Source organism: Rhipicephalus microplus, chromosome 1 (assembly GCF_043290135.1).
Source record: "Rhipicephalus microplus isolate Deutch F79 chromosome 1, USDA_Rmic, whole genome shotgun sequence".
Lineage (NCBI taxonomy): Eukaryota > Metazoa > Arthropoda > Arachnida > Ixodida > Ixodidae > Rhipicephalus > Rhipicephalus microplus.
Genome location: NC_134700.1, coordinates 193,045,622 through 193,117,710, shown reverse-complemented (window position 1 = coordinate 193,117,710; position 72,089 = coordinate 193,045,622). Strand labels below are relative to the sequence as shown.

The 72,089-nt window shown below is 45.6% G+C and overlaps 1 long non-coding RNA gene across 1 annotated transcript; it reads right to left on the bottom strand.

The window, feature by feature from the left end:
* Positions 1-20,655: 20,655 nt before the first annotated feature.
* LOC142769133 (uncharacterized) lies at positions 20,656-61,062 on the bottom strand. The gene is made up of 2 exons (XR_012885677.1): positions 60,657-61,062; positions 20,656-21,137 (listed from the first exon to the last, which is right to left on the bottom strand). It is a non-coding gene; the product is annotated as an uncharacterized LOC142769133 (long non-coding RNA).
* Between the last annotated feature and the right edge of the window lie 11,027 nt (positions 61,063-72,089).

The window sequence follows — 72,089 nt, the reverse complement described above, 5'->3', positions numbered from 1 at the left end:
GTGTCCGCGCGTAGCCCAGATGACCGGATGTGCGTTCGTCATGGCAAGCGAAGAGGACGTCGTCTCGCATGTCTCGCGGAACCACCAGGAGGTAGGCACGGTTGTTCGAACGAGCGTTCGTCTTGTACAGCACACCATCTCGAAGGCAGAACGACGGCAACGAGCGGAATAAATGACGTGGTATGATTGTGTCCTGGCTCTCTGAATGATCGATGATCGGACGAATCTCTGCGTCATCCCGCTGCCGTTTACTCAAGTCTGATGAGCTAATGGCGCCCAGGAAGCCTTCGTCTTCCTCTGCTTCCTGACTGACGACATGAAAGGGTGCGCGTGACAGTGTGTCAGCGTCTTCATGCTTACGGCCGGACTTATGGACGATGGTGACGTCAAATTCCTGCAGCCGCAAGTTTCACCGTGCTAGCCGTCTTGAAGGATCGCGCAGGCTTGCCAACCAGCAGAGGGCGTGGTGGTCCGTCACTATCTTGAATGGACGACCATAAAGGTACGGGCGGAACTTGGTGATTGCCCACACGACTACGAGGCACTCTTTCTCCGTAGTGGAATAATTCGCCTCGGCACGCGATAGAGAGCGGCTGGCGTAGGCTATCACTATTTCGATGTCCTCTTGACGCTGAACGAGCACTGCACCGAGCCCAATGTTACTAGCGTCGGTATGGACCTCCGTGTCAGCATCATCTTCAAAATGAGCGAGAACGGGCGCTGATTGCATGCGCTGTCGCAGCTCATCAAAAGCTGCTTGTTGCTCGTTTTCCCAGACAAACGGCGTGTCGTCCCTTGTGAGACGAGTCAGAGGTTCTGCTATCTGTGAAAAGCCATGAATGAATCAGCGATAGTAGGCGCACAAACCAAGGAAGCGCTGGACGGCTTTTTTATCGACAGGAGCTGGTAATTCGGCAACAGCGGCAAGCTTGTCCGGATCGGGACGGATTCCTTCAGCGCTAACTACATGTCCAAGAAATTTTAATTCTTTATAGCCGAAGTGGCACTTCTGTGGCTTTAGTGTGAGGTCCGCTGATCGGATAGCCTCCAGCACGCTGCGCAGGCGCTGAAGGTGCTGCTCGAACGTGGCAGAGAAGACCACCACATCATCAAGGTAGACAAGACAAGTCTGCCACTTCAGCCTTGTGAGGACAGTGTCCATCATTCGCTGGAAAGTTTCCGGCGCTGAACACAAGCCGAAAGGAAGTACTCGAAATTGGTATAGGCCGTCTGGAGTCACGAAGGCTGTCTTTTCGCGGTCCCACTGATCTACCTCGATTTGCCAGTACCCGCTTTTGAGATCGAGAGAAGTGAAATAATGGGCACGACGAAGTCTATCTAGCAAATCGTCTATACGCGGTAGCGGGTACACATCTTTTTTGGTCACGTTGTTAAGCTTTCGGTAATCGACGCAGAAGCGTAGCGACCTGTCCTTCTTTTTGACAAGCACGACTGGAGGTGACCACGGGCTGTTGGATGGTTCGATAACGCCATCGTCAAGCATCTCGCGAACTTGCGTACGTATCGCTTCACGTTCTTTAGCCGACACGCGGTAGGGGTGCTGGTGTATTGGGCGTGCGTCCTCGTACGTGATGATCCTGTGCTGAGTGATGGACGTCTGGCGGATCTTTGAGCAACTTGCGAAGCAAGACCTGTACTCGAACAAGAGCGCTCGCAGCGCAGTCTGGTTATCGGTGGACAGATCAGGATTCATGTCAATGTTGCTCATTGATGTGTCTGCGTTATCCACTATTTCTGACGTGAGACAGTTGGTTACGTTTGCTACTTCGTGGGCAAACGCTATCGAAGTGCCACGGAAGAGGTGTCGATGCTCGGTGCTAAAGTTGGTAACGAGCAATTCAGATCGGCCGTCACGAACGTGTATTACACTTCTCGCTACAATTATGCCTTGCTGCAAGAGGTGTTCTGAATTTGTCTCGGCCACCATATCGCCATCGCTCAAACCACAGCATGTTAAGTGGACTATAACACTGGCTCGGGGAGGAAGCGTCACGCTCTGTTCAGAAATACAGAGTACGTCGACACGCATTCCGTCATCCTGCACGTTGATTGCTCGCTGGGCTGAGAACGTGACGCGGCGCTCTTGCAGATCAATGATAGCTCCATTTTCCTGTAGAAAATCAACTCCCAGAATGACGTCACGGGAGCATTCACGTAGAACAAGGCAGCTTGCTACGAATGTGTACCCTTGAATCTGTACTTTAGTTGTGCAGGCGCCCAGTGGAGTAACGACATGGCCACCAGCTGTCCGAATCTGCGAGTTATGCCACGGCGTGATTAATTCTTCAGCTGCGTTGTCAGTTTCCCGCTCAGTATGGAATAGTCTGCGCCGGTGTCCACTAACGCATTAACTACACAAGCATCAATTGTTACTGCTATGTCGAGTGAAAGCCGGCTATCCTTTGCAGCAGCAGGTGATGTCGGACCAGTTTCTGTACGGTTCTGCGTCAATAGGAGGTCTTCAGCGCTTCGACGTGCAGCGACCCCGCCCCCAGAGGTCGCTTCGGCTAGTTTTCTCGGCGGGGCTGGGAGATCGTGCGGTAGAATACCGCTGGGGCGTTGATGAAAATCGCCTCGGTGATGGCGAGCGCGACTGGCGCCCGGCAGACGGTGGTGCATGCTGCTGGGAGAGGTAGTTTTGGATGTCGCGTGGTCTCTGACCGTAACGGGGTGGCAGCGAGTACGCAGAGAAGCCGCGAAGCCCAAGACGGCGATAAGGGCACTGGTGGTACAAGTGATCAGCTTCTCCGCAGTGAAAGCATAGAGGCCGATGATCGGGTGTGCGCCAGACATCAGACTTCCGAGGAGACGAGTGGCGATCGTCGACGTACTGGTCCGGTTGCACCGATAGATGGGCGACAGAAGCACCACGGACAAAGGGCAGGGGCGGTGGCGTGTACGTGCCTTCGTAGTAAGGTATGTGCTGCGCTGACTCGAGTGAAACTGCAGGGACAGGATGAACGAACAATGGCGGCGATGCAGCAGGGCGTTTCAAGGCTTCCGCGTAGGTTGTCCCACGGTGGTATTCAGCAGGAGCTGACGCAGCTGTATCAGGAGGCAAGGTGCCGCGGAGGGCCTGGTGCAGTTCATCCTTAATCACATTTGCAATAGAGCTAACCGTAGAATGAGGTGTTACACCAGCCTTTTGCAACTCTTCACGTACAATATTACGGATGAGTTCACGTAAGGTCCCAGCGGCGGCGAAAATGTCAGCAGTGGACATGCCACTGACTTGCCTGTCGTATAGGTTTGATCGCTGCTGCAGCATTTTTTCCATTGTCACGGCTTCAGACAAGAACTCCGCGACCGTCTTCGGAGAGCTTTGCACGAGGCCGGCGAAAAGCTGGTCCTTGACATCGCGCATCAAGTGACGCAACTTCTTGTCCTCCGTCATTCTTTAATCTGCCCGTCGGAAGAGACGCGTCATGTCTTCGACGTACGCGGTCACAGTTTCGTTTGGCGACTGGACGTGGGCAAGAATAGCTCGTTCAGCTCTTTCTTGGCGGTCAGCGCTGGCATATGTCTGCAGAAGTCTACGAGAGAATTCGGGCCACGTCTTCAGCTGCTCCTCTCGCTTTTGATACCACGTGCGAGCCCCGTCTTCGAGATAGAAGTAGACACGACCCAGTTTCGCCGCGTCGTCCCACTGATTCAAGTTCGCTACGCGTTCGAAGTCCGCCAACCAGTCCTCAACGTCTTCGCACTCCGTACCAAGGAACGTCGTCGGTGCCCGATGGCTTTCCAACGTATAGCGGTTCGACGATGTGCTTTCCGTGCCGGTTGGCGAGGTTTGTACCGAAGTGCTGGTCATGTTTGTTGACGTGGTGGGAGCAGTATCGTTGACTTCCGGAGGCAATCCCCTGATTCGGCGGCTGGTCCGATGCACGGGAGTATTGACTGGCACTGGACTCGTATTACGGCTTCCTGGGGGGGTCTGCAGCATCCGTGAGACTACCCAGCACCTTCCACCAGTTTGTCACGATGAGTCACAAGTACTGGGGGGATCTATTGAACGACCGGGTAGCTAGCTCTAGGACGATGCGTCAGTCGTGGCTGGCCTCGAGCAGAGAAGAAGGCACGCGATCTTCTTTTTCCTCGAGATTGAGAGCCGCTCTTGCTTTCGACCCACTACGTGCTGGTGGCAGTACATTGTACAGCCGCCTTGGAGTCACGGAATACTGCCCATTGATTAGCCGGTTGTTGCTTGATATAATCGATGGCACCTCTCAGGGCAAGAATTTCCGTACCAGTCGATATGCTCACGTGACAAAGTTTGTAAGTGATGTTGATATGTCATGATGGAATGACGGTGGCACTGGTGGAGCTAGTCTGGGTGGTAGATCCATCCATGTATACGTGGATTCTGTCAGCGTAGAAAGTGTGTAAACAGTCCAGAGTCGCTTGCTTTAAGGCCAAGGCAGAAAAGACTTTTCTATTTCTTATTCCTGGGATGGAAATGCGCACGTAGAGTTGTCGTACGCTCCACAAGGTGAAAGGTGAACGCGCCAAGGGTATAAAACCAGATGGTAGCAAAGCGCCGTGGGAGCTGACGACCTTAGACAACGACACCTGCGGTCGTTGGTCTGGCAGAAATGTCAAATGGCTTGATACCATCCGTGAAATGTACCGAACATGTGCTCTCAGCACGACGGTTGTGACGTAGATCGTAACCGGATGATTCCAGCCAATATAACTGTTCCAGCGGTTGAGGTAGTTTGTGGCAGGCCGATACAAACAGGTAGTGCCTGTGCTTGCACGCTCTGAAGTGCTAGAATGTTTGTCTTGCAAAATTTAGTAAGCAGATGAGAACTTTAGCGCAGTACACCAATAAAAGTGCTTGGTAAAGCTGTAGCATGGAACTGAATGACGGACCCCATCTTTTTCCAACGATGCCTTTCAGGACGTGGGCAATAGATAGTCACGTGAGGGCTCCAGGGGAGGTTGCGGTCATCAATGACACCTAAAAAATGATGGCTACGCTTGTAAGAGATGGGCTGGCCGTTCTTGCTTATCGGGTAGCTTGCATCGCCTTGCGCGTGGAGGCCACCAGTGCACATTTTTCTGTTGAGATTGATAGACCTTGCGTGTGAAGATAGTCAGATGCTTGCGACACTGCCCTCTGTATCCTTGCTAGAACTTGTAGGCGTGTCAATGCATTTGCCCAGACACAGGTGTCATCAGCGTATATTGAAAACCTGACTGTTTCCGAGAGAGTTTCCACCAGGCCAAGCAAGGCAAGATTGAAAAGAACTGGGCTTAAAACACCACCTTTTGAGACGCCACGGCTCGTGTAGTGGTCTGAAGTTGGGCCATCTTCAGTATATACAAAAAATATTTTTCGTGTCTAACCGACAACTATGCCAAGCAAGGTATAGGAGATCTTATTAGAAGTAATTGTCATTGTGAATAAAGAAAAGTGGGCGACAAAGATGATTTTTCGTGGACAGGAATTGAAGCTGCAACCTTCGAATAACGCATCTGATACTCTGCCATTTGATTTACCATGCACTGCAAAAGTTGTCTTTGTTAGGTGATCAGGACCATTTTTTACTCAACGGTGTTTTCTTAACGACAAAATCAGAGGCCAATCAGCCACGGACCGTATACTTCTCAAGGTCAGGACACCGATAACAACAACAACCACTGCGAGGGCGGCTGTTTTCTAAATGCGGAGCGTTTCTCGGTCTCGCTATGATGCACTTCGACATTGGCTGCGCCGTCCACACACACTCTGCACATGCTCGCGTCGTGCGTTTAGTACCGAATGCTCACGTCTCGTGCTGGCCCAGGAAGACATCCGGAAAACTGTCCCTCCAGGAGCCGTTAAAGGAGAAAGCACTACTGGGTATTCATCAAGCCGAACATGCGCAGTAGAGGGGCGGACCACTCCCCGTACTCCTTTGCCTCGAACGTGGCTGGTGTTCGAGGCAGAGGAGTACAGACTCGCATCGAATGTCTGGGAAAGCGTCTGTTCGTGTGCAGGCAACCATTCCGGCGAGATCTGCTCTATCTTAGCGATTCACTGAGCCGCCATCTTGTTTAGACAGAAAAGTAGCCTGCATCGTACTTGTCTACGATGCGGTCTTTTCGGAACTGTCTATTTTACCGGCTACGTGAGAATTGGAATGAGACTTAAGATGACCGCCGTCTGTTTAGCTGTCTATTTAGCCGTCTACAGTGAGTATTAGAACACAGCCACAGCCTTCATTTTTTAGCCTGGCTTCGAATATTGGTGCAGCCTCAATTGTGCCGTAAGCAAACAAACGACTGTGCGCGCAACATTGACAATTTCAAACTTTCAAACAAAGAAAAGAAGAATAGTGATTTCTCTTTTAAAAATAAAATACTAAGAGTAATAATTAAATGAAAATGAATCACTAAAAACACCTAATACTATATCTGAAGAATAAAATTTTGGGCAGACCAGACAGTTGAGTTTACCTCACCCAATCAAAATCGAATGTATGCCGGACCTTCATTCACATTACCAATGATAGATATCACAAGCATTCGTTAAAGATATATTGATGCAGACGTGACAGTGGCATGCATTTAGATTCTTCAATGAAATTGCACACTGCATCAAATACGTTTCTGTGGCATTGTCCCAAGCCGGAGGCGCCGATACTGACAACATTATCTGCAGTTATATTTAAACGAACTATGTAAAACTTAATAACTAGAATTGATTTTTAATCATAGAATAGTTCTGACATGAAACAAAATATAGCTCAATTGTTTGTGCTTCTGTGCAGAATGGGCACTGGGGTGATAGAGGCAGACCAGCTCTGTATAAATAAATGTTGAATGGGGGGACACAGCATCCAAATTAGGTGAAAATATTTTTTAACTTCCTAGGTTTTAATCGACTGTGGTTTCCAGCAATATCTGAGGGGCGGATATTCTGTTCATTCAATAGTTCTTTCAATTATATTTCTAGTAATAGGTAATTTTCAATCTCTGATCAATATTATGTATTCTATTTATAGAGTAACGAAATCACAAGACCATCAAATGAAGCTCGTGCTAATGAATCAGCCTTTTCATTTACCTGTATGTCATAGTGACTTAAAACTCATTAACTTCAAGAGTTTCAGTGGAGCTGTAGCTAATGTGCGCAATGTAAATAGGGCTCTTGATTGTTCCGAAGGAGGGAGAAGCAGTGAGAACTTTACAGACCAAAAGAGAATCTGTAATGATGATTGCACTGACTTCGTTTGAAGGTAGTTTCGAAGCGCTGAAATAACACTTAAAAGCTCAGGTTCAAAAGTCGGAATGAAGTTCGGCAGCCTTACTGAAAACTACCAGCTGAGGACATCAGAGGATATTCCCACTCCTGCCTTTGAAATATTCACAGAAGCGTCAGTGACTATTATGGTATTTGTTTCTACATAAACTTTGAAATCTTTGAATTTTATATTCAAGAAACTCGAAGATTAAAACTTAGCTTAGGGCGGGGGGAATCGCATCATATTATATCGTAATATTGTGATTTATTTCATTAGTGTCCATAGGCAATCTGGCCAATCATGGCCAATGAGCAAGAAAGAAGGCGTCGGCGTCACTAATAAACACATACTCAAATCATCTAGCCAATAGGCTGTAAGCCTTTATTAAAGCTTTACAGTTAAGATACGGAATCAGCAAAGAATAGTTGACAAGCGAGCTTTCTGATACATGTAATCAATAGCGACGGACCTGGAGAGTTTCTAATAAAGACGTAGCGCTTCTCGCTACAACAGAACTAAAGGTTTTGTTTCGTACGCAGGGTCATCCAAAAATAATATGAACCCAAATTCTAGAATAGGGGGCGTGTACATTTTGTATAACATTAATAAGGTGTGTCTATGTAACTCATAGTTCCTGTTGCTCAGCCAGCGCAATAAACCTGAAGCCTGTTGTGCCTTTGCTGATATATATTCTACGAGAGGGCTCAAGTTAAGTTTTCATTATAAATCATGCACAAATATTTGATAGAGTCTGCTTATGGAATTGATTCTCTCTTATAAAGTCCATAAATCAAATTGAATTTGGTAGTGGAAAAACCAGGAGAGCATTTTTTAATGGCGTTTAGAGAGAGAATGAGCTTGACTACAACCAGAGTATTAGAGCATACATATGTCTTTTCAATTTTTGTTGCAAAGAGTAAGTGTCCTGGAATAGAGGTATGGTCAATGGGAATATAGCTCATCAGATTATTGAATAATACCGGAGATAGTACAGCCTCTTGACACTGTACTATCCTTAGCCATGATTCTGTTAGAATTTAGATGAGAAACAATCGTCCCTTAAACAATTACATTTCTTTGATGTTAGAAATGATCTCCACAAATCAGTTACATATAGCGAAAACTTTTAGTCCTGTAACGTATTCAGTGAACTTCAGTGCTCGACGCTGCCATAAGCTTTAGCCATGTCAAGTCTTACAAGCACCGCGTAGTGTCGTCCTTTTCACACAAGCTGCATCCGGCTCTCTAAAACGGCACGAGCACAGTAAATTCTGCACTCACTAGGAAAACCTAGTTAGTTTGCTTTGATATTGGCTTGTCTGCCATTCAGACATTTATTCTATGATTTAAAACCTTCATCATAATTTTAATCAGTTAGGACGTTAGGGATAGTGGTCTGAAGTTTTCGATGTTAAAACCTGAGCCTTGTTTTTAAAAGCGAGGCGTTTCTTAGTGAACGTCAGTGACTTGGAGCGTAGGTGTCTATCTTTTTATCTAGCCGCCTGCGACTTTTAGCTCACCTGGCTGGTTTGATAATGGTATCGACACCAAAATTGGTATAGCATAACATGACTGCATGACGAGCATAAGTGACCAGATCAAACATGAAAATCATGACGTGTATGTCATGAAGATCATGATTTACATTTCATGGTCTTGCTGCTCTTGTGGTGGTTTCGTTAACATAACATATTGCAAAACTGGTATGGCATGGCATGACTGCACGGCCTTCATAAATGACTCTCTAACCTGGAAATCATGACATGCATATTATTTGAGTCATGACTACACGCCACGCTCATGGAGCGGTCGCGGTCGTTTTGCTAGGTTCACGTGTACCAACTTTGGTATTACAGGACAAGAATGGATGGCAAAGGTAAACGACATGCCCAAGCATAATAAACATCACATGCGTGTCATGTAAGACATGACTACATGATACGCTCATAGTTTGCTCTCGGCTGTTTCGGTAGCTCCCCATACACCAAACTTGGTTTTACGGGATCTGAATGGACGACAAAGGTATGTGGCTGGTACAAACATGACAATAGTGACATGCTTGTCATGTAGGAACACGACAACATACCACGCTCATGATGCGCTCGCGGCCATTTCTCTAGCCTCATTTATACCAAATTTAGTATTATATGAGTCGAATGGACAACAAAGGTAAATGACACGTGCAAACATGATAATCAAGACATGCGTGTTGTGTAAAACTTGACTACATGCAACGCTCATAGTGCGCTCATGGCTGTTTCAGTAGCTCCACATATTCAAAGTTTGGTATCGTCTGCTCTGAATAGACGACGAAGGTAAATAACATGTCTGAACACTTTAATAATGAGATGGAAGTCATGTGTGGCAGAATTCGCGTCCGCCTCGTAACGTTGTGCTTATTTCAAAGTGACATTAAACCTTCCTCATTCGTACTTCGCATGTCATCGATTCCCACTACACGTGGGATCTGCCATTTGTTTTTAAATGGTACCTACTCTGGCTATTCTATAGTCATGGGGTAGGCAGGCATTCAGGACGTCCACGGGTGATAACCTAAATAAAATTTTAATCGTAAGCACTGATGTAGTATCAGGACCAGGAGCTGATGAGCGTAAATTTCTAATCACATTTACGCTTCAGACACTGTCAAATTTTTCAAGTCAGTCATTATGATATATGTTTGCCAGTTGATTGAGAAATTCGAAGGAAACGTATTTATTAGACCACTACCAATTCTCTTTAAAAAGTTTTGTTTCACTTTTCCGATGATAACTAATTACAATCATAGTTTGCAGGGCATTGCAGGATTTTGCGATATCTCATATATCAAAATAACACTTATCAAATGCGAAGCATTTCTTAGTGAACTTCGGCGACCTTGAGCGTATCTATCTATCTATCTAGCCGCCTACGACTTTTAGCTCTCCTGGCCGTTTCGATAATGGTATCGATACCAAACTTGATATTGCATAACATGACTGCATGAAGAACATATTTGAGTAGTCATAACATGAAAATCATGACATGAATGTCATAATTTACATTTCATGGTCCTGCAGCTCTTGCGGTGGTTTCGTTCACATGGCACGTTTCAAAACTGGTATGATATGACATGATTGCATAGCGAACCCAAGCGACAGACCATAACATGAAAATTATGAAATGCGTGTCACGTAACAACATAGTGATGCCACGCTCATGATGCCACGCTCATGGTGTTCTCATGATGCACTCGCCACGCTCATGTTGCGCTCGCGGCCGTTTCGCTGGCGTCACATATACAAAATTTGGTATTACAGTACGTGAATGCACGACGAAGGTATGTGAATGGTGCAGACATGATAATCATGAGATGCGTGTCATGTAACAAGATGACTACATGCCGCACTCATGATGCGCTGGCGGCCGTTTCGCTAGCTTTCCTTATACCAATTGTAGTATTACGGGGCGTGAATGGATCACGACGGTATCGTACTGGTGCAGACATGATAAACATGAGATTCGTGTCGTGTAACGACATGACTACATGCTACGCTCATGATATGCTCGCGGCCGCTTCGGTAGCTTGACATGTACCAAATCGGTGTTACGTGACGCGAACGCATGGCATAGCTAAATGACACATCCAAACATGAAAATCGTGCACGGCATGCGTGTCATGGAACAACATGACTACGTGCCACACTGATGATGCGCTCACGGCCATTTCGCTAGCTTCACATGTGCCGAAATTGCTATTATAACGGTGAAAACCTGATAATCATGAGGTGCGTGTCATGTGAGAACATGACTACATGCTACAGTCAAGGGCCCATTACAATTTGACGTGACATGGTGGGCGTGCTCGCCGGCGTTCATTTCGTTGCGTCACGCCAGCGTTGCCACGCCAGGCGCCGGTCCTGCCATGGTGGTGGTGAAAACATTTAATAACCATTAAATGGTTACAGAGAGGTGATTGGGTTGGGGCCTTATTGGCCTCCTACCCTCACAGCACTAGGTGGAACCCCTATTCCGGGGCTCCATTGGCAAGCAACGCCGCCCGCGCACGTTGAACCAGAGCCTCTTGGGCCTTCAGGTCTTGACAGCCGAGCAGGGCCGCCTCCCAGTCCTCTTTCGTGGGATTGGGGTTGGGGGGGATAGATGGATTAGACTGGCACGCCCAGACGATGTGAAAGGTGTCAGCCACCTCACCACAGAACTGGCACGTGCCATCAAAGGATGAATTGAAATGTTTTAGCACCGCCGGGCACAGTACGGTATTGGTAAACAGTTTTAAAAGGAGGCGCTCGTCAGCGCGATGCAATCCCTTACAAGGGTCTGGATAGCGCCGGTGCTCCTCCTTGTAGTAATTGGTAATATCTTTGAATGAAAGGGCCGAATTGTCTGATTGCGAGTAGGCTTCCAAAGACAGGGAGATAGCCCGGGAAGAGAGTGCGCGGGCGGCCTGATCGGCCTGTTCGTTACCCCTGAGTCCTTGGTGACCGGGTGCCCAAACCAGATTTCGCGGAGTTGGATTAACGTATCGGCAGCTAGGTTCCAGTATGCGCTGAGCAAGCGGTGAAGCCCACCCTAGCTGATAGTTCCGACAGGCCCCTCGTCAGTCGGTGATGATATGTTTAGAAGAGGGATAGGTGAGAGCCAGAGCGATGGCAACCTCCTCCGCGTGTGTTGCGCTGTAGGCTTTGAAAGTGAGCCCGTTTACGGTGTTTGCGTTGTGTATGACTGCGGCAGTATACCACCCCCCATGGTGCGGGCCGGCAACGTCCACGTAGCACACGTGTTCCTCTTGACCAAAGTGTCGCTGCAACGCTTCCGCGCGCGCCTGGCGGCGACCACTGTGGTTTTCTTTGGACATGTTGCGGGGAAGGGGTCGGACCCGGAGGGCGCGTCTCCAAGGTTCTGGCACTCTCACCCTTTTCTCAATATAGTAATCGTGTTTGATGTGTATTCGGTCCAAGAGGCGGCGACCGGAATGGGTCTGTGCAAGGCGCGTGTATTGGTTAACGAGGTGGGCTTCTCGAAGTTCTCGGTAGGTATTCACCACGCCTAGGGCCAGAAGTCTCTGGTTGGACGTGGTGATAGGGAGGTCGAGAGCCCGCTTGATAACTTTACGGTGGATGACCTCGAGTTGATCATCCTCGTGTTTGCGTAGGTGCAAGTAGGGAGTCGAGTAGAGTATTCTACTCGTTACGAAAGCATGGGCAAGCCGCATTGCATCCCTGCTTCGTAATCCGCCCCGCTTGTTGGAGACCCGGCGGACCATACGGCCCACCTGGTCTCCCACCGTGCGAAGTTTGGCTATTGTGGTGTCGGCCTTGCGTTGGTGGTGTATGAAGAGGCCAAGGACGCGGATCTCCTTGGCCTCACGGATCGGTCCCGAGGGAAGACTGATATGGAGCTGAGTTGTGTCCTGAGGGGAGGGACGTACGTGCACAAATTCTGACTTAGCCGGGGCACACTGGAGTCCGCAGTAGGTTGCGTAGTCGTCGACTACAGTCGCTGCTGCTTGCAGGCATGACTCCATGTGACCCAGGTTACCTTGCGTGGCCCAGATCGTGATATCATTCGCGTAAAGAGCGTGATGTATCCCTGGTAAAGAAGCCAATTTGGGGGGAAGATGAAGCATGGCTATATTAAATAGGAGGGGAGAGAGGACCGCGCCTTGAGGAGTTCCCCTCGAGCCGATGACGTAAGGCCCATGTTCCTCATCTTGTATGCGTATGTAGGCTCGACGGTCTGTAAGAAACTGTCTAACATAATTGAATGTTTTATAACCACAGTTGGTCTCACTGAGGTGGTCAAGGATTACCTCATGCTTCACGTTGTCGAATGCCCCTTTAAGATCCAAGGCCAGGACTACCTTGTCATTGTGGGGGCATTCAACAGGATCTAATATGTCATGGTGGAGCTGTAGAAGTATATCCTGGGCTGACTTCTGAGGGCGGAATCCAAACATGGTGTCCGCAAAAGTGTGCTGTGTTTCTAGAAACTCGGAGAGTCTGTCGCGCACGATCGTTTCCATCAGTTTGCCGACACAAGACGTGAGAGAGATGGGGCGAAGGTTCTCCACGTCAATAGGTTTACCTGCCTTCGGGATGAAGGTCACGAGAGCTGATTTCCATTCAAGAGGGAGAGGAGTTTCTCCGTCCCAAATGCTATTGATGTATTTGAGGAGCGTGGCGTAGGCTGCGTCGGGAAGATTGGCCAACAGTTTGACCGTAACCTGGTCACGCCCTGGTGCAGTGCCACGCTTCATCTTGCGTAAGGCCGCCTGGAGGTCGTGGAGCTGGAACGGGGTGTCCAACTGCGTGTTCTTTTTGCCTGCGTAGGAGTATGCGGCCGTCCAGGGGTCCTTGGTGGTGCACAGGTATCGGTCCCTGAGCGTGTTTGCCAGCTGTGTTGTCGTTCCTGTAAAGTTGTGCATGACCTTATGTAAGTGACGTTGAGTTTCCGTGCGTGTTTGTGTTGGATCGATGAGAGCGCGAAACAGGCGCCACGTGTTGCGACCAGACATCTGGCGTGCAGCCGTGTTGCACCTGTCCACCCAGATAGTGTCGGCTAGCTGAGCAGCATATTCCGCAGCTTGCTCTGTGAGTTCTAGGATGCGTTTCTTGAGGCGTCTGTTATGTTTCTGTTTTTTCCATCGTTTGGTGAGGCTGCGGCGGGCCTGCCAAAGATGGAGGAGGTGGTTGTCCACGTCCGTTTGAGTTTCCGTGAGCTGTATCAGCTGTTCGTGTTGTTTCAGTGTAGACGTCAGTGATTTAGACCAGGTGTCGTATCCCGACTGGAGAGGGTCTACAATAGGTAGAGTGGTGCGGAAAGTTGTCCAGTCTGGAATACGAGCTTGTGTAAGTGGGCGTTTTAAGGGACGCATGTACACAGTTGTGTTTAATACACAATGATCACTACCGAGAGTGTCCTGTGTGTTCAGCCAGTCGGCATGGCGTATGTTGCGTGTAATTGGGAGGTCCGGGCAAGTATCTCGTTGAACAGAGTTGCCTACACGTGTTGGGCTGGCGGGATCAGTGTGGAGGGTGAGTCCAAGTGTAGAAAGAAGTTCCGCAAGCTTCCTTCCACGCGTGTTCCTCGTGGGTAACCCCATAACCTGCTTGGGGCATTGAAGTCGCCGACGATCAGGAGGGGGTCCCGTCCTGCCACCTGCATAGCTTGTGTGAAAGTTTCGCTGAACGTGACGTTCTTAAGCTTTGGGGGAGAGTAAATGTTTAAAATATGAACAGGTGGGTCAGATCGCCTTATAGGCAGCACCGACACCATTGTGTATGGGAAAGGCGGTGTTGTGGGGAGTGTGACTTCCTGGGCGGTATATTGCTCGTGAACAAGTATACATGTCTCCGGGTTGTGTTGAAATGTAGTGTAATTTGTGAGTTTGACGTCCGAGCCGGGTTCCTGAAGGGCAACCACGGCAACGAGGAACTCAAAGGTCTCAAGATAGAGGTGGAAATGAGCCCGCTTCTTGTGGTTATTGAGACCTCTGCAGTTCCACTGTGTTAGTAACAACGGCTGAGTTGCTCTGGCTCGTGACCTAGGGTTGGAGGCCATGTTCGGAGATAGAGGGTGGGGTTGTGTTGTTAAGATTACTCAGTTCACCAGCACCCTGTGCTGACGTACTGGAGTCTTCAGAAAAGTCCGACTCATCTGGAGTCACTCTGTTAAATTTTGAGGGGCGATTAACGTCCCTAATTGGCCCTACGCGCTTGAGGACGCGTGGATTGTCTTGTATCCACTTTTGGATAATGTGAGTTACTGTTTGTGTCACCTGTGCGATGACAGTCTCCATATAACGCGCGATGGTGTCGTGGATAATTTTGGGGAGGTCGGCCAATTGTGTTTCTATTGCATTCACCTGGGTCTCCAGGGCCGCGACGCGACTCTCTACAGTAGTAGGAATCTCCCTGTCTGTTATATTTTCCTCTTCGTCGCTCAACGAGGGCTTAGTAGTGAGATTGGTTTTTAGCGAGTCAAGTTCGCTGGCTAGTTTTTCATTCTGTGATCGCAAAAGGGCGAGCTCATGCCTGAGTTTTTGTGTTTCGGTAGTGCTTGTGGCAGAAGAAGGTGGAGAGGAGAGAGAGGAGGGAGAGAAGGCGACCTCCACCCAACTGCCCACCTTGGGTTGGTTGCGTGCAGCGTTGCCAGATGGAGCGCCGAAAGCTGGAGATTCCGCCGCGCCAGGTGGTAGCGTTGCCGTTGCTGCTTTGCCAGGAATTGGCGCTTTGCCAGTTGACCGGTGCTTTGGTTTTGTTGGGGTCCCCGATGTTCTGGACCCTGGTTGCTGAAGCCTGATGAATTTTTCAGTGCATTCGCGGGAGCTGGTGAGGTGCGGACCCCCGCAAACTATGCACGTTGGGTTGCATTCGTGGGGGGCCATCCCCTCAGGACCAGCGCCCACGTTTTGGCCACAAAGGCTGCATCTTTCGGTGACCGGGTTGGGACAGATATCCGCCCGGTGCCCCAGTGCACCACAGCGGTAGCACGCTGGCACTGTCTTCTTGTACTCCCTGACGGGAGTCAGTTCTGCGTTATAGTGGACGAAACGCGGAACCTTCCTTCCCGCGAAAGTCAACACAGCTACGTTGGAGTTCCCCAGCTTGCGCGCATAGACTAGTTCACCGCCACGCCACTGCACACTATGTTTCAGAGACGCACTGGTTTCGAGGTTGTGCACAGAAATCACGCCGCGACACACATCACCGGTGAGCTTGAGGTGACCGCGAAGCGGCAGCGGTCCTTTGCTGGTGTTGATTTGAAAGTCCGACAGCAGTTTCTGAACCACCTCGTTATTCTGCGTGCCACAGATGATGATGTTTTGCTCCCAATTTGGAGAAATGCTGATGTCATTCATGTGCTGCCTTCCGATGAGTTGGGAGGTCCTGCCATATACTCGCAGGTGCCCACTGCGCTACCTTGCTTTGACGCATGCACTATTCAGGACATCCAGCGTCCCTCCGTCACGAAAAGAGGAAGGCGCAGTGTTGTCTGGGTCACAAACTGGCGCGAAATGCAGCATGTCGCATTTCGCGCCCGTTGCCGTTGGGCCGTGCTGACGGACGCTGGTGGCGCCTGACGTGAAATGATAAAGTGCTCGCGTTTTGCTAACATAGCTTCGGTGTGCCAGTGTGCGCGCGCGTCAACGCTACATAGGAGTATAATGAGCCCTTCATGATGCGCTCGCGGCCGCTTCGCTAGCTCCACATATAATAAATTTGGTATCAGGTGACTTGAATAGATGACGAAGGTATACGACACATCCAAACATGATATTCAAGACACGGAAGTCATGTATCATCTACGTCCACGTCGTAACGTTGTGCTGATTTTATAGTGACATATCAACATTTCACTATCGTGCTTCGCATATCATCGATTCTCACTCTACCTAGGATCTGCCATTATTTTTTACATTTAGGTTTGGAAAGACGTTGAAATGTCTTTTGTTATATTCGTCTTTAGCTTGAGCCACCATGCGTTTATATGCACCTACCAAAAGTTTGTATTCTGGCCAATTTCGGTAGGACTAATTACGAATTATCTGCTTCCAAGGTACTTGCCGTCTTATATGATCACGAGAGCAATCAGAAATCCACCACGGGCTATAAGGCACCCTCTTAGCAGACTCAACGGTAAGTTCTGCTTTATTGAAAGTTCCTTTAATTAGTGCACTTAGTTTCATAGCTTTAGTTTCATTGCTGTATTCTGTGAAAGAAGACAAAACTGATTTTAGGCCATTTTTAAACTTAAAATAACTTATAAAGGTTCGAGCTTCGGAACACAATCGGAATAGTAGGTAAGCGATTTCAAGCATTACAGCTAAGTGGTCACTCTTGGTGGCGCCATCGAGCGCAGTCCAAGAGGTTCCAGAAATAACCAAGCTTACAAAAATCAAGTATAAGGCAAAACGGGATTGGTCTTGGATAAATGCGGAAGTACTAGTATTGAGGCACGCTCGAATATTGTCTATAGACTAGTCCCACTTACGTCCACAATAACCAGTCCTAAAACACCAAATTGTGTGGTGAGAAGAAAAATCTTGGTCTGAACTATGTTCCTTGCACCATAACTTAACAGCTACGTCTAAAGATCACGTGCCTTGTACGCCCACCAAAAATAGGCATTAACTAGAAAAAAAAAAGCAGGCATCTTGGCAAGGATTCGTCTCACGCTTTTTTTTGTTTATTTGCAGCCTGAAATTCATGGCACATACCCGCTCTCGGGAAAAGGCCAATAAAACAAAGCACTCTGTGGAAGCTAACTGCACTTGTGCTTGAAAAGAAAAGAAAAGATGTAAAAAAAAGAAGACATTATAAAAAGAAGTAACAATTCAGAGAGTCAGAAAAGAACAAAAAAAAGAAAATAATTACTAATATAATAACTACACCATAATTTTGGGAGCCGACAAGGGAGATAAGTTTGCCAAACCCGATTAAGTCTGAATGTATGTCTCAAAATTATTCGCGTTTATTCTCACGCAGCAGAGATACTTCATCTTTCTCCTATAACGTGGGAGTGGCCAGCAATGGACTAGAGCACGTTCCCAGAGACCATAATATTATTTATCAATCCGTTCATGACTACCAGCACCCCAACCACAGCAGCAGCAACAACAACAACAATGTTAATATAATAATTATTATTTGCTATTATAATAATGATAGTAATAATAATACTAGGAATGTAATACTAATAAAGGCAACCATAAAATGTGCGCCAAATTGAAAGAGGACGCAAAAGAAGAGAAGGACGAAGAAGCGAACGGGTGGAGGCTCGTCCAACGGCTGAGTCACTGCCAGCTCTGTTTTTGAACCCGCTCTTTTTACCCCGTACGCTGGTTTCCTCGCCCAACTCGTCTCATCCTTCGCACTCCTCAACAGAGGACCACAAAAAACTCCAAGCATGAACACATCAAACAGTGGCATTGGTACCCCGGAGGAATTTCACACGGCCGAGGCGGACCCCCAGGAAGGGACCATGATGACCATGAACATGCAGACGATGTACTCCACGGAACAAAGGACTAGCTCGTTACACGACCGCATCGCCTTGGACAGTGACGCGGCCAAGGGTATACAACCTGGGGCCATAGTAACAGCGACGGTGGTCTGGACTGCACTTGTTGGCGTCTCGATCTACCAGTCCAAGATGCTCAGGTTAGTTGGCCGATTAATTACATTACACCCAAGTCACTTATCTACCGGGGCACGTTTCGGTTTTGGCTCCTACATAAATTAAATACCCGCGGCGTGAAATGCCAGTGAGGACTATAATTGGGCTAGAATACACGATTAGTTTGTCTAGCGACTTTGGCCAACTGGTTGAAAATTTGGAAAGAATAAACAAAAGTTTCTTTTTCCGCTGTTTTTCATAGACAAACTCTTTGAAGCCGCATTCATTATTCGCTCTCCTCAAAACTACGTATCTTAAAGAATACCTACCAAAAATATATGCTTAAAAATTTTTTCTCTATTAGTTTCACTCTTAATTTTTCTTAGAGTTCAGGCTGTGGCTAATGAAAAGATGCAAACCTTAGATGGCTCATTAAAGGCGAAAATTAACCGTCAGTGTCGGCGGCGTCGACAACATTGGAGCGACAACTGATCGAGGGATGACGTCACCACATGGCGTCATCATGACGTCATGGACGGCCAAATCTTGTGACTTGTGACTCCACGTTATTGACGCTGTGAAGCCGTTTTATGACAGCGTTGCTTCGTCGACGCGTGCAGATCGCGGAGATATGGCAAATCGGAAAGCTTACATGGCCTTCAGAAGAATGCTGAAAGCTTGCAATCCTTCCCATACGTAGTATTTTGCACTGCCGATAGTACAAAGCCACTTCAAGTGCAGAAATTTTTCGCAGAGTGATGAAGGAGGAGTAGGATCAACACGTCGATTGAGAAGTAAAAGAAAATGGCTTTAGCTTCCAAGTCGTCTTCGAGTACTTGAGAAAACCTGCGAGGTTTCATTGTTTTTGTTTTTATATGCGAAGCAGCTTAGGGTCGAGCTCAATCTGGGGTGTGGCACGACCACCCTTACTGCTCACGCGTGTCCTCTTCTATCCCCTCTCCTCTCCTACGTTCCCGCTCTCTCGCCTCGCTACGCCAATGCTAGAAAGTGTCTTGGTAAAAAAAAAAAAAAGCCGTCTTTTCGCACTGCACAACCGTTGCCTGGCCACCTCGTTTATATATGCATTGGATCCTGACCTCCAAGGTATTACCGGCGGCAATTTTCCCTGTGCATTGTTTGAACAACAAACATTCGCAGTGTGTGCGTTAACTAAAAGAGGACTGCAGGTCCTTGTGTGCGATCGGGGTCGTTTCTCTCCAATTACCCATTAGCAGCGATGTGTATGTTCCAGTAGAAAACACTGACACATCACTGCGTGCTTTTTGAGCGTGTGTGTATGTGTGGCATGCGTGGTCATCATTTATTGATTGGAACTTTATTATATTACGTCATAAATAGATGCGTTTGTGTATCACTTCAAGCATATTAATGCAGTTGAACACTGGCAAGATGAAGCTTATGTCAAGATCTCACTGATTCGCCGTATTGAAAGGCACTGAAATCACTCGGAATTTCTCTAAATTGTGGTGCCTATAACAGGCCTTTCAACTATTTACTCAAAGCTTGTAAGCTGCACATATAAATAGTCTTATGGCCATCCTCACGATATAGTTGCATTTAAATGGCAGTGTTTGCGACACATCGAACAGCGAGAAAAATCACATATGGCAGATGAACTTCTCACAGCTGTCCATAGTTCTAGTGCGTTTAACGCGAGAGAACATGGTTGATTACGAAAAGTTGGTTTGTATATATGGACTGCCGCATGCTTTTTTTATGCTCGCATGTGAATGGAAGGAAAGGGGAAGGGGGGCTTCATTTACTGAGAACAGATTGTAAGAATGTTTGTCAACTTGTCTTGCTATAGCTACACGCGGCAGAAGTACGGCTGCGTCGAAATTTATTTTGGAGGCCTCAATGGCACCATTTTTCATCTCGTAGAGGCACACGGCCACTACATCGAAAAAATGGCCGCGTATCTGCGTGCCTCTAGGCAAAGGTCTTCGAAAGACCATGTCTTCAGCCTGGAGAGAGACAATGAAACGCTTATTTGACATTCTCCGCCAGAAAATCGGTGAATAGGCGCAGCTTGAGGTATGGATGCCATCTGGCAGTAATTTCAAGAAACAAAGTTTTTTTCTTTTTCTGAAACACAGAGCCAGTGGTAGGTTGCAGCACCGTGTCGTTTTACTCGGCTTTAGTGAAGAGCTGTAAAAACCAACTTTTTCTTTCATAGCATCGCATCATCAGCACAGCGTAACAAGCACTGCGTTCTTTAGAGTTGGAATGACTTATCTATGCATTTGAGAAGTAAAAAAAAACACACTGCATCACAGTTATTTATTGATCTGCACAAAATATGCATACTACATGATTTTTGATTGACAATGTTCAGAAGTATTAATGCAGCAAGCAGATCAAGATGGCTGTTGAGAAGTTGCCTTGGCAGAATCATGTGACTGACACGAACAGAACGACAGATAGACGAAACTTTTTGTGTTGGAGAAAAACTCATTTTAAAAGAGTAACGCAGATAACTTCGAGAAGGAATATAGGAAGGCCTTTTGAATAAGCAAGGAAAACGAAACATGCGTACATCGGCGTACCGCCAATATAGCTCAGCGATAGCGAATTAAATACTTTGTGCCTGATGCTTGAAACTTCGCGTTACTGTGCCGTAATTTTTGTTTGGTTGTATACGTTTCTGCAGAAAAAAAAAGAAGTGCGAAGGAAATTCTGTGAGCTCCGCTGTAGTTGTCTAGTGGCTGCTGACCCGCCGGCCGCAGGATCGAATCCCGGCAGCGGCACCTGCATTGTCAAAGAAGGCGATGATGCTGTAGGCCCATGTGCTCAGATCTGGGTGCGCGTTAGAAAAGCGCAGGTGGTTGAAATTTCCGGAACCCTCTACTACTATGTCTTTCATACTCATATGGTGGTTTCAGGATGTTAAGCCATACATATAAATAAATAAATAAATAAATAAATAAATAAATAAATCAAATAATTAAGCAATAATTTTTGTTGTAGCATTTACGACTTCTTTTTACAACTTGTGCACACATATTTATTTATGTGTTTAATGTTGATCCAGCCAAACAAGGTTTCAAAGTTCTGACGCTAAAACTTCAAAAAGTCGTTTTCAGATGACGGGGCGTAATATAGTGCTATTAGGTCGGTTTAGGGCAGCATATGCCTCTCCCAAAGTAGAGTGTTTATAGGGCTCTAAATCACTCACAATTACTTTAAACAGGTCAAATCCTCCACAACTTACAAAATCTACTGCTAAGCGTGTGCACGCCCTGAAAATTAACTCTGGTACATTTCAAAAAGTTAGTTTTGGTTTCTATTGTACTCTTATGTCACTCCACGGTAAACCTTTGTTCCTGTGCTCGTGCAAGATATGTCGTTGTCGCGGCTGTTACAGACCGTGGCTCCATCAGTGAGGCATAAGCGGTCATTTTTGAAGTTTTAGTGTCTCACATTATTACAACTAGGCAGAATGCGGCGTGAATCGCTTGAATTAGTATTGTGGCCTCACGTCGAACCAGTGTCGATATAGGTAGGTCCACGATAGAAATACTTTCTTTATTATAAAAATGAAATGTGTGATCACTGCTCAATTTCACACTTGTTCACAGCCATCTCTGTGTAGAAAAATTTTTATGGCAGATTAAACCCTATTTTAAAACGGTGCCAGAAGTCCTTTCTAGAAAATCAGGCTGACGCTACAGTTTCTATTGGATACCGTTTTGACAACTTCATAGCCGTTTTCTTTTTCATTGAGTGGCAAAATGCATGACATGACTGTACTGAGTTGCTGTTTGTTGGGCCTGAGTCATGGCAAAAAAAAATATCAATGCTGGGTTCAGGTCTGTATCCCCTAGTCTCTCTTCTCTGTGTCGTGACTCTGTGGTAAACGCATGCTTGCTCTTTATCTGCAATTCCGATATTTTAACGTGAGGTTGATGTCTGTGAGTTTTGCGTGATTATGTTTTGGAGGACCGCGTCTGCGGACAAAATATGTGTAGAACAACAATTTTGGACTAACCAATTAGGTCAACTAATGCAGTGTTGTGCATTAAAAAACTGGCGTGGCGTAGAAACAAACGTAAGGTGTATGTATGATTTCCCTAGTATGGCAGACTGACGTGAACGATCTTGCTTCAAAGATGAAACCACTTGCGTAAGCGACGAGTGTCCTGCCATTCCTAATGTAGAAGGAAGGAACTTTCGTCGTAGAAAAGGTAAAAAAGGGGCAACTTTGTATCTAGAGGGCAGTTAAAACGTGTGCATTGCTAGGCGTTCCAAATATGTATAACGCGTTACGCGAGCTCCTCACTACAAGTGCAAATCTCATCCTCGTCTCATTCTTCTAATACTTAACATCTATACTTTCGAAGGTATGGGTTTTTTTCAGTACTACGTGACTTCAATTTGAGGCCACCATTAGCCGCTCTAAATACGTCTTATGTGCAAGAGAAACGCCAGAATGCTTGCACGTATGGCGTTTTATACGCTCAATATAGTCATTAAAAGCATATGAATTCAGTACAGCATTATACACTATTCCAAACCCACCCTTGACACAGCTTTGCTTGCTTCCGTCGTCACAACAGTAGAATTTATCTGAATTTTTTCACGTCAACTTTGGGCTTTGCAGGCAGTGCGCGTCCTTCTTAGCCCTGTTCCTCCTCTTTATCCTCCTGTGGCTGCTCATCTACGTGGCGACCTCGAAGTCGGGAAAGAAGACGTCTATCACCGCCACCACCGAGACGTCGATCGCCGACTTCGACACCACCAAAGCCACGACCAAGGGCACGCCAGCCAACGATTCCGTGCTGCTGGATGGCTTTGAGGCGCTGTCTCTGTTAAGCGAGATGACGGTGCCCAACCATGTGTTGGATATAGACTCGTTCCCCGAATGACCAACGCACTTGCGCGCCCAGGCGTGTCGACGAAAGCCTGGTGTGGTCGCTTGTGCGGTCATGAGCTAAGGACGAGTTTCTTTAGCATTTATTATGATACATTTTTTTCACGACAGCCACTAAACAATCGGCAAGCAACCCTGTGTCGTAACTTTCACTTCATGAGATGTAACGCTGTGTGCCATTTTCTAGTTTAACATTACTAGAGGTGCCAACGTGTGCATTTTCTAGAATTGTTGAAAGGTATAAGACGTAATTGTTCTAAACAATACGATGTGATTGACAGGGGCGATGAAGTACGCGGAAACTCATTGCAATTTGTCACCTGCGATTCTTCTCATAGGGCCCCTAAAAAAATAGTGTCGAGGTCATTATGAGTCAACGGGAGCCCCAAAGCCTGCACCGAAAGCTTTGCATTAAACTAACATAATGACCACCACTCAAACGGCAGCTCTCGCCCAATACTAGTCACCTAAAGTAGGGGAAGTGCCTAAAACGCCACAGACCGTATTCGAAAACTTGTCTTCTGGTTGACTCAAAGCGAGCATGTGCAACGGGCTTCAGTGAAACGCCAAAGTTCTGAGGCCCAGTGAGAAAACGCCCTTCTACCTATTTGTTTATGGTATAGCTAGCCCTAACGAAAGGGTCGTAGCAGTGTGCTATTGACAACGGTACATCGCTAAACAATGCTGCCTTGAAAAAATAGAGAGGTTGAAAAAGAGATCATTTGTAAACAATAAGTGAACAACTTAATATAGCTAATAATGTGAATACTTTACGACCCAACTAATCAAGCAATGAATTTACTGAGAAATCTCGAAAATAGCCATCATTTTTAGGTACACGAAGGTCCCTTGCAGCCATTCACACAAAATAGGAATGAAAATTATAATTGCATTGTGAGCGATATATGGAAGACAGAAGTGGATGTTCAATTGATTGATATTTGGGGTTTAACGTCCCAAAACCACCATGTAATACTGAGAGACGACGTAGTTGAGGGCTCCTGAAATTCTGACAATCTGGGCTTTTATAAAGCGCACCCCGATCTGAGCACATGGGCACAGCATTTTCGCGTCCATCGAAATTGCAGGCGTCGCACCCGGGTTTCGATCCTGCGACCGGCAGATGAGCAGCCGAGTACTTCAGCCATTAGACCACACTGGATAGTCGAGATAGTAGATCATCGCAATTCATAAACAAATATACAATGCCGACGCGCCGTGGTTATCGTGGTCGTGACTGGTTATGTGCGCCGTGTAGTTACACTACTTCCTCCTGCATGCCCCAGGGAGAGCACTTAAGAGATATTATAGCTATTAATTATATTGATTTCACTAGAATTACAGGCAAGCATCACAGTGATGTACGAGACTTTTTCAATTCATAGACAGGGTTGTCAAACTACTCTCAGCCAACGAACCGCACTGACGCAATTTAGTCCGGGATAGGACAAAGCATTGGGCGCACTGTTCGTACAAATATTAAGCTAACGTTACCATTTGAAAAAAATCTATATCTCATAAACTGGTCATTTCTGAAGGATTGGCGCCATAATTGCAACATGTATGTTATGAATGTCATGATTTCCATTATATGGTCCAGCAGCTGTTGCGGTGGTTTCGTTCATATGGCATGTTGCAAAACCGGTATGGTAAGACATGATTGCATGCTGAGCACAAGCGACCGACCTTAACATGAAAATCATGAGATGCGTGTCATGTAACCACAAGACTACATGCCACGCTCATGATGCGCTCTTGGCCATTTCGCTAGCGTCACATATACCAAATTTGGTATTACGGTACGTGAACGAATGGCAAAGGTGCCTGAATGGTGAAACACGATAATCATGAGGTGCGTGTCATGCAAAAACAAGACTACATGCCACGCTCATGATGCGCTGGCGGCCGTTTCGCTAGCTTATACGAAATTTGGTAGTACGGGACGTGAATGAATAAGACTGGTGCAAATATGATAAACTTGATATGCGTGCAATACAACCAACATGACTACATGCTACGCTCATGATGCACTCGCGACCGTTTCGCTAGCTTCGCATATGCCAAATTTGGTTCGTGACGTCAATGGATGACGAAGGTATGTGACTGGTGCAAACATGATAGTCATGAGATGCGTGTCATGTGATAACATGACTACATGCCACAGTCTAGGCGCCAATACACTTCGACTTGACCCTTCGCGAGGCGTTCGTTTTCATCGCGTCACGCCGGCGTTGCCACGCCAGGCGTCGGTCCCGCCATATTCTCGTAGACACGCGCTGCGTTGTATTGACGCATGCACGTTTCAGCGCGTCCGGCGTCCCTGCGTCTCGAAAAGATGCAGACGCAGTGCTGTCTGGGTAACGCATTGGCGCCAAATGCAGCATGTCGCATATTGCAACGTTTGCCGTTGGGCCGCGCCGACGGGCGCTGGTCGCAACGGTCGCGATTAGCGTCAGATGATAGAGTGCTGACGTTTTGCTAACGTAGCGTCGCTCTGTCCGGCGTGCGTGCGCGTCAACGTCCCGTTGGAGTATACTGGGCCCTAAATGATGCACTCGAGGCTGTTTCGCTAGCTCCACTTATGCCAAATAAGGTGTTACGTGACGTCAATGTATAACGAAGCTATATAACTGGTGCGAACATGATAATCATGAGACGCGTGTCATGTGAGAACATGACAGCATACCACGCTCAAAGCGTCCTCGTGGCTGTTTTGCTAGCTGAACATATACTAAATTTGGCATCACGCAAAGCGTCGCGGTGGTCTAGAGGCTAAAGTACCCGGCTACTGGCCCGCAGGTCACGGGACCAAATCCCGGCTGCGGCGGCTGCATTTCCAATGGAGGTGGAAGTGCTTTAGGCATGTGTGCTCAGATTTGGGTGCACTTTAAAGAACCCCAGGTGGTAGAAATTTCGGGAACACTCCACTACCCTGTCTCTCATAATCATATGGTGGTTTTGGGACGTTAAACTCCACAAATGAATCAATCAACTGGTATCACATGACGTGAATAGATGACGAAGGCGAACGACACATCCAAACATGGTAATCATGACATGGAAGTTGTGTACAACATAATTTACCTTCACCTCGTAACGTTGAGGTGATTTCAAAGTGGCACATCAATCTTCCTCATTTGTACTTGGCATATCATGGATTCCCATCGTTCGTGGGATCTGCCGATTTTTAAACAAAAAATTGCAAAGGTACTGGCAAAACTAGCTCAATTATATTAACGCAAAAAGAATGCTCGAAGTAGCGGCGAGAAACACTATGTAGTGCACGAAAAATGCACATTACGCACCAGCCTTCCTTTTCTTTTCTAAACAAAGTGATTGAAGTTGTTACAATGATTTAAAAAAAACTTTTCTCCCACGTTTATGCACCGCAGGCGCAGATACAAAAAAAAAACACCGAGCAAGCTATATATGAGCCCGCAGTGCTATGAGGAAATGGCGAGATGTTTACAGACCTTCCAAGAAAAATGCCTCTTATTTAATGCTCACGAGTCCGGTTCTCATACAACAACTCAAGGCTGTCCAGAAGGCCCACGATGCGGCGGTGAGGCTGGGCCTCCCCGTCTCAACGTGGGAGTGGCCCGCGATCCTACCCCTATAAAACGGGGGTGGAATTCTTCAGGACCCCAATAAAAGTTTTTCATCCATCTATCCATCTGAGAACACATCGCCACGCTCGTTTATTGCTTCATTTTGATGTGTTTTGAGTGTGGACAGAGGAACCTAAAACACCCCTTTCGCCCCACTTTGAAGTTGCTTTATTTATTTATTTAAAAATACCTTACAGGCTCTATTACGGAGCATAGAGTAAGGGGGGTACATAGGAAAGAATGCTAGTGGGTGATACTTCTGCCACAATACAAAGCAACTACAAAGCAGAGCAGCTACAGAGCAAGTAATAACTAATAACTAATAAAAATACAAAGCAAGTAATAACATTGGAACTAATAACAGTGGTTGCACAAATGACATAGAGGGGCTTCAAGCAACAACAAGAATTTCCCAGCCGCAAAAAAGCACAAAGAACAAAAACAGAATTCAAGGAGGTTATACAATGCTATTGAGATAGATGTATCATTAATTGCTCGCGAAAATTTTCATGATTAGTTAAATTGACAATGACGTCGGGTAGGTGATTCCAGAGTGCTATGGCACGAGGCAAAGACGATGTATTGAATGATTTTGTTTTTCCAAAGATGCGTGTGATGCTTCGCTGATTGTGAAGTCGTTTAGACATGCGCAATGGTGCTGTTAGTGGGAAGGGGGGTGGCCTGGACGCGTGAATATATTTATGAAGCAAAGACAGGAGGGCAACTGTGCGCCGTATGCCTAGATGCTGTAATGAAAGGTCATGTTTTATTTGTGTGACGCTCGTGGGGCGACTGCAAATACGTGAAATGAACCGTGCCGCCCTGTTTTGCACAGCTTCTAGCTGGTTAATGAGATAGGCTTGGAAGGGGGACCTAATGGGTGATGCGAATTCCAGCTGTGGGCGAACAAAGGTTAAGTAAGCTTGTTTGCGGACGTTATTTGGCGCGTTTCGTAGGTTTCGACGTAAGTATCCTAATGTTCTTGATGCGTTTGCAGATATGTAGGTTACATGTGTCGCCCAAGTAAGATTAGAAGTGAAATGAACACCGAGGTACTTATATGAAGATGACCGTGACACGTTGGAATTATTTATGGTGTAATCAAATTCAACAGTTAATTTTTTTCGACTAAAGGATATTACATTACATTTTGATAAATTTAAAGTCATTTGCCATGCACCACACCAGTTGTTAATGAGATTAAGGTCTTTTTGGAGAGCAAGGTGGTCATCGGTACTAGTTATAGAAGGGTATAGAATGCAATCGTCAGCAAAAAGCCGTATTGACGAAGAAATATTAGTTGGAAGATCATTAATGTAGATTAGAAAAAGTATTGGCCCCAAGACGCTACCCTGAGGCACTCCGGAGGTGACATCGGAAATTGGAGAGGAAGAGGTATTAACCAGAATGAACTGCTTTCGAAATGACAAAAAGTTACGGATCCACGATAAGGTTAGCGAATCTAAACGAAGTTCTGTTAATTTTGAAATCAGACGGGCATGAGGTACGCGGTCGAGTGCTTTAGAAAAATCTAGGAAAATGCAGTCGGTTTGTAAATTATTATCCATATTGAAGTGAACATCAGTGGTAAATTCCAGTAATTGGGTGTCGCAAGAAAAACCTCGCCTAAATCCATGCTGATTCTCAAAAAAGAAGTTATTGGTTTCCAAATGACAATAAATGTGCGAATAAATGATATGCTCAAGCATCTTGCAGCAAATGCATGTTAATGATATGGGGCGATAATTTTCTGGTGAGTATCTATTGCCACTTTTAAATAAGGGAACAACTTTACCTATTTTCCAATCAGCCGGCAGTTGTCCTGTTGATAAAGATTGCGTGAAGATGCGGTACAGGATTTTACTTGAGCATAATGACGTGTTTTTGAGGACCTTAGAATTAATGTTATCAATGCCTGAAGAAGTTGATAATTTAAGTTTTCCAATAAGATTTGCAATCCCTTCAGTGCTGACGTCAATAGGTGCCATGAATGTATAATCAAACTCGGGAACTTCGGGCACTCTGGAAGGATCTTCACACGTGAACACAGATGAAAAAAATGAGTTCAACACTGAAGCGCTATCTACATCTGATAGACGCATGTGGTTAGCATCTTGTATACTGACAGATGTGGTAGCATTGTGAGGGGAAATTACTTGCCAGAATTTTTTCGGATTAGTAGTTAACATGGAAGGCAAATCATGTGTAAAATATTTAGATTTCGCTTTGCTTACAAGAGAGCAGTACTCTTTCAAAGAACCCTTGTACTTTTCCCAATCTGAAAGGCTCGAAGTGCGTTTTGCGATTTTGTAGAGCCGCTTCTTCCTCGATCTATGAGACTTTAGCGTTTTGTTAAACCAGGGATTTTTATTGTCGTTAGAGATAGAAATTAAGGGAATATATTTATCAACCAATGTAATGATTTTGTTTTTGAAGAGAATCCAGTTTTCATTGACTGATCGGTACGGGAAAGATGGAAGAAAAACCTGATCGTAAAAAGCTTCCAATTCATCATTTATGCCTTCGTAATTACCTCTGTTATAGTCCCGAATTTTTTAACAGTGCTATGTAATACGTGGGTTGGGAGGCTAAGTGTTATTTGAAGTAGCTTATGGTCACTGAAACCATCTACGTGCAGAATAGAACTAACAGTCTCATGAGCGTTAGTTAAAATTAAGTCTAAAATGTTTGTACCACGAGTTGGTTCCTTGACAACTTGAAACAGGTTATAATCTAGGGTTAGATTTACAAATTCTATTGCTTCGTGGCAGTAACGTACTCCGTACTAAGTACTAACGTATGTTAGTACTTAGTAGAACGTAATTGTGTCTGTTTCATGGCGCCGTCGTTTTGCAGCCAAGTCAATGGCGTCTCGGCAAACACACCTGTCAAAAACGGTAAAATTGCGCAGTTCCTAGCGCTGTCTCAGGACGATACTTTATTGCGGGGCTGAGCACCAGCAACACTCACCAAACTGTGTCTAACGTCAAAGCATCCGCAGACAAATATCAAACGAACATCACGTAAATTTACAGAAATAACCGAACGTGCTAAATGTGGTGCTTTTAAAACAACGCAAAAGCAAGTATTATAGACACACACATAACTTTGTATCACGAAGACAATGTCATACGAATGGCAACACCGTGAACGGCAGGCACTCATTTCACTTTTCGCTGGTCCTTTCGCAACGAAAGCACTCGAATCTTCGGTAAATTGTCAATACCTATAACAGCTGCCCCCAAAGGGCTGCCGCTCTGTGAGAGCTTGCAGGTGTACACAACGCGAACATTCAATGAACGTAGCACATCACATCACCACGCTGCACTTCAAGGCCGCTGAAAAAAAAATGGTCATTTTTGAGCAGTCACCCATGGAAACGTGTGCACTTTATATAGTCTTCGTCAGGCTTAGCAATCAGGCTGTCTCGAAAGGCGGGAGCATTATGCGCACGTCTACTCAGCAGGAAGCAAGTGTCAAAAGTGAGTGACGTCACAAGCCATTCCCGCTGTAGTCAGCAGCCCTGAATTATTTTTCTAAGTGGCAGTGGCTAAAGCTGCACATGGCAAGATCACATGGCGGAAGTAAGTTACGTCAAGGCACGTCACCACCTGGAACGTGCGTAATGAAACGCTATCGCTCTCTCTAGCTGCGATTCCTGTGTTCCAGTGGTTCTCACCGTGTAATGTTAGTACGTTACTTGGAGCGTGGTGCCGTCAAGTGGTGAAACCACGTGGTAACAAGAGCATCTGTTCTAAAGACTGGTGAAGACTTTGGACGACTATTAGCCAATCGTGTGCTTTATGTTTTTCGACGTAAAACGTGCTCTAAGGCTGTCACAATTTTTTCTAAACACGTTTGTAAACAGACAGAAGGTCTATAGCATCAGGAACGTTTGTGGCTGCATAGGTACATGTGTTGCCTTACGGATGAAATACTTCCAACTTCAGTAATAATCAAAATGATTAATTATGGCGTGGTATGGAATTCTCTACTCTTGTCGCAATATGCATGTATTCTAGGAAGGTTTAAAACGGGCAATGTTACAAGCGAAGAAGTTGTTTTCCTCGTGGCTTGGTCCAGGTGTCCAAGTTGAAGAGGAGCATTTCTAATGAAGTGGAAGGAGACTAAAACGAGGGCAGAGAACGCAACAATGCAAATTTCAAGTGTCTTCCAAATTCTCTGTACCTGCTTGTTCCTTGCTTAAAAGATAAAAACGCAAGTTAGTTTCTTTTTATGGAGTTATTTTTATTCGGTCGCTTGCAAGCAAACTTAATTTGATATGCAGCCGAACACCGAAGTGTAACCACAGTAAGTATGGAGGCCTTAGGAGATTAGATTGTGTAAGCGTGTCCTGACGTAATTGCCTCGTCAATACATTACCAAAGGTAATCATCTTCTTTCGTATACCGGGTTACGGCCCTCCCACAGTAGGGATCATGTTGCTATAAATTCATCGTGAGACACAGATTAACTGCACCTGTCTACAAAGAGAGAGACATGATTGAATTAAAAGGTGAATATGTTAGCCTGGCTATTCTCCTAGCACGTTAATTTAGGTGATGGCTGATGATCAACTCTAACTCATCTCTATTGAAACACGTGAGCATTACTTGGCTCATTGTGCAACGTCGCTGTCTACACAGAGCCTTGGCAGAAAAGCAGAGCGTAAGTTACGCCATCTTCGAGAACCTGTACATCTTTGTTCCAAAATTGAACTTACCGGAATAGAGCACACGAACACCGTATATTGGGAGGTGCTTAGCCTCGTCGCGGTGGTCCAGTGGCTAAGGTGCATCTGCTGTGGCGGCTGCACCTTCGATGGAGGCGAAAATGCTGTAGACCGGTGTGATCTGTTGTGAGCGCACGTTAAAGGACCCCTGGTGCTCGAAATTTTCGGAGCCCTCCACTAGGGTGTCTCTGATAATAATAATGTGCTTTTTCGACGTTAAACCTACCATATCAATCAATCAGTCAGTAGAAGATGAATGAAGTGATGGTGTGCAAGTCAATAAAAATGCAGAGATAGCAGCTGCGGAGCGAGCCCAGTTGTCCACAGCGAAGCGGCTGTAAAAGAAAATCCACGTTCTGGCCTAGGGATGGTTTATTAATCTTTACTGTGACAGTAACCATTTCTAGACTTTCGAAAATCACCATGTCGGTGTGTCGGTCATGGTTTGCATGGTAGCTTTCCGAGATTGCCACGCTGTAGCGTCGCAGGCACGTTTCTTCTGGTTTCTCCAATGTGGCTGAAGCGTTCAGCGTAGGCGTCGCATATCCAGCAACGACTGTGGGCTTCCCACGAGCCCGCAAGCTTGCAACCGAAGTATCGGAGCGACAAAATGATCACACTCTTTCTGAGAACAATATATTGTTCCTTCAATGCACTCGGCCTTTTCAATTGATCTATTAAATTGCTTTTCGCATCGCGCAGTATGGACGTGTGTATATATGGTCTGGTGCATAATCATCATACCACCTACGTGCCACTAATGCGTGGTTTTCCTACGTCAAACCTTTGAGCACCACCAAGAACACTGGTTTTCACAGTGCCCTGACACGTGACACTCAACCGTGTCACCGTCCTCTTTACAGACAGTGACACCACTTATGTGATTGTTGACAACGTGGTTGTGAACCGTGTGCCGTCTACGTGAGGGGTGCCGTCTGCGTGAAGCCGGGGCCAAAGGGGTGTGTTGCCTCTGCCGGGGGGCCTTAAAGGTCCAATCACCCAGCGTTGGCTCAACCCCCAGGATCCCCTTTTCCCCGGACACGGCAAAGCCATGCACGGCTAGGCGTGGGAGGGAGTAGAAATTTCCCCGTTAGCTCGGGTCCGTGGTGTCGCTACACACCAAACGCCTACTTGCGCAGGCGCCCCTACTGGGGACCTTGACGACATTCGGACTTCCCAATGGACACTTACAGGAACTGACGCACTTGTACATATTATTTAAATGTTTTTCTTCCCTGTTTTACATCGATATTTTTAACACGTAACATGTTAGGCGGAGAGCCCTTGTAGCGTAGCGCTAGTAGCGGCCAGCCAGCTAGAAAAACAAATGGCAGCATAATCACGGAGTGAATGATGGAGAGTGGGGCGAAGCATCCGTCCGTCCATGCGTTCTTGCTTCCGTCTGACTATGCGTGCGTATGTGTGGCCGCCCGTGCATCTATCCGCCCAACCATGCGTGCGTTTGTTCGTGCGTCCGCACGTCCATCCCTGAGTTTGTCCATGCATCCGCTCCTGCGTCCGTCCATGCGTCCATCCGTCCGTACAGCCATCCATGCGTCCATCAATGCATCTGTCTGTGTGTCCGTTCGTCCACCTATTGAACCCTCCAAGTACCACCACCTGGCATCTTTTCATCATATATTCCTCATATAAAAGCACCGCTATCCAGCGGACATTCCAAGGACTGAACGAGAGGAGGCACACGCACACTTTCTTATGGCTTGCGCTTCGTGTCTACTTCCCACCTTTAACCACTTCTAGTTCATGGTATATACTAGTTCACTCTATTCATTGCACTGCGGCCCAACGCTCACTAGACCTTTTTAAAACCAAGGAGGTTACATCCAGCGAGTTTAACGTAGCAACTCTTTCTTGTCAGTGCTCAATGTACATGCGAATGGCTGCTAAGGGGGAATGAGAGACTGGAGAATTCGGCTTTTAGTTAACGCGCACGCTGCAATTTTTTTATTGTTCAACAACGCACAGAAGAAATCACCCACCAACACCACCTTGGAGGTCAAAATGTAAGACTGGTTACACACTACTACTACGACTAGGAGGGACGAACAGGTGCCGCTTTGAGAAGCTTCGCCCTTAAAAATGACGGGTGCCGCCCTGTGCTCGTGTTCCCTCGTTTTAGTCGTTAGCGTCTCAGGGCGTCCCTGGGCTGGCGGACGCCCGTAATGGCAAGACAGCCCCCGAAGAAGGCGCTAGCCTTCGACTTAGTCGTCCCCGAGGGGACTAGTTCCGAAGACGTCGTTGACGCGACGTCTTCAATAGTAGGAATCGAAAAGGTCTACAGTGTACAGCACTTTGGAGGCCGGAATTATCAAGTCACCGTTAACAGTGAGGCCGTACTGGCTCAAATCGTCGACGCGTCCCACCTCATCATCAGAGGAGAGTGCGTTGCTGTTGTACCCTTGGGACCCTAAGTCACTCAAGTCACCGTTCTGTTCCTGCCGTGCTGCGTCCCCAGCGAGGTCGTCGCGCAAGCATTGTCTCTCTATGGGAAGGTTCTGCACATCAGCAGAGGACTGATGGGGTCGCGCCCAACCGTGACCACTGGGACGCGATTTGTCCGGATGGAAATGAAGACATCGTCGCCGGTGCCCAACTACCTCAAAGTCGCTGGCCATCGAGTGACCTGTGACTATAAAGGAATCCAGCGAGTGTGCCGTTGATGTGGAGACAGTGGGCACTTCCGCATGAATTGCACAGCTCCGTTTTGTGGAAGGTGCGGTGTTTACGGCCATGACGGGAAGGGTGGCTCGCTGCCATGTCGCCGTTGTGGTGACCCGCATGCCACAGACGCCTGCACCATCAGGCCGTCGTATTCCGAGGTGGCCTCCAAGAATTACCTGCCACTTCAATCAGGCAAGAATAAGGACGTCGTATCATTGACGCTAGGGCCGGATGTTTGCCAGGAAGAAGTTGGGTGCATCACAATGCCACACCAGACGTCACACCAAACGCCCACAGCGTCTCCAGCCAGCCCCGACCAGGCAGCCCCTCAAGGTGCGGATGATCCATCTAGCGGCCCGTGACCAGTGGTGGTTCCCACAGAACCACAGGTCGAGCCCTCACCAGAGGAGGCGCCACTCGGCGAGCGCGTCACAGATGCTGACGTGATATCTGTTGCTCACCCCATGGCTGCCCAGTCGTCTGTTAGTCCTCCTATCATTGAAGAGACTTTGTGCCAAGGCGACGAGGTTTCCATCAACGAGGACACGAGCAGTACTAGGAGCGACACGGCCCTGCAGATAGACACCGACAGCACTCCAAGCGAGATCAGTCGGGGCAGTTTTGACGAATTTGTGCCATCTTCACTCAAGAGTCTCGGCACCAAGCGCCACCGAATATGCAGCAGCGACTCGGAGGCCCCCAGCAGAGACAGAAGTGCCCTGCGGACTTCGATGCGGCCCCGGAAGCCCCGCACTTCCGGTGGGTCACCTGGTCGTAAGAAGTGATTGAGCTGCTTGCGGGGCACCCGCTCCCGCGTCTGTCAGAACTGTGAGTCTAGTATCCAAAGTTGTCTTTATTGTTTACGATGGCTACCGCATTGAATATTATTTCCTTCAACGTAAAAGCTTTTCGCAGTCCGGTAAAGCAGGCCGAGGTGATTAGAGTAGCCCGTGCTGCAAATTGTGATGTTTTATGTCTGCAGGAAACTAATTTCTGTTCTATCCGGCGTTAGGGCTTTTAAACAAAAGTTTAACTTGGATTGATATTTTTCTTTCGCTACAACTCGTTTTACGGGAGTAGGCATCATTATATTTAATCGGGCTTTATTGAGAGGTCACCACGTTGTTTATGACGGCCTCGGTAGAATTATTGCTCTAGATTGTACCTACTTTTCTTTTCGAATGAGGATAGTATGTGTGTATGCGCCTGCACAAACCGGACAGTCTCATGATTTTTTTCGAAATTTGGATGTTTTTTTTCCTAGACGGTCGTCATGTAATTCTAATTGGAGACTTTAACTGTGTGCTAAATACGCGATGCGATGTACAAGGTCCTGGCTGGGGTCGGTCTGCTTGGAATTCACGTGAGCTGCGACGCCTTCTCCAGCATTTTTCATTGCTGGATGCGCATAATGTCATACACGGGAATACTTTTGTTTGGACATGGCGCCGCGGGCACTCCTTCAGCAGACTCGACCGGGCTTATATTCCACATGCTTTAGAGACGTTTGTCTCCGACTTACGTGTTCCGCCCATCCCACCTTCGCCTGTGTACATTTCTGACCACCGTCCGATTCTATTAGAACTAAAAATTCCATTTTCTTTTAGATGCGGAGCATCTAATACTCGAGGCTTGTAGTGCGGCGCCGTCCGCAAGCTTCCTCCTCCTTCCACCATCTGTGCATCCCTTCCTCCTCTACACACCGCGTGCGCTTCACTCCTCCACCATCTGTGCACACTTCCTCCTCTACACACCGCGTGCGCTTCTCCTCTTCACGAACATTCGCTAGCTGTATAATGTAGCGCGCATGCGCCGTCACGCTTCGAGAACATCGGCAGCTGACGCGCGCGCATGCGCCGTCGCGCTTCGAGAACATCGGCAGCTGACGCGCGCGCATGCGCCGTTGCGCTTCTCCCTCTTCTCGAACATTCGACAGCTGACAGTGCATGCGCCGTCGCGCTGTATATATACTCAAGGTCGACGCTCGCTCGCTCAGTTGCCGCTCGTCGGTTGGTTTGTACGGCGCGTCGACGTCCAAGGTCGCGGTGAAATGAATTCCAACGAATCCACAAACACAATGATCGACGTCCCTTCGACCAGCGCCCTTTCGCATACGTGTGTACGTGTTCACTCATTTAACACCTCCTCCTACAACCACGTTAACCAATTTAGCCATCGACCCAAGTAAGTCGCAATTTAACCCCCCATTTCACAACCACGTTAACCAATTTAGCCATCGACCCAAGTAAGTCGCACTTTAACACCCCGTTAACCAATTATATGCTCCGCATCCTCCTCAGTGTTCCCCCGAGGGAAGCTGCGGGCAATTTTTTTCGGAGAAACCATGGCGTCTTGATGTTCGTGTCCTCCAGGACGCGCGCTCTCGCTCAAATTTGTCCCGTGCAATACGCGTGTCACTCGCTGCGTCTGATTTATTTGATTGGGATGCGCTTAAAACGCAGTGGCGCCTGCACTGCTCAGTTGAAGGGTGTTCCCTTCGTCGTGGCGTTTCTGAGGAGCTGGCCGGTACTGCAGTGAAGTTACGCATCGCATTGCGCGCTGAAACGCCGTCTCCCTTGATGCGAGCTTGGCAACATGAATTACGTGAACGATTCCAGCGTTTGATTGCCACCTCGTCTCTTGCGGTGGCTGCATGGCGTTGTAGGCACAACCCTTGTGCCCACCCCGAGGTGTTACGCTATGTGAGGCAATCGTGTTTTGGGCAGTCACAATCACCTGTTTTTACAACCATGCAGACACCACCTACACAGCCGCTTCCTAAGCGTGATCGATATCTCTTTCTGGCGCATTTTGAAGAGATGTCATGTTCGGCCATGCGGACAAACTGTGATATAATACCGCCTATGCTTAGAGGTTTGCCTCGCGTTCCTCGACAAGCTGCTGATTCTCTGCACGTCCCTCCATCAGTTGAAGAGGTAAAGGCAGCACTACAATCTATGAAACGGGGGACAGCCCCTGGGCCAGACGGTTTTCCAGTTGAATTTTACTTATCATTTTGGAATGAGCTTGGTACTACATTAACCGCGCTTATCCGGCGATGTTTCAAGGATGGTGTCTTTCCATCAAGTTTTCGAGATGGACGCATTGTGCTTATTCCAAAAGGTCATGCTTCTTCTGTTAATCCTGATGATTGGAGACATCACGCTTCTTAACGTTGACTATAAGATATTCGTGACGGTGATCGTTCAACGTTTGAAAGCTCTGTTGAACACCCTGGTGGGTCATCACCAGGCTTCATCTATGCCTGGACGGGAATTACACAGTTTGTCCTTTACCACCAGGGATATCATAGCCTATACTCTGTCGCAATCTGCGCGTGGTCTCCTTGTGTCTTTAGACCAAGAGAAAGCATTTGACCGACTAGAGCACACGTATATCTTTAAAGTGCTCACAGCCCTTGGTTTTCCAGGTACTTTTGTTGAACTAATTAGACATACCTACTCTGGTATAAAAAGCACACTAGTTCTAGATGAGTGGGAGAGTACTGCCTTTTATATTACACGTGGGGTCCGTCAAGGATGCCCCTTGTCTCCTGTTCTATTTGTCCTCAGCCTTGAGCCATTTTGGTGCACTCTAGAAGCAGAATCGCATGTCCGGGGACTTGCGCTTCCCGGCAGCAGTACCGTAAAATTCACAGCTTTTGCTGACGACATAAGCCTGTACCTTTCAGATGAAGATAGTCTTTCTGATAGCCTGCGTTTATTCTCCCAGTATGGGGACATTTCAGGTGCCGCGCAAAACCTCTCTAAATCCCGGTATTTGTTCATCGGTTATCCCAACTCCACACTTAGGTCCACATCTCTTCTTCAGCCGGCTGCATCTCTTCGCATTTTAGGAATTCTATACAACCACTACGGTATTTGTAACTCCGTTTGGTCAAACGCCCTCGATGAAGTAAAACGAGAAATTGAGAACGCCCGGGAATTCGACTTCCCGCTTCTTGAGCGGAGGTATCTTGCACAGACTGTGTTCTGCGGTCGCATTTGGTACCTTTCTGGAACAGCCACCTATACGCATCGTAAGGTCAATGCAGTCGGCCTGGTGTTCCTTCTTTTGATCTGGCGGCACTGAGTTGGTTTCTCGTGCGGCGTTAGGACAGCAGCGTTCCCAGGGAGGTTTTGCTTTCCCTTCGGTATCAATACGCTGCCGGCTATTGGCCCTGCGCTTCCTGTTGCGCCTCGTACAAGGAGAGGAATCCCCCGCGCAAACTCTGGCATATTATTTTCTAGGCACTCACCTTCGGTATTTATTGCCTAATGTGCGCCTTAATCAGGGCCCACAATCATTAGTACTTCCTTCGTTTTATGCAACAGCTGTCGCGTTTTTTCGTCATATCCAGTCGACTTGCCCTGATTTAGATGTGCTAGACAATTCTATCGTTGACACAACAGCCGCGTTGTTGCTCCCGTTAGTTCCTCCAGCACGCCGCACCCGCTCTAGTCGTGTGTCTTGGAGCACGCTGACGGCATCATTTTTACCTGGCCACCTTCGGGACTTCATGTGGCGGCTTGGGTGGGGCGTTCTTCCTACCCTTGACCGCCTAGAAAGGCGGAGAATGGTCCAGTCTTCAACATGTCCGAACTGCTCCCTACGGGAAACAAATCAGCATGTGTTAAGGCAATGTGTCGTTGCTCGTGTTTTCTGGAGGGCTGTGCATGCAGGATTTTGTGGCCTCGGAGTAAACCGCTTTGTTACTTCTGGGCGTTGTTCTCGAGGCCGCTTTGCCTGCTTTCTTATTGTTGCTGGTGCCTACTGTCCTTTGCGTAACCGTTGTGAAGCTGTTGCAGTAGGTCGTCGCCGCCGTGTTCTATTCCCGATTTTGGAGCGACTGTACAAAGAATTATTATCTGTGTTGTCGGAGGAACTCTTCTTTCTGGGTGAGGAGGAATTCCTTCGACACTGGTCCTGCCGTTTTGTGTTCATCTGTGAGAGACGTGTAAGGCTTGTTTTCAGGCCTGCCTGGTATTGGTAAGTTATTCTTTGTTTAGTACTCATACAAATACCTTGTAAATACTATGTAAATATCTGACATATTGATCTCTACATTTCATTTGTGTGTTCTTCGTCTACCATGTATTGTGCATATGTAGACATTGTTTTTGTAACAATTCCTGTATAGTTGGGTAAGTTGTGTATGTTGTGTTTCGTTTAAATATGTACACATATCTTTTTGTAACAACTTTTGGTGTGTCTGTGGATGTTGTGTTCTGTCGCAATGTTCTGTTGGATTGTAATTTATGTGTACTGTCCGTGAGAATAAATTTCTCTAAACAAAAATGACGAGCCCTGCTTGCTCGTGGCGCGAGATGCCTAAAATGTTCATAGGTTTCTGGTTGGCTCGACGCAACGGCCACTGCTTTGTGTACGTCTCGCCTTTCTATTAAACGCGACGACGGCACACCTACTTTGGACGCCATCCCGTTGCTACACACTCTTTATCGGTCTGTTTGGCGTCATGTAGCACGTGATGCCAAACGAATTTGCAGCTGACCGATAATTCATCACTTACTACCACAAGGCACCAAGTTTGTCAGAATGATATTTTTGATATCAAAGAAGAAAAGTGTAAATTTAAAGTCTCATTTCTTTTGGTAGACACAATTTTATTCAGATCTAACCGACAAGAAAAAAAGAGAGATAGAGAACACAAAGAGAAAGTCAGGGAGGTTAACAAGGCCTGAGCCTCGGTAGGCTACCCTGCACTACGGAAGGGCAGAGGGGAAGGAAATTTATAAAAGAGGAGAAAAAAGGTCACTGATTGGGCCGACGCGTAACAGTTTCACCATCACAAACGATAAAACACGCCGGTTTGTTTGAGAAAATGCAACAGTGCTTTCGTTGCCTTTCGGAAATATGATGGGCAGTGCCATGGTCCCAACACTTTCTCGACAGTGAAATCACTTCTGGCCAGTTGATTTCAAACACTGCGCAGGTGAAGCCTCTCGTTTGTGTATCCTGGGCAGTAACATAAGATGTGTTCAATAGTCTCATCGACGGCGCAGTCGTTGCACTCTGCGCTGTCAGCCATCCCTATCTTAAATGAGTAGGCATTGGTGAAGGCTACGCCCAGACGCAGACGGCACAACACTGTACCTTCCTCCCTACAAAAACCAGAGGGTAGCCGCCGTCGTAGAGATGGGTCGAGAGGATATAGTCGATGATGTGCAAACTGTGATGACTGCCCTTTCTGGGATGTCATGTTCTGCGCCAGCTTATTTAGGTATCTAGCCGAGTCAATCCTAGATAAAGGTACGGACACAGGGTTTCTTTTACGTGTGCATTTCTGGCTGCTTCATCGGCGAGGTCGTTGCCAGAGATACCGCGATGACTTGGTATCCAATGGATCACAACGTTGTGTCCTTGTTCGGTCGCATAGTGCAGCCTTTCTCTGATCTCCCATACAAGTTGTTCGTACGACCCACGACAAAGTGCCGACGAAAGACATTGTAGAGCCGCCTTGGAGTCACGGCATACTGCCCATCGATTAGCCGGTTGTTGCTTGATATAATCGATGGCACCTCGCAGGGCAAGAATTTCCGAACCAGTCGATATGCTCACGTGACAAAGTTTGTAAGTGTTGTTGATATGTCGTGATGGAATGACGGTGGCACCGGTGGAGCTAGTCTGGGTGGTAGATGCATCCATGTATACGTGGATTTTGTCATCGTAGAAAGTGTGTAAAAAGTCCAGAGTCGCTTGCTTCAAGGCCAAGGCAGAAATGACTTTTCTATTTCTTATTCCTGGGACGTAAATACGCACGTCGGGTTGTCGTAGGCTCCACAAGGTGAAAGGTGAACGCCCCAAGGGTATAAAACCAGATGGTAGCGAAGCGCCAATGAAGCTGACGACCTTAGACAACGACACCTGCGGTCGTTGTTCTGGCAGAAATGTCAAATGGCTTGATACCATCCGTGAAATGTGCCGAATATGTGCTCTCAGCACGACGGTTGTGACGTAGGTCGTAACCGGATGATCCCGAGCCAATATAACTGTTCCAGTGGTTGAGGTAGTTCGTGGCAGGCCGAGACAAACAGGTAGTGCCTGTGCTTGCACGCTCTGAAGTGCTGAAATGTTTGTCTTACAAGTTTTAGTAAGCAGATGAGAACTGTAGCGCAGTACACCAATAAAAAGTGCTTGGTAAAGCTGTAGCATGGAACTCAATGACGGACCCCATCTTTTTCCAAAGATGACTTTCAGGACGTGGGCAATAGATAGTCACGTGAGGGCTCCAGGAGAGGTTGCGGTCATAAATGAAACCTAAAAAACGACGCCTACACTTGTAAGATATGGGCTTGCCGTTCTTGCTTATCGGGTAACTTGTCATCGCCTTGCGCATGAAGGCCACCAGTGCACATTTTTCTGTTGAGATTGATAGACCTGGCGTGTGTAGATAGTCAGATGCTTGCGACGCTGCCCTTTGTATACTTGCTCGAACTTGTAGGCATGTCAATGCATTTGCCCAGACACAGGTGTCATCAGCGTATATTCAAACACTGACTCTTTCCGAGAGAGTTTCCACCACGCCAAGCAAGGCAAGATTGAAAACAACTGGGCTTAAAACACCACCTTGCGAGACGCCATGGCACATGTAGTGGTGTGAACTTGGGCCAGCTTCAGTATATACAAAAAATAATCTTCGTGTCTAACCGACAACTATGCCAAGCAAGGTATAGGAGATCTTATTAGAAGTAATTGTCATTGTGAAGAAAGAAAGGGGGACGACAAAGATGATTTTCCGTAGACAGGAATCAAAGCTGGAGCCATCGAATAACGCATCTGATACTCTGCCATTTGATTTACCATGCACTGCAAAAGTTATCTTTGTAAGGTGATCAGGACCTTTTTTACTCAACTGTGTATTCTTAACGACAAAATCAGAGGCCAATCAGCCACGGTCCGTACACTTGACAAGGTCAGGACACCGATAACAAGAATAACCACTGTGAGGACGGCTGTTTTCTAAATGTGGAGCATTTGTTGGTCAAGCTATGTTGCACTTCGACATTCGCTGCGCCGTCCACACAAACTCTGCACATGCTCGCGTCTTGCGTTTAGTGCCGAATGCTCACGTCTCGTGCTGGCCCAGGAAGACATCCGGAAAACTGTCGCTCCAGGAGCCATTAAAAGAAAAAGCACTACTGGGTATTCATCAAGCTGAACATGCGCAGTAGAGGTGCGGATCACTCCCCGTACTCCTTTGCCTCGAACATGGCTGGTGTTCGAGGCAGAGGAGTACAGACTCGCATCGAATGTCTGGGAAATCGTCTGTTCGTGTGCAGGCAACCATTCCGGCGAGATCTGATCTATCTTAGCGATTCATTGAGCCGCCATCTTGTTTAGACAGAAAAGTAGCCTGCATCGTACTTGTCTACGATCCGGTCTTTTCGGAACTGTCTATTTTACCGGCTACGTGAGAATAGGAATGAGACTTAAGATGACCGCCGTCCGTTTAGCTGTCTATTTAGCCGTCTACGGTGAGTATTAGAACACAGCCACAGCCTTCATTTTTTAGCCTGGCTTCGAATATTGGTGCAGCCTCAATTGTGCCGTAAGCAAACAAACGACTGTGCGCGTAACATTGAAAATTTCAAACTCTCAAACAAAGAAAAAGGAGAATAGTAATTTCTCTTTCAAAAATAAAATACTAACAGTAATAATCAAATGAAAATGAATCATTAAAGAACAGCTAATACTATATCAGAAGAATAAAATTTTGAGCAGACCAGACAGTTGAGTTTACCTCACCCAATCAAAATCGAATGTATGCCCGACCTTCATTCACATTACCAACGATAGATATCACAAGCATTCGTTAAAAATATATTGATGCAGACGTGACAGTGGCATGCGTTTAGATTCTTCAATGAAATTGCACACTGCATCAAATACGTTTCTGTGGCATTGTCCCAAGCCGGAGGCGCCGATACTGACAACATTATCTGCAGTTATATTTAAACCAACTATGTAAAACGTAATAACTAGAATTGATTTTTAATCATACAATAGTTCTGACATGATACAAAATATAGCTCAATTGTTTGTGCTTCTGTGCAGAATGGGCACTGGGGAGATAGAGTCAGACCAGCTCTGTGTAAATAAATGTTGAAGGGGGGGACACAGCATCCAAATTAAGTGAAAATATTTTTTAACTTCCTAGGTTTTAATCGACTGTGGTTTCCAAGAATATCTGAGGGGGGATAGTCTGTTCATTTAGTAATTCTTTCAATTAAATTTCTAGTAATGGGTAATTTTCAATCTCTGATCTTTATTATGTATTCTATTTTTAGAGTACTGAAATCATGAGACCATGAAATGAAGCTCGGGCTAATGAATAAGCATTTTCGTTTAACTGTATGTCATAGTGGCTTAGAACTCATTAACTTCGAACGTTTCAGTGGAGCTGTAGCTAATGTGCGCAATGTAGAGTCTTGATTGTTCCGAAGGAGGGAGAAGCAGTGAGAACTGTACAGACCAAAAGAGAATCTGTAATGATGATTGCACTGACTTCGTTTGAAGGTAGTTTCGAAGCGCCGAAATAATACTTAAAAGCTCAGGTTCAAAAGTCGGAGTGAAGTTTGGCAGCCTTACTGAAAACTACCAGCTGAGGACATCAGAGGGTATTCCCACTCCTGCCTTTCAAATATTCACAGAAGCGTCAGTGACTATTATGGTATTTGTTTCTACATAAACCTTGAAATCTTTCAATTTTATATTCAAGAAACTCGAAGATTAAAACTTAGCTTAGGGGGGGGGGGGGGGGATTGCATCATATTATATCGTAATATTGTGATTTATTTCATTAGTGTCCATAGGCAATCTGGCCAATCATGGCCAACGAGCAAGAAAGAAGGCGTCGGCGTCACTAATAAACACATACTCAAATCGTCTAGCCAATAGGCTGTAAACCTTTATTAAAGCTTTACAGTTAAGATACGGAATCAGCATAGAATAGTTGACAAGCGAGTTTCCTGATACATGTAATCAATAGCGACGGACCTGGAGAGTTTCTAATAAAGACGTAGCGCTTCTCGCTACAACAGAACTAAAGGTTTTGTTTCGTACGCAAGGTCATCCAAAAATAATATGCACCCAAATTCTAGAATAAAGGGCGTGTACATTTTGTATAACATTAATAAGGTGTGTCTATGTAACTCATAGTTCCTGTTGCTCAGCCAGCGCAATACACCTGAAGCCCGTTGTGCCTTTGCTGATATATATTCTACGAGAGGGCTCAAGTTAAGTTTTCATTATAAATCATGCCCAAATATTTGATAGAGTCTGCTTATGGAATTGGTTCTTGCTTATAAAGTACAGAAATCAAATTGAATTTGCTGGTGGAAAAACCAGGAGAGCATTTTTACTGGCGTTTAGAGAGAGAATGAACTTTACTACAACCAGAGTGTTAGAGCATACATATGTCTTTGCAATTTTTGTTGCAAAGAGTAAGTGTCCTGGAATAGAGGTATGGTCAATGGGAATATAGCTCATCAGATTATTGAATAATACCGGAGATAGTACAGCCTCTTGAGACTGTACTATCGTTAGCCACGATTCTGTTAGAATTTAGATGAGAAACAATCGTCCCTCAAACAATTATATTTCTTCGAAGTTAGAAATTATCTCCACAAATCAGTTACATATAGCGAAAACTTTTAGTCCTGTAACGTATTCAGTGAACTTCAGTGCTCGATGCTGCCATAAGCTTTAGCCATGTCAAGTGTTACAAGCACCGCGTAGTGTCGTCCTTTTCAGACAAGCTGCATCCGGCTCTCTAAAACGGCACGAGCACAGTAAATTCTACACTCACTAGGACAACCTAGTTAGTTTGCTTTGATATTGGCTTGTCTGCCATTCAGACATTTATTCTATGATTTAAAACCCTCTCCATAGTTTTAATCAGGTGAGACGTTAGGGAGATGGGTCTGAAATTTTTTATGTTTAAACCTGAGCCTTGTTTTTAAAAGCGAAGAATTTCATAGTGAACGTCAGTGACTTGAAGCGTATCTGTCTATCTTTTTATCTAGCCGCCTACGACTTTTAGCTCACCTGGCCGGTTTGATAATGGTATCGACACCAAAACGGGTATAGCATAGCATGACTGTATGACGAGCGTAAGTGACCAGACAAAACATGAAAATCATGACGTGTATGTCATGAAGATTATGATTTACATTTCATGATCTTGCTGCTCTTGTGGTGGTTTCGTTAACATGACATATTGCAAAACTGGTATGGTATAGCATGACTGCATAGCCAACATAAATGACAGACCCTAACGTGGATATCATGACATGCATATTATTTGAATCATGATTACGCGCCACACTCATGGAGTGGTCGCGGTCGTTTTGCAAGGTTCACGCGTACCAAGTTTAGTATTACAGGACAAGAATGGACGTCAAAGGTAAATGATACGCCCAAGCATAATAAACATCACATGCGTGTCATGTAAAACATGACTACATGATACGCTCATAGTTTTCTCTCAGCTGTTTCGGTAGCTCCCCATATACGAAACTTGTTATTACGTGTTCTGAATGGACGACGAAGGTATGTGGCTGGTACAAACATGACAATAGTGACATGCTTGTCATGTAGGAAGATGACAACAAACCACGCTCATGATGCGCTCGCGGACGTTTCACTAGCTTCACTTATACCGAATTTAGTAATATATGATTCGAATGGACGACAAAGGTGAATGCCACGTGCAAACTTGATAATCAAGACATGCATGTTAATAAAACTTCACTACATGCAACGCTCATAGCGCGCTCATGGCCGTTTCGGTAGCTTCACATATTCAAAGTTTGGTATCGTGTGCTCTGAATAGACGACGAAGGTAAATAACATGTCTGAACACTTTAATAAGGAGATGGAAGTCATGTATGGCATAATTTGCGTTCGCCTTGTAACGTTGTTCTTATTTCAAAGTGACAATAAACCTTCTTCATTCGTACTTCGCATGTCATCGATTTCCACTACACGTGGGATCTGCCATTTGTTTTTTAAATGGTAACTACTCTGGCTATAATATAGTCATGGGGTAGGCAGGCATTGTTTAGAGTATTCAGGACGTCCACAGGTGATAACCTAAATAAAATTTTAATCGTAAGCACTGATGTAGTATCAGGGCCAAGAGCTGATGAGCATGAATTTCTAATCACGTTTGCGCTTCAGACAATGTAAATTTTTCGTCAGTCTTTATGGTATATGTTTGCCAGTGTATTGGAAAATTCGAAGGAAATGTATTTACTACACAACTAGCAATTTTCTATAAAAAGTTTTGTTTCATTTTTTCTGATGATAACGAATTACAATCAGAGTTTGCAGGGCATGGCGGGATTCGGCGATATCTAATATATAAAAAAAAACACTTTTTAAATGCGAAGCATTTCTTAGTGAACTTCGGCGACTTTGAGCGTATCTATCTATCTATCTAGCCGCCTACGACTTTTAGCTCTCCTGGGCGTTTCGATAATGGTATCGATACCAAACTTGATATTGCATAACATTACTGCACGAAGAACATATTTGAGTAGTCATAACATGACAATCATGACATGTATGTCATAATTTACATTTCATGATCCTGCAGCTCTTGCGGTGGTTTCGTTCACATGGCACGTTTCAAAACTGGTATGGTATGACATGATTGCATGGCGAACACAAGCGACAGACCATAACATGAAAATTATGAAATGCGTGTCATGTAACAACATAGTGATGCCACGCTCATGATGCCCTCATGATGCGCTCGCCACGCTCATGATGCGCTTGCGGCCGTTTCGCTGGCGTCACATATACAAAATTTGGTATTACAGTAGATGAATGCTTGACGAAGGTATGTGAATGGTGCAGACATGATAATCATTAAATGCGTGTCATGTAACAAGATGACTGCATGCCGCACTCATGATGCGCTGGCGTCCGTTTCGCTAGCTTCCCTTATACCAAATGTAGTATTACGAGGCGTGAACGGATCACGACAATATCGTACTGGTGCAGACATGATAAACATGAGATCCGTGTCGTGTAACATGACTACATGCTACGCTCATGATACGCTCGCGGCCGCTTCGGTAGCTTGACATGTACCAAACTCGGTGTTACGTGACGTGAACGCATGACAGAGGTAAATGACACATCCAAACATGATAATCACGACATGCGTGTCATGTAACAACACTACATGCCACACTGATGATGTGCTCACGGCCGTTTCGCTAGCTTCACATATGCCAAAATTGGTATTATATCGTCACGCCAATGGATGACGAAGGTATGTGATTGGTGAAAACATGATAATCATGAGATGCGTGTCATGTGAGAACATGACTACATGCTTTAGTCAAAGCCCCATTACATTTTGACGTGACGTGGTGGGCATGCTCGCCGGCGTTCATTTCGTTGCATCACGCCAGCGTTGCCACGCCAGGCGCCGGTCCTGCCATATACTCGCAGGTGCCCGCCGCACTACGTTGCTTTGACGCATGCGCTATTCAGGACATCCGGCGTCCCTCTGTCACGAAAATAGGGAGACGCAGTGTTGTCTGGATCACGCATTAGCGCGAAATGCAGCATGTCGCATTTCGCGCCGGTTGCCGTTGGGCCGTGCTGACGGACGCTGGTGGCGCCTGACGTGAGAATATAAAGTGCTCGCGTTTTGCTAACGTAGCATCGGTGTGCGAGCGTGCGCGCGCGTCAACGCTACATTGGGGTATATTGGGGCCCTTCATGATGCGCTCGCGGCCGTTTCGCTAGCTCCACATATAATAAATTTGGTATCAGGTGCCTTGAATAGATGACGAAGGTAAACGACACATACAAACATGATAATCATGACACGAAAGTCATGTATCATTTACGTCCACCTCGTAACGTTGTGCTGATTTTATAGTGACATATCAACATTTCACTATCGTGCTTCGCATATCATTCATTCTCACTGTACCTGAGATCTGCCATTTTTTTATTTTTAGGTTTGAGGGACGTCGAAATGTTTTTTGTTATGTTCGTCTTTACCTTGAGCCACCGTGCATTTATATGTACCTACCAAAAATTTGTATTCTGCCCGATTTCGGTAGGACTGATTACGAATTATCTTCTTTCAAGCTACTCGCCGTCTTATATGATTTCGAGAGCAATCAGAATTCCACCACGGGCTATAAGGCACCCTCTTAGCAGACTCAATGGTAAGTTCTGCTTTATTGAAAGTTTCTTTAATTACTGCACTTAGTTTCATAGCTTTAGTTACATTGTTGTATTCAGTGAAAGAAGATAAAATTGATTTTAGGCCATTTTTAAACTTAAAATAGCTTATAAAGGTTTGAGCTTTGGAACATGTCGGAATAATAGGTAAGCGATTTCAAGCATTACAGCTAAGTGGTCACCCTTCGTGGCGCCATCGAGCGCAGTCCAGGAGGTTCTAGAAATAACCAAGCTTACAAAATTCAAGTGTAAGGCAGAACGGGATTGGTCTCGGATAAATGCGGGAAGTACTAGCATTGAGGCACGCTCAAATATTGTCTATAGACTAGTCCCACTTACGTCCACATTAATCAGTCCTAAAACACCAAATTGTGTGGTGAGAAGAAAAATCTCGGTGTGAACTATTTTCCTTGCACCATAACTTAACAGCTACGTCTAAAGATCACGTGCCTTGTACGCCCACCGAAAAGTAGGCAATAACTAGAAAACAAAGCAGGCATCTTGGCAAGGATTTGTCTCACGCTTTTGTTTTGTTTATTTGCAGCCTGGAATTTGTGGCACATACCCACTCTGGGGGAAAGGCCAATAAAACATAGCATCCAATGGAAGGTAACTGCCCTTATGCTTGCAAAGAAAAGATAAGATGTAAAAGAAAGAAGACATTATAAAAAGAAACAAAGAATCAGAGAGTCAGAAAAGAAAAAAAAGAAAATATTTAGTAATATAATAACTATATCATAATTTTGGGAGCAGACCAGAGAGATAAGTTTGCCAAACCCGATTAAGCTGGGATGTATGTCTCATACTTATTCGCCTTTATTCTCACGCAGCAGAGATACTTCATTTTTCTCCTATGACGTGGAAGTGGCCCACAATGGACTAGAGCACGTTCTTCGAGACCATAATAATATTTATCAACCAATTCATGACTACCAGCACCCCAACCACAGCAGTAACAACAACAACAATAGTAATATAACAATTATTATATACGATTTTAATATTGATAGTGATAATAATATTAAGAATGTAATACCAACAAAGGCAACCATAACAATGTGTGCCAAATTGGAAGAGGACGCAAAGGAAGACAAGGACGAAGAAGCGAACGGGTGGAGGACTCGTTATCAGTTTGTAATGCACTTTCTACGGCAGTAAATTCAGAGCTGATGAATACGTTTCGGCATTTAGTACCGAATAACGTAAAAAAACTGCATTTGCTATGGGTACCAGGCCACCGCGGAATATATTTGAACGAAATGGCGGACTCTTTAGCAGCAGTATCCCTGGGTGGGCCCACCATCCCAGTTTTGCCAGATACGGCGTACGTAACCGCGCTAAGGTTCCGAAATGCTTGCCTGCAATGGGGAAAAGGTAATTTGGATAAATTTAAAGATTTCGAGCATTTGAGCTATTGCTGGAATAAACAGTGGTGTGTATCTCGCCAGTTAGAGGTCACTTATACCAGATTGCGCTGTGCAGTTCCACAACTAAATTATTACCTTAATAAAGCTCAGCTCAAGGCGTCACCGCTATGCATTTGGTGCAACGAAATTGAAACAATTGAACATTTCTTTTTATTTTGTCATCGTTATTCTTATCAGAGAAAAAGATTTTTAGTAGCCCCATTACAAAAGCTAGGAATACAAGTAAATTTACCAGTAATTTTATCACTTGGCGGAACTTCATTTGGTCACTGCCACAGGGATGTATGCTCCGCTGTGTTTGATTACATCAACGCAACTAAAAGATTACCATGCTAGTCAACCACTACCTTTTCAGATCTTTAGTTTATAATTCGTAGTTATGTCTTTCAAAAACAAAAGATGGTTTGACCACTTGCTCAGCACACATTTTTTTGTTTTTTTTTGGTAGTATTATTTTAAGCTACTTTTTCAGATTGGCTCCATTTTCAGTTTAGTTTCATTTAAGTATCCTGCCGCCCGGTTCTTGGCCCATCCCCCTTTGTGGGTAAGCGCCATCCATCAAAGGTCATCAGCATCAGCATCAGCATCAGCATCAGCTCGTCCAACGGCTGAGTCACTCACTGCCAGCTCTGTTTTTGAACCCGCTCTTTTTACCCTGTACGCTGGTTTCCTCACCCAACTCGTCTCATCCTTAGCGCTCCTCAACAGAGGACCACAAACAACTCCAAGCATGAATACGTCAAACAGCGGCATTGGCACCCCGGAGGAATTTCACACGGCCGAGGCGGACCCCCAGGAAGGGACCATGATGACCATGAACATGCAGTCGATGTACTCCACGGAACAGCGGAATACCTCGTTACACGACCGCACCGCCATGGACAGTGACGCGGCCAAGGGTATACAACCTGGGGCCATAGTGACAGCGACGGTGGTCCGGACTGCACTTTTTGGCGTCTCGATCTACCAGTCCAAGGTGCTCAGGTTAGTTGGCCGAATAATTACATTGCTCCCAAGTCACTTATCTACCGGGGCACGTTTCCGTTTTGGTTCCTACATAAATAAATACCCGCGGCGTGAAATGCCAGCTGGGACTAGAATTGGGCTAGAATACACGATTAGAATGTCTAGCGACTTTGGCAAACTGGTTGAAAATTTGGAAAGAATAAACAGAAGTTTCTTTTTCCGCTGTTTTTGTAGACAAATTCTTTGAAGCCGTATTCATTATTCGCTCCCCTCAAAACTATCTTAAAGAATACCTCCCAAAAATATATGTTTAAAAAATTTTTCCTATATTAGCTTCACCCTTAACTTTTCCCAGAGTCCAGGCTGTGGCTAATGAAAAGATGGAAACCTTAGATGGATCATTAAAGGCGAAGATTGACCGTCTGCGTCAGCGGTGTCGACAAAAGTGGTGCGATAACTTATCGAGGGATGACGTCACCACATGGCATCATCATGACGTCACGGACGGCCAAATCTTGTGACATGTGACTCCACGTTATTGACGCTGTGAAGCCGTTTTATGATAGCGTTGTTTCGTCAACGTTCGCCGATCGCGGAGACATAGCAAAGCGGAAAGCTTACACGGCCTTTCGAAGAGTTCTGAAAGCTTGCAATGCTTCCCATACGTAGTATTTTGCACTGCCGACAGTACAAAGCCACTTCAGGTGCAGAAATCTTTTGAAGAGTGATGGACGAGAAGGAGCATCAACACTTCGACTGAGAAGTAAAAGAAAATGGTTTTAGCCTCCGAGTTGTCTTCAAATAGTTGAGGTAACTTGTGAGGTTTCATTGTTTTTGTTTTTATATGCGAAGCAACTTAGGGTCGATCTCAATGCGGTGTGTGGCATCACCACCTTTAATGCGCATGCGTGTCCGCTACCCTTTTCTCTCCTCTCCCGCTCTCTCGCCTCGCAACGTCAACGCAGGAAGCGTCTGCTAGAAAATGTCTTGATGAAAAAAAAAAGGACTTTTCGCACTGCACAACTGTTCACTGGCCACCCATTTATATATGCATTGGATCTTGACCTCCAAGGTAGTGCCGGCGGGAATTTTATTCTGTGCATTGTTCGAACATTAAACATTCGCAAGGTGTGCGTTTACTAAAAGTGGTCTGCAGGTCTCTGTGAGCGATCGAAGTCGTTTCTCTCCCATTACCCATTAGCAGCGATTGGCATGTTCCAGTAGGTAATACCGACACATCACTGTGTGCTTTTTTTGTGCGTGTGTGTATGTGTGGCATGCGTGGTTACCATTTACTGAATGGAACTTTATATTACGTCGTAAATATTTGCGTTTGTGTGTCACTTCAAGCATATAATTGTGGTTGATTACTGGCAAGATGAAGCGTGTGTCAAACTCTCACGGATTCACCGTATCGAAGGGCACTTAAATCACTCGGAAGTGTTCTAAATGTGTGGCGCCTAAAACAGGTTTTTCAACTAATTACTAGAAGCTTGTAAGCTGCACACAAGTATAGTCTGATGGCCATTCTCATGATATCATTGCATTTAAATGGCAGTGTCTGCAACACATCGAACACCACGAAAAATTACAGATGGCGTGTGCTCTTCTCACAGGTGTCCATAGTTCTAGAGCGTTTAACGCGAAAGAACGGGGTTGATTACTCAAAGTTGGTTTGGGTATGTTGACTGCTGCATATTTTTTTTATGCTCGCGTGCGGGTGGAAAGGATGAACGAGGGGGGGGGGGGAGCTTTATTTACTGAGAACATAGTGTAAGAATGTTCGTCTACTTGTTTTGGTATAACAACACGTGGTAGAAGTACGGCTGCGTCAAAATTTCTTTCGGAGGTCTCATTAGCGCCATTTTTCATCTCATGGAGGCGCACAGATACGGCCACTGCATCAAAAATTGGCGTCGTATCTGCGTGCCTCCAGGCAAAGGTCGTCAAAAGATTATAGTCTTCTGTCTGGAGAGGAGCAATATAACGCTTATTTGACATTCTGCGCCATAAAATGGGTGAGTAGGTGCAGCGTGACGTATGGACGCCATCTGGAAGTAATTTCAAGAAACAAAGTTTTTTTATATTTTTTCTGGAACGCGGAGCCAATGGTTGGTGGCAGTACCATGTCGTTTTCTCAGTTTTTGTGAAAAGCTGAAAACACCAGCATTTTCGTTCATAACATCGCATTGTCAGCACAGCGTAATAAGCACTGTGTTCTTCGGAATGAGAATTACTTATCTATGCATGTTTGGCAGCAGCAAGCAGGGGACCGGGTTAACTGGTAGAGCATGGAAGAGGCCTTTGTCCTGCAGTGGATGCAGTCAGGATGATGATGATGATGATGATGATGATGATGATGATGATGATCTATGCGTTTTAGAAGTAAAAAACAGACTGCATCATAGTTACGTATTGATGTACACCTAAATATGCACCTTACTTGAGTTTTGATTGACAATGTTCACATGTATTCACGCAGCAAGCAGATCAAGATGTTTGTTGAGGAGGTAGGTGCCTTGCCTGAATCGTGCGACTAACAGATAAAGAGAAAGACAGATAGACAAAACTTTTGTGTTGAAGAAAAACTATCATTTTAAAAGGGTAACGCAGATAAATTCGCGAAGAAATATAGGAAGGCCTTCCCATTAAGCAAGAAAAACGAAACGTGTACATCGGCGTACCGGCAATCTAGCTCAGCGATGGTGAATTGAGTACTTAGTGCCCGATGCTTGAAACTTCCCGTTACTGTCCCGTAATTTTTGTTTTGTTGTATATGTTTCTGCAAAAAAGAAAAAAAGAAGGGAATTCTGTAAGCTCCACTGTGGTTGTCTAGTGGTTAAGGTACTCGGCTGCTGACCCGCAGGTCGCGGGATAAATCCCGGCTGCAGCAGCTCCATTGTCGATGAAGGTGACAACGCTGTAAGCCCATGTGCTCAGATGTGAGTTGGTGTTAAAGAAGCCCAGGCGGTTGAAATTTCCGGAGCCGTCCACTACGACGTCTTTCATTATCATATGGTGGCGTCGGGACATTAAGCCCCACATATTATAGAATTAACTAATTATTTGATTTGTTAATATTTGTTTAGTTATTTTGGTTGTAGCGTTTCACGACTATTTTTAAAACTTGCACATACACATTTTATAATGTGTTTACTGTTGGCCCTCCAAACAAGATTTCAACGTACTGACACTAAAACTTTAGAAAGCCGTTTTCAGTAGATGGTGCATGATATAGTGCTATTAAGTCGGTTTATGGACAGCCTATGGCAATCCCATAGCAGCGGGTGTATAGGGCTCTAAAGCGTTAACAATTTACTCTAAAGAGAGCATGTCTTCAAGAAAAAAAAAATCTACTGATAAGTGTGTGCGCACCTTGAAATGTAATCATGGTATATTTTTAGAAGCTAGTTTTGCTTTTTACTGTACTTTTAAGTCACTCCACGGTGAGCCTCTCGTCATGTGCTCGCGCAAGATATGAAGTTTATACGGCTGCTACACCCCGTGGCTCCATCGGTGACGCATAAGTGGTTATTTTTGAAGTTTGAGTGCCTCGCGTTATTATAGCTAGGCAGCAGGAATCGGCAGGATTAGTATTGTAGCCTTACGCCAAACCAGTGTATTTATAGGTAGCTTCACCATGGGTATACTCCCTTTAATATAGAAATGAAATGCCTGATCACTGCTCAATTTCACACTTGTTCAGAGCCGTCTACATAGAGAAGTTTGTAGGGCAGATTAAACTTGCTTTTGAAAATGGTGTCAGTACTGCTTTCTAGAAAGTCAGGCTCACGCCACAGTTTTTTTTTTTTTTGGATACCGGTTTCACAACCTCGTGGCCGTTTTCCTCTTCATTGAGTACCTAAATGCATGACATGACTGCACTGAGTTGTGCTTTGTTGGGTCAGAGTTATGGCACAAAAAATATCCGTTCTGGGTTCATGTTTGTATATCCTAGTCTCTCTTCTATGTGGTGTGATTCTGCGGTAAAAGACCAATTGCTCCCTATCACAAAATCTGATTTTTTAACGTGAAGTTTACGTCCGTGAGTTGTGCTTGAAAATGTTCTGAAGGACTGTGTCTGCTGATGAATTATGTGAAAAACAGCAATTTATGCTAACCAATTAAGTCAACTAATGCAGTTTTGTGCATTAAAAAACCTAGCATGGCATAAAAACAAACGTAAGGTGTATGTATAATTTCACTAGTATGACAAATTGACGTGAGCGATCCTGCTTCCAAGATGAGACCACTTGCGTAAGATAGGAGCGTCCTATAATTGATATTGTAGAAGCAAGGAGTCTTCGTTGTAGAAAAAAAAATGGCAGTATATCTATGGACTGAATGATGGAGAGTTGGGCGAAGCATTCATCCGTCCATTCGTTCTTGCTTCCGTCCGTCCATGCGTCTGTCTGTGTAACCGTTCGTCCATTTATTCAACACTCCAAGTACCACCATCTTGCATCTTTTCATCATATATTCCTCATATAGAAGCACTGCCAACCAGCGGACATTCCAAGGACTAAACGAGAGGTGGCACACGCACACTTTCTTAAGGCTTGCGCTTTGGGTCTACTTCCCACCTTTAACCACCTCGAGTTCATGGTATATACTAGTTCACTGTATTCATGGAACTGCTGCCCAACGCTCGCTAAACCTTTCTAAACCGAAGGAGGTTACGCCCAGCGAGTATAACGTAGCAACCTTTTCCTGTCAGATAGTGCTCAAAGATATGCCAATGGCTGCTAATGCGAAATGAGAGACAGGAGAATTTGGCTTTTGCTTTCTTACGGCTTGCGCTTCGTATCTACTTCTCCCCTTTAACCACCTCGAGTTCATGGTATATACTAGTTCATTGTATTCATGGCACTGTAGCTGAACGCTCGCAAAACCTTTCTAAAACTAAGGAGGTTACACCCAGCGAGTATAACCTAGCAACCCTTTCTTGTCAGATAGTGCTCAATGTACATGCCAATGGCTGCTAATGGGGATTGCAGTGTGCACGTTAACTAAAAGCCGAATGCTCCTGTCTCTCATTCCCCATTAGCAGCCATTGGCATGTACATTGAGCCCTATTTTTTATTTTTCAACAGCGCAAAGAAGAAGTGTCCCACCAGCACCACCTTGGAGGTCAAAATGTAACAATTGTTACACACTAAGACACTACGAAGGATGAACGAATGCGGTTATAAAGTGGTTGGCCCCTAAAATGCAAAATGGGCAACTTTATGCTTAGTTAGAACGTGTCTGTTGCTGCCCATTCCAACTCACTTTACCGCATGAGGCAAGCTCCTAACTACAAGTTCAAGTCTCATCCTCGTTTTCTTTTTCTAATATTTAACATCTATACTTTCGAAACGGCAGTTTTTTCATGACGATAGTTATAGCGCAAGAACAAAACGACGACACAGAGGCAAGAAGGACACGAAAGACACGAGCCCTCGTTTCTTTCGTGTCCTTCTTGCCTCTGTGTCGTCGTTTTGTTCTCGCGCTTTAACTATCGTCATGCCATACCAACTAGCCCAAGCTGCCACACTTCTAAGGCAGTTTTTTGTTTGTGTACCACATGACTTCATTTTGAGACCACCATTAGGCGCCTGAGATGAGACTTGTGTGCAAGACGAACACCGGAACGTCTGAGCATATGCCGTTTTATGTGGTCATTATATTCAAAACAACATCTGATTTGAGTACTGTAATATTCACTATATCAAGCCCACCATCGCCACACCTTTGCTTGCTTCCGTCGTCACAATAGTAGAATTTATCTGAATTTTTTCGCGTCAACTTTCGGCTTTGCAGGCAGTGCGCGTCCTTCTTAGCCCTGTTCCTCCTCTTTCTCCTCCTGTGGCTGCTCATATACGTGGCGACCTCGAAGTCGGGAAAGAAGACGTCTATCACCGCCACCACCGAGACGTCGATCCCCGACTTCGACACCACCAAAGCCACGACCAAGGGCACGCCAGCCAACGATACCGTGCTGCTGGATGGCTTTGAGGCGCTGTCTCTGTTAAGTGAGATGACGGTGCCCAACCATGTGCTAGATATAGACTCGTTCCCAGAATGACCAACGCACTTGCGCACCAAGCCATGTCGACGAAAGCCTGGTGTGGTCGCTTGTGCGGTCATGAGCTAAGGACGAGTTAGTGTTTATTATGATACAATTTTTTTATGACGGCCACTAAACAATCGGCAAGCAACCCTGTGTCGTAACGTTCACTTCATGAGATGTAACGCTGTTACACTTCATGAGATGTAACGCGTTACTTCATGAGATGTAACGCGTTAGACTAACATCAGAACTACCACTCAAACGGCAGCTCTCAGCCAATACTAGTGACCTAAAGTAGGTGGATTGTCTAAAACGCCGCAGACCATATTCGAAAACTTGTCTTCTGGTTGACCCAAAGCGAGCACGTGACAGGGGCTTCAGCGAGACCCCCAAGTTCTGAGGACCAGTGAGAAAACGCACCTCTACTTATTTGTTTATGGTATAGCTAGCCCTAACGAAAGGGTCGTGGCAGTGTGCTATTGACAACGGTACAACGCAAAACAATGCTGCGATAAAATGGCTTGAAAAAGAGATGATTTGTAAGCAATAATTATTGAACAAATTAATATAGCTAATGTGAATACTTCATGACCCAACTAATCCAGCAATCAATTTATTGAGAAATCTCGAAAATAGCCATCATTTCTAGGTACACGAAGGTCCCCTGCAGCCATTCACACAGAATAGGAACGAAAATTATAATCGCAGTGTGAGCGATATATTTAAGACAGCAGTGGATGTTCAACTGATTGATAATGGGGGTTTAACGTCCCAAAACCAACATATAATAATGAGAGACGACGTAGTTGAGGGCTCCAGAAATTTTGACCATCTGGGCTTTTATAAAGCGCACCCAAATCTGAGCACACAGGCACAGCATTTTCGCCTCCATCTAAATTGCAGGCGCCGCTCCCGGGTTTTGATCCGGCGACCTGCGGATGAGCAGCGGAGTACTTTAGCCACTAGACCACACTGGATAGTCGAGATAGTAGATCATCGCAATTCATAAACAAATATACAATGCCGACGCGCCGTGGTTATCGTGGTCGTGACTGGTTATGTGCGCCGTGTAGTTAAACTAATTCCTCCTGCATACCCCATGGAGAGCACGTAAGAGGTAGTATAGCTGTTAATATTGATTTTACTAGCATTACACGCAAGCATCACAGAGATGTAGGAGACTTTTTGAATCCATAGACAGGGTTGTCAAACTACTCTCAGCCAACTAACTGCACTGACGCAATTTATTCCGGGATAGGACAAAGCATTGGGCGCACTGTTCGTACAAATTTTAAGCTAACGGTACCACTTGAAAAAAATTCTATATCTCATAAACTTGTCATTTCTCAAGGATTGGCGCCATAATTGCAACACGTACGTCATGAAGGTCATGATTTACATTTCATGGTCCAGCAGCTGTTGCGGTGGTTTCGTTCACATGGCATGTTGCGAAACTGGTATGGTATGACATGATTGCATGCCGAGCACAAGCGACCGACCCTTACGTGAAAATCATGACATGCGTGTCATGTAACAACAAGACTACATGCCACGCTCATGATGCCCTCTCGGCCATTTCGCTAGCGTCACATATACCAAATTTAGCATTACGGTACGTGAATCGATGACAAAGGTGCCTGAAAGGCACAAACATGATAATCATGAGGTGCGTGTCATGCAACAACAAGACTACATGCCACGCTGGCGGCCGTTTCGCTAGCTTATACGAAATTCGGTAGTACGGGAAATGAATGAATAAGACCGGTGCAAGCATGATAAACTTGAGATGTGTCCAATATAAACACATGACTACATGCTACGGTCATTATGCGCTCCCGACTGTTTTGCTAGCTTCGCATATGCCAAATTTGGTTCGTGACGTCAATGGATGGCGAAGGTATGTGACTGGTGCAAACATGATAGTCATGAGATGCGTGTAATGTGATAACATGACTACATGCCATAGTCTAGGCGCCAATACACTTCGACTTGACCCTGCGCGAGGCGTTCGTTTCGTCGCGTCACGCCGGCGTTGCCACGCCAGGCGTCGGTCCCGCCATATTCTGGTAGGCGCGTGCTGCGTTGTATTGACGCATGCACGTTTCAGCGCGTCCGGCGTCCCTCCGTCTCGAAAAGATGCAGACGCAGTGCTGTCTGGGTAACGCATTGGCGCCAAATGCAGAATGTCTCATATCGCACCGGCTGCCGTTGCGCCGCGCCGACGGGCGCTGGTCGCAACGGTCGCGATTAGCGTCAGATTATAGAGTGCTCGCGTTTTGCTAACGTAGCTTCGCTCTGTCCAGCGTGCGCGCACGTCAACGTTACTTTGTAGTATACTGGGCCCTAAATGATGCACTCGAGGCTGTTTCGCTAGCTCCACTTATACCAAATAAGGTATTACGTGACGTCAATGTATAACGAAGCTATATAACTGATGCAAACATGATAATCATGAGACGCGTGTCATGTGAGAACATGACAGCATACCGCTCTCAAAGCGTGCTCGTGGCTGTTTTGCTAGCTGAGCATATACTAAATTTGGTATCACGCACCTCGTCGCGATGGTCTAGTGGCTAAGGTACGCGGCTACTGGCCTGCAGGTCGCGGGATTGAATCCCGGCTGCGGCGGCTGCATTTCCAATGGAGGCAGAAGTGCTTTAGCCATGTGTGCTCAGATTTGGGTGCACTTTAAAGAACCCCAGATGGTAGAAATTTCAGGAACACTTCACTACCACGTCTCTCATAATCATATGGTGGTTTTGGGACGTTAAACCCCACATATGAATCAATCAATTGGTATCACGTGACGTGAATAGATGACGAAAGTAAACGACACATCCAAACATGCTAATCATGACATGAAAGTTGTGTACAACATAATTTATTTCCACCTCGTAACGTTGAGGTGATTTCAACTGGCATATCAATCTTCCTCATTTGTACTTCGCATATCATGGATTCCCATCGTTCGTGGGATCTGCCATTTTTTAAACAAAATATTTCAAAGGTACTGGCAAAACTAGCTCAATTATATTATCTAAAACAAATGCTCGAAGTAGCGGCGAGAAACACTATGTAGTGCATGAAAAATGCACGACATGACGCGCCAGCCCTCTTTTTTTTTTCTAAATGTGATCGAAGTTGTTACAATGATTTCAAAAAACTTTTCTCCCAAGTTTATACAACGCATGCGCAGATACAAAAAAAAAACGCCGAGCAAGCTATACATGAGCCCGCAGTGCTATGAGGAAATAGCAAGATGTTTACAGACCTTCCAAGAAAAATGCCTCTTCTGAGAACATATCGCCATGCTCGTTTATTGCTTCATTGTGATGTGATTTGAGTGTGAACAGAGGAACCTAAAACACCCCTTTTGCTCCACTTTGAAGTTTCTTTAGTAGAGCGTATTTGTTTCTGCTTCATGACGCCATCGTTTTGCAGCCAAGCCAAAGGCGTCTCGGCAAACACACCTGTCAAAAACGCTCAATCTGCGCAGTTTCTAGCACTGTCTCGGCACGATACTACCACACTTTATCCTGGGGCTGAGCACCAGTGAGATTCACCAAAATGTGTCAAACGTCAAGGCTTCCGCAGACAAATAACAAACGAACATCACGTAAATTAATAGAATAACCGAACGTGCCAAATGTGGTGCTTTTAAAACAACGCAAAAGCAAGTATTATAGGCACACACATACCTTTTTATCACGAAGACAATGTCATACGAATGGACACCCCGTGAACGGCAGGCTCTCATTTCACTTTTCGCTGGTCCTTTCGCAACGAAAGCACTCGAATCTTCGGTAAATTGTCGATACCCATGACAGCGGCCCCCAAAGTGCTGCCACTGTGCGAGAGCTTGCAGATGTACACTACGCCAACATTCAATGAACGTAGCACATCACATCACGCTGCACTTCAAGGCTGCTGCAAAAACGGTCACTTTTGAGCAGTCACCCATAGAAACGTATGCACTTTAGATAGTCTTTGTCAGGCTTAGCAATCAGGCTGTCTCGAAAGGCGGTAGCATCATAAGCATGTCTACTCGGCAGGAAGAAAGTGTCAAAACTGAGTGACGTCACAAGCCATTCCCGCCGTAGTGAGCATTCCTGAATTATTTTTCGAAGTGGCAGTGACTAAAGCTGCACATGGCAAGATCACATGGCGAAGTAAGTTACGTCAAGGCACGTCATGACCTTGAACGTGCGTGATCAAACGCCATCACTCTTTCTAGCTGCGATTCATGTGTTTCATTGTTCTCACCGTGTAATCTTAGTACGTTACTTAGAGCGGGGTGCTGTCAAGTGGTGAAACCACGTGGTAAGAAGAGCATCTGTTCTAAAGACTGGTGAAGACTTTTGTCGGCTGTTAGCCAATCGTGTGCTTTATGTTCTTCGACGTCAAACGTATTCTAAGGAGGTCACAATTTTTCCTAAACGTTTTTAAACAGCGAGAGGGTCTGTAGCATCAGGAACGTTTGTGGCTACATAGGTACATGTGTTGCCTTACGGATGAAATGCTTCATACTTCAGTAATAATAAAAATGATTTATTATGGCATGGTACAGAATTACCTACTCTAGTCGCAATAGGCATGCATTCTCGGAAGGTACGGGCAATGTTACGAACCCCGAAGTTGTTTTCCTTGCGGTTTGGTGAAGTCCAAGTTGAAGAGAAGCAGTTTTAATTTAGTGTAAGGCGACTGAAACGAGGCCAGAGAACCCAACAATGCGAACTTCAAGCGTCTTTCAAATTTTTTCTACCTACTTGTCGCTTGATTAAAAGATGAAAACGCAGGTTAATTTCTTTTTATGGAGTAATTCTAATTCGGTCGCTTGCAAGCGAACGTATTTAGAGATGCAGCCAAACCCCGAAGTGTAACCACAGCGAGCATGGAGGTCTTAGGAGATGAGATTGTGTAAGCGTGTCCTGACGTAATTGCCTCGTCAATACACCATCAAAGGTAATCTATCACCAGGTTACGGCCCTCCAACAGTAGCGATCATGTTGCTGTAAGTTCACCGTGGGACACAGATTAACTGCACTTGTCCACAAAGAGAGAGACGTGATTAAATTAAACGGTGAATATGTTAGCCTGGCTATTCCCTTAGCACGTTAATTTAGGCGATGACTGATGATCATCTCTATCTCGTCTCTATCGAAACACGTGAGCATTGCTTGGCTCATTGTGCAACGTCGCTGTCTACACAGAACCTTGGCAGAAAAGCAGAGCATAAGGTACGCCATCTTCAACAGCCTGTACATCTTTGTTCGAAAATTGAACCTACGGGAACGGAGCACTTAAACACCATATATTGGAAGGTGAATAGCCCCGCCGCGGTGGTCCAGTGGCTAAGGTGCATCTGCTGTGGCGGCTGCACCTTCGATGAAGGCGAAAATTCTGTAGACGCGTGTGCTCAGATTTTACTGCACGTTAAAGGACCCCAGGTGGTCGAAATTTTTGGAGCCCTCCACTAGAGTGTCTCTGATAATCATTAGGTGCTTTTGGGACGTTAAACCTTGCATATCAATCAATCGATCAGTAGAAGATGAATGAATTCATGGTGTGCAAGTCACTAACATTGTAGAGATAGCAGCTGCGGAGCGAGCACAGTTGTCCATAGTGAAGCGGCAGTAAACTAAAATCCACGTTCAGGCCTAGGGATGGTTTATTAAACTTTACTGTGACACTAACCATTTCGAGACTTCCGAAAATCACCGTGCCGGGATTGTCGGTCATTGTTTGTATCGTAGCTTTCCGATATTGCCACGCTGTGGCGCCACAGGCACGTTTCTCCTGGTTTCTCCAATGTGGCTGAAGCGTTCAGAGTAGATGTCGCATATCCAGCGACGATTGTGGGCTTCCCACGAGCCCGCAAGCTTGCAACCGAAGTATTGGAGCGACAAAATGATCACACTCTTTGTGAAAACAATCTATTGTTCCTTCAATGTACTCGGATTTTTCGATTGCTTTTTTAAATTGCTTTTCGCATTGCGCAGCATGGACATGTGCATGTATGGTCTGGCGCATACTTATCGTACCACCTACATACCACTTACGTCTGGTTTTCCTACGTCAAACCTTTGAGCACCACCAAGAACACTGGTTTTCACAGTGCCCCGACCCGTGACATTCAACCATGTAGCCGTCCTCTTCACAGACAGTGACACCATTTATGTGATTGTTGACACAATGGTTCTGAACCATGTGCTCTACACCAACGAATTTACAGGAAGAATGCGTTTGCAGACACGACGCGACATATTCAACTGAACCAACTTCATCGGCTGCAACAGGTAAGTGTGAGTGTGACGGGAATTGAAAATGCAAGGCCTTCGTCATGCCATGCATATTTTTATGCATCTTAGCGTCCTTACTGCCACTATATGACAAAAGCTCGTCTATGTGTCAATTTTTGTACGAATATGCGTGTTAAGGCACGCATAAAAGACTACCTCGCTAATGCCCCAAGCATTATTGATGCTTAAGTGTACCCTTATTATTTAATCCCAGGAGCCCGCATCAGGCTGGAAACAAGCACAATACATTGAACCTCAATGAAGTTTCCTCCATCCATTTATCCCTACGTCTATCTATGGATACATGGAGGGATGAAATAACTTCACTAATGTCCGCTAGGCCACTTTGGTAATGTCCGCTAGGCCACCACACAGCGGGCCGCCCCCACGTCGGTACCAAAAGATCAACCCTTTCAGCTACTTCGCAGGCCAGTTGAAATGCTGACAAGGGTTCCTTTATTGCATAAGTGTGCATTATATATTGGCTTTTAGGCGCTTGCTCCTTTTGCTGGGGTGTTGTTTCTCGACGTTGCGCTGGTGAGTAGGCTAGTGCTCAATGGTCCCACTAAAAACGCAGCTGAGCGCAGGCCGCCACCGCTCAGGCGACGCTGTTAAGTTTGGCCTGGAAATTCGTCTGGGCAAACGCCATTGTGCGTAAACGGGTCTACTGGGGAGATTCTCAATCCCTTCGGTGCCCAGCCTGACAGACACTGTCGAAGATTGGAGCAATTATCCAGACCATGCGGCAAGCAAAGGCGAGTTCCCGTTTTTCAAATGCGGACCCTTTTGTCTTCTCTTCGAGCGGAAGCGGTGACTGGTGCCCTCGGCGACTCATCGGGCGACGGGGAAGCTGGCGTGACCGGCGCCAGAGTTGACAGGAGAGTGGCGCTCCTTTTGATCCTCAATCAAGTAGACGACCGGCCGGCTGCCTGTGCCCGCCAGGCATTGTCCCTGCTAGCCGGAGGAGGAGACGTCGTGTCGCCGCGACGCCACGACGAAAGAGGACAACAGAGCCGGCGTCTTCTTGGAAGAGACCGCGGCGGCCACCGCAATTCACCCCACTAATTAGGTGAGCTGTGCGGCAGACCCTTTGATGTACGCTGTCAGGATCGTGAGAACTCTCGACCAGCGGCACACACACGACGAGGAAGAGCCCTGCTGGCGCCACCTTGCAGTGCAGTGTTCACGTGGACCGTGCATGCTCGTCCCCCTCACCTGGGTGTGTGCGATTGGTGTTCCACTCAGAGAGAAAAAGCCCGACAGGGCTTAAAACGACGCCGCAGAGTGCTGGACGTGGCTATGAACTATGTAACGTTCAACCGCCACGCTCGTGGTTTGTGAAACCACTAACCTGTCTTTTCTGTAAATATGTGTAAATAGTGCCATAAACCTGTTTTGTTTTTCGTATCCTCCTGCATTCCTCCTTCCGAGTCATAACAACTGGTGGCAGCGGTGGGATGCCATCAGCAACATTTTCCTTCAGCATCTTACAACGCTCGCTCCACTCTCAGCGCGTGCTCTAGTTTTGTAAAAGACCACTAGGTGGCCGCGGTTATATATTGTGCTCACTCTCGGTGTGCTTGCTTTCTCTTTTCCCATACATCACTCAGTGTGCGTTGATATCACCACCCACTGAGAACACCGCAGAAGCGAAGGTGGCGGCGCGGAGGGCTCGCAATTAGGCTGCAGCGTGGGCTCACCATCAGGACCCTTCTAGAACTTTCCACTGCATCCTGTATTTCAAGATCCTCTGACTTTGCACTTTACGGATCACAAACCCATTATACCAAAAGGAAAACGTTCCTCCGAGCTTATGGGATCTGTAAATAGGCTTTCATGGGCTTTTCAACAAAATGTACATGATGCATCACTATGTAAACATCTGTATATAGTAAATGTTGATACTTAAATAATAAACACTGTGTATATAACGTGTAGATACAATCATACGACGACAACCATCGCGTCACAATTTTTTTATCATGATGATTTACCATATGTACAGCCATGACCACGTCTATGTAGAGCACTCGAACAGCCGGTTTTTGCTCTGCGGACCGAAACCTTGAGGTAGTTTTAGGCTCTAAAGTCGTGTATCAGGAGCATGCACGGTCTAGTTGTCAGGCTGACAAAATCAGAGCCTGATACTGCTTTAAGGGTTCGCTCCACAGAGCGAGAACCGGCTGTTCATGGGCTTTACGCAGGCGTGGCCGCGCCTGTACATAGGATTCACGGTTTACCGGATTTAACCTGTGGAGCAAGCTCCTTCATCATCATTCACTTCGTGGATATGTGGGAACTTTTTCCAGCTTATTTTGTGGTTTGACTAATTAAGGTTGCTGACATCTGAAATGCACTGCTCTACACATTGTATGTTTCATAATTCGCATGATGGGCACATATAAGCAAACTTCACGCATATTTATTTGAAAGCCAGTGGCTACACTGTATATGCATGCAGGGAAAGTAACATGGAAGTGTTTCGTCAATTCACGTACCCCTGAGGAAAAATTGTTTGTGTGTGCACATTCACGGGAGTGTTTGGGTGCTTGGATGCGTCCACATCGGTATGCCTGTGTCGGAGTGCCTGCTTATATCTACGTGCGGACGTTTAACATGACAGTGCGCACGACTGTATGCGTTCATGAATGCTTACGTACGGGCGTGCTCGCGTATGCGTGGATACAGGCACACAGGCTGATGATTAGGCTCTGGTGTGCATGTGTGTGCGCACGTGGGCATTTGTTTACGTTGCATGTGTGTGCGACATACTTTTGTGTTTTATGATTGCCTATATGTACTTTCCGGATTGAGATTATTAATACTGTGTTGAGTGTACACAGTCGTGAACGTATATGTTATACTTATAAAGCTCAAACAAGATTGTGTGTTTCAGCAGTACTGTCTTACCTTTTGCTTCCGTGGCTTCACATACTCTTATGAAATGTTTATTCCGAGCTCCTTGGCAACTTTGGGATAGGGATTCATGTTTTTTTACTGTTAATATTACAGCACAAGAAGGGTTTAACGTAATGACATAACATGGTGCCGTTGACCGTCGGTGCATCGAAGGCTGACTTCGTGGATCGGCCTTCACGATATCGGTTGAAGCATAAACAGTGGCGACTTCATTCCACCAGCAAATTATGCGGCCATCCTATTAATTTAGAAGCCTAAGTTGTGCTATGAGCTCAAAGAAAATAAAGGGAAAAAAGCCCCGGCGTCCGGTGGGGTTCCGAACAAGAATGGTATATCGACAGTTCCACAACCAAGTGATGACACCTTCGAATGACAAAAGAGGGGGCCTACTTCAGATGTAGTGCGAAATCATGTCAAGTGCATCAAAACGAACATTGAGATTGAAGAGGGGAGGGTACTTGGGTGGACAGTACAATCGATCTAGAACACAAGTTTAACGAAAGTCTTATGAGAAGACACGTTTCTCGTGTGCTGTAATCAGTTTTAGCTAAAAGAACAATAAATGTTTTTTTGAGTGTGCACCATTTCAGGTATCTTGGTTGTCGTGTGTTGTCCTATGGCGTCGTCGTACGTAGTAGTAGCTTGGAGCAACGTGCGCTAAACAACAAATAGCATAGCCAGGCTTCTTTCTCTTGTTCTCCGAGAGCTTTAGACTAAAGATGATAAATAGTACGGAGCATTTTATGGGCCCGGGCAGTCCTATCTTGTCGCATGCTTTCGTGGTTTGGCATAGCGCAGGCAAAAGGAAGAGTAAAAATTTTTAAAAAAATGGTAAAATATGAAGCAAGTCAGAAATGAAAAAAAAACATAGACAGAGATAAGAAAAAAATTTGACGAAAAATAAATGATAAAAAGCTAGAAAGAAACTTATAGAGGTGAAGTGAGAAGAAAAACAGAAAGAAGCGCAAAAAAAATGATAAAGAGGGGAAAAGAAAGAGACATCCAAAGAAAAACAAGGAAGGGTGCCCAGATCAGCGCTTCCTCAGCCTTGACACGCCATCTGCAAAGCCGCTTTAATTTTAGTACATGAGCCTGTAGGTTTGTTGTAATTCTGTATTTCAATTTTGAAAAAGAGAGTATATTTTTCTACACGTTTTCGTGTTCCTTGCACGAGTGAAAATATGAATTCCATATGAAAGCGCAGGTACGTTAATACAAGAATGGGAATTTCCGCGTTGCGCACGGATAGTACATCTGGAAAAAGTGGTGATTTTATAGATAGCGCTGAACATTTATTATTAAAGGGCTTTTTAAAACGGCCCTAACTCTGTATTTCAAGCAGGACAGTCCTATTGCTATGTGAAGCATTTTGCATGCGTCTTAGACAACACTTTCTCGTGCAGTCGAAAATAAAAAGCGATATTTATCCTCCTTTGCTTTTGATTCGTGAAATAAATAGAGCTGTAGTACGTTGATTACTATACCACAATTCTCACCAGCTGTTGTGATCCAGCAGCATATAGATTTCACTAAATGAACGAATAAAAATTGGCCCCGTATCTGCACGGTAATCGGCAAATGTCGTCGAAAGACGATAGCCTTGTGTGTGGAGAGAATGAACAAAACATTTATTTGATGTTGTGCGCAATAAAATTGGTGAATCGTATTCTGAAGGCGCTACGGTAGAATGCCTTGAGCATGCAGCGGAGTTGAACGAGCGTATAAAGTCACGCCACACGTAAGATATGAGCCCCATCTGGCAGTTTTCTTGGAAAACAAAGCGCGTGGCTCTGAGACGCGTTTGCGCCCGTCTCAGTGGTGATAAGGTGTAGAACGCAAGGCGACGGGTAGGTGCCACCACCATCTAGCCTTAGCAAAGCGTTGAAACACTCGCCTTTTCAAGCAAGCGTTGCATGGTCAGCGCAGCGTGATGAGCACTACGGTGCTTAAATGTACTTATGTACGCCTTTTCTAGTAAAAGACGCCCATGCAGAATATATACGTGTTGTTATGGTACCCCATATATGTGCAATAATTGCTTCTTAATTGACAATTGCACAAGTATGAACGCTAATGCTTGAGCAACATTGGTGGGCGCTGCGGATGGGGTCGGTCATTTCAAGTACCCAGTGCCGTTAAGAGTAGACATACAGACAAACGTACAGACAGACAGACAGACCGAAATTTTTGCGTCGAAGGTCCTCAAGAAAGGCTATCGTCTTTCAAACACGACATTGCGAAGATGTCACCCTGATGCCTAGTGTAGTACTTACGATGCTTACTCCACCTCACATGGTATTCACATCTTCGAACTGTTGAAACGTATGTCACCGGGCTCATGAAGAGAAAACAGGACGGACGACGACAATTCTATTTAGATCATCTTGTAGAAACATTAGTTGTAGTATTCCTGCTAATATTAGAAATGAAGCTAGTGTGAACTTGTGATCAATTACCGAATAATAGCGCCACTAGGTCAATGCATCGAATATATATATGAACCCAACGAAGGAGATTGAATTCGAACATATTAATAATAAAATAAGAGATGTAAAGTGATCATCACATTAGTCGTGACAATGTACCGTGAACGAGTGTGTCTTCTTTTTACTAATAAATTACAAATGAATGTGTTATAGCGTTTTGAAGTGTTTTAGAAGATTCTAAAGTGCCCGCAGCATTGAAAACCATTTATTCTAGATTAAGCAAGCCTTTTTCGGGATATTCTTAGATGTGTCCGTTCTTACACATATATTAGACCACACAAGTCTTTCAATAACATTACTTGCCATGTCGAGGATTCCCAGTTTACGTTTGCGGAGTATCTTTGCATGCGGTCTATAACCCGCAAGAGAAACAGGTATTCTAATGCTTACGTTTTGCCTCGTTATAACAGGACATTAAAGTATAGACATAACTAGCAGAGCAGATAACATATGTACAATAGGACATACAGACGCCATCGTGTACTACAAGCGTTTTTGTACACTTTCCCAACGGCGTCAAAGCACAGAAAATTAAAAAATGCCTTCGAATCAGCATGTTGCACTGCATATGTCGTCAAAAAACGATAGGCTTGTGTCTGGAGAGATTGAACAAAACGTTTATTTTATGTTCTGTGCAAGAAAAGTGGTGAACGAAATTCTGGAGGTGCTGCGTTACTGCCTAGAGCGTGTGGCGGAAGCGAAATAGTGCATCGAGGCGCGTTAGACACGAGCGCCAACTGGCAGTTCAAAAACGAAGGAAGGTGTGCACGCCCGCGGAGAAAGATGCGCGCTCGTCTCGGAGGTGATAAGGTGTAGAACGCAAAGCGACGGGCAGGTGCCACCACCGTGTCGTCTTAGCAAAGCGTTGGAAGCACTTACCTTTTCGAACATCGTGTTGCACTGTCAGCGCAGCGTGATAAACACTACAGTCCTTGAAATTACTTCGGTGTGCCTTCTCTAGTATAAACGCGCACATACAAAACATCAACGTATTGTTATGGTGCCTCAGATATGCGCAATAATTGCTTTTTAGTTGACAATCGCACAAGTATGAACGCTGAATCTTGAGCAATATTGGTGGGCGCTGCAGATGGGGTTGGCCGTTTGGTGCCATTGGAGGTATTGGTAAAGGCGGGCAAATAGACAAATGTATAGACAGACAGACAAACCAAACATTTTCCGTCGAGTTATGCTATCGTCTTTAAAAAAGATTGACGGTTGCAAAGGTTCAAGTTGAGGGAACATTGAAGCTCTATAAGCAGTTCAAATTCTACTTAAAGTGGCATTCTAAGTTTTCGAATACATTGCTACACCTTCATGACGCCATCACTGTTTAGGGGCCCTTACTATGTTGCATATACGAACAGTGTTATGTCCATTTCTCCTTAAATAGTAACAAACAAACTTACTACAGGTAGCTCAAAATGAATATTCGGTGGGGTTTCACGTCCCGAAATCATCGCATGATTGTGAGAGACGCTGTAGTGCAGACCTCGGGAAATTTTAAGCACACGGGCCTCCAGCGTTTTCCCCTCCACCAAAAATAAGGTGCCATGGTGAGGATTCAAAACCCGCAACGTGCAAGTCTGCAGCCGAGTGCCTTAGCCACTATAGACCACCATGGTGGGTCGGCAGCGCAAAAGAAAATAAGACATTGCATCACTTTAACTTTAAAGTATTTCTGTGTTTCTGCGAGCACATAAATTCACATGCAAGCGATGTACATGCAGCCTAAAACAAACGCTCTGCCTGTGCAAAATATTTGTACGTTTTCTCTTTTGTCATTCAGCGAATATTCCCACCATAATGAAAACATCTGCCATCCTCATGTTTGCTTCTAACAATCATCGACATTATCATCATCTTGACTACGCCCACTGCAGGGAAAGTGCCTCTCCGTTGAACGGCCTATTAACCCGGTCTTGTGCTTTCCGTTGCCACGCTATACCTGCGAACTTTTTTAAATATCATTTGCCCACCTAACGTTTTGTCTTCAATTCGTGCGTTTGCCTTCTCACGAAACCAGTCAGTGACTCTTAATGACCAGCGGTTATGCTGCCTACATGCTACGTGCCAGGCCAATGTTCATTTCTTCTTGTTCATTTCAACTGTGACATCCTTAACCGCAGTTCGTTCCCTCACACAGCCTGCTCTCTTCTTATAACTGGAGGTTACACCTATCGTTTTCCTTTCCTTCGTTCACTGCGTCGTCCTCAATTTCAGCTGAACACTCTTTGGAACCCTCTTTGTCAGCAGAGGCGCCCAACCAGCACCACCTGTGCTCCCCAAACAGAGACAATATTTACAGAAGCACTTAGGAGCTGAACGTGTCACGTAGATATATCGTTGTGTATAAGTGTGGTGCGAAGAGTCGTCGGGGTCAAACAACTCAAGCTGACGCTTTGTGGTGAGTGATGCAAACACGTCATTGGTTTCGCAGCTTTCGCCGCTTCGGCCTTTCACCACTTTGTACACCTAAAAATAATTTATTCATTATCTTTTTATCCACTACTTTGCGTTAATAGGCAAACTGTACATGCAATATTATTACTTATATATGACTCACAACCGCGGTCCACTGTCTATTTCAGTATCAACTTACTAGGGTATTGATTACTAATTCAAGACGCCAACAAAATAGCATACAGCCTTAAAGGCTGTGCCCGTCTAATTTTTAACCTTAAGAAACTTTCGTGCTTAATTTTCATGCACTCCAACCACCCACGACGTATACGCTCAACGGAACAATCACGTTGAAGTAGCCGGTTAGTTCGCAAAACAGGTGCTGCAAGTCGTAAGTTGGCAGGAGACGTCTAAGTGTAAGTGCGACCCCTCGAAATAGCAAGATTCCTATATTGCGGACATTCATAAGCCAACATTTTCAAAGTGGAGCGTGACAGGAAGAACTTAGAAGAGAATAAACGTTTGAGAAGAAGGGTCATTCAGGGCACTCAGCCGGCCCGATCCCGATAGGTGAGAAGTTCGAAACTGTACCGGGTGTTTTTTTTTCTCTCTTTTGAAGAAAAAAACGGAGTTTAAAATAGTGAAGAAAAGAGGGCCAGGTGAGCTACAAGTCAAGTTAAGCTGGGAGTTAGTATGTGGTCAGGTGGTATTCTGCAGTGCTAAAAAATCGCATCAGAACCCCATACTTAGAGGAACGCAGCAGCCTAGCATGCGATCGCGAAATATCGTTTGAATGCAGATGCCGGATCATTCCCGATCACATATTTGCTTAAAAAGCTGGATGAAAAAATCGTGAAAAAAAAGGAGGTCTAGGGTGCGGCGTCTCTGGCGACCAGCATCCGGTAATGCACTGCCTCACCACAGCAGGATTGGCCACCCTGGTGCAGTACCGGGCCACAACCTCCCATGAATACAGCAATTAATCTTTGGCTCTCGATTCCCAGCGTCTCCGAAGCAATTGTTT